Below are 72,089 nucleotides of genomic sequence, written 5' to 3' on the forward strand. Positions count from 1 at the left end.
TTTCCAAAATGAAATTGTCTAATTTTAAATCTATCACCATTAATTTTCCTTATTTCCCCTCTTCCATTATTATCTCTTCTCCTTGTATTCATTACTCTATATCCCTGTTTTGTCTAGCATCCATATTTTCATGACAACACTTCAACAGTTTTAATCCACTTATTTAACTTCCTAGAAGTTAATTTGTATGTCCAGTTTCAAATGAATTCCCTAAAGGTTATGTGTTGCACCTTTTAGATAGTTATTGATCCAGAGGGCCAGTTGTTTGCATTTGACCCTTTACTGTGAGGACACCATACTTATCAAACAATGTACTTACCAAACATCAAACAATGGTCCATGCAAAGCTCATGAGACCCATGAAAACCAATTGTGAACAATATTTTGTTCATTTTATGAATAAATGTACCGGTGATAGGATTGCTCTCAGTTTCTGATCAACAACTTACTGGATATTATTGTTAATTCATCATGTGAAATTGTCTAATTTCTTTGTCTTCAGATCCCTGATTATTATTAATTCTACCTTCCTAGACTGAACAAATATCTGTGCATTCATGACACATGTTGTAATTGTGGAATTCTCTTAGTCAAAGTATACACATTTAGTCCCTTGATCTGAGTTTCAGTTTCTAGGTACGGAATTGTTGATATTCTCTAACACTGCCTTCAGCTAAAAGTAAGTGATCAAGTTCAAACTCCAAAAAATTTGCAAGTTATTTTTTCACAGAAATGTTATACTATTCCTGATTAAGAACTTCAGAGACTAAGGACTACAGGTCAGCTGAAATGATGGCTTGGGGAGTAACAATACATAATTTCCAAAATAATAATTATTTTTTTGTCCCAGCTGAAGGCTGTCTCTGCCTCTCTAAAAAGGATGTATTTCAGTTTCTATGGTTTACCATATTCCAAGCATTGTTAGTAGGTCTTGGATATTATTTGTATAATGTAGCAAGGAGAATAGGAAAAATGTTTGGGAAACACTGAATATTGTTATAGCTACCAAGGTAAAACATCTTGAAGTTATTGTGGATCTCTTCTGCTTTTTAGCTCCTCTTCTGAAATATGAGAGGCTTGAAAGCACATTTCACAACCCCTTGAGAACCATCCATTTCTGTTAGTCTAAGCTTTTGCTAAAAATTTAGTTCATAGTGTTACAAAGATGAAAGAGTAATATTTTTTTTCTGGTAGTAGTTTTCGCCCAGAGGCTAAACAGATCCTGTGTGAATTTCAGACTATTTCTCAGATCTGTAAGTTGAATTATTTTTAAAATCTTTTTTTCTTTCTTTTCCTCATTTCTTTCTTTTACAATCTTCTGTGTTATAGGCAGAGTTATTAAGTCGATCTATTATTAAGGTTGACTGACGTTTTCTATTATAACACCTTGTTTTCAAAGGCCTGTAATTTTGACAGAGCATAACCACAGGGGGTAAAAATTTACTTGCCAAACAACTGCAAAAGGTTGATTTCCTTGCTTGCTTGCTTGCTTTGACTAAATCAATTCTTTCATTTCCTAACAATAGGACATAGACAAATATTGGTTTCATATATCATAAAAATTATTGCAAACATTTTTAAAGAAGGTCTTTGCAAACATTTTTAAAGAATATTCAGCACTTTCATTTGGTAAAAATAACTTGAAATTTACTGAAGTTGTTTTTCTGGGGAAAAAGGTTATTTACCATTCTTATAAATACCCTCCAAGTCAGATGAAGTCTACAAAACTTGGTGAAAAAGTGAGAAATTTCTTGGGTTTTGTGTTCAGAATTTTTTTTTTTTTTTTTTTGGTGGGGAGGTTTATTTGTTTGTTTGTTTTAAATTGTGGCTAAATTTGCAACTCACCTAAATAGCAAATCCACCAAAACTGAACCATCCAGTTAAAGTAAAGAAAGTGTTGGAGCAATGCACTGTGAGTTGGGTAAGCACTCAGAAAACATAAGTATCCTTTTCCTTTGTTAAAATCTGCTTTAGAGCTCCAGGCATTATATTATCTAATATTACAAGATAGTTTTTAAAGAATGACTTCCAAAAATGAAGATAATTGACTAAAATTCTAATAAGGAATAACAAAAAATACAGTCTCTGCCCATCCCTCCCCCTTTTTCCCCCTCCTTTCAGTGAAAGAGGTTCTTTTGATGTCTGAGGACTCAGAGTTTCTCAGAGAAATGTGAAGGAAAATTCATTATCCTTCTCCTTCAGCTAATTTTTTAGGGAAAATGCCTGTGAAGCTCCCCCTGCTCAGTGTACTACCCACCTTCCATAGCATATTCTTTCATTTGCTCCCTCCTACCTTGCATGGAATCCTAGAGCTTCCTTTTCTTCCACAGATCGCAAAAAGAATCCAGCTCCAGGTTCTTGAAACCTGTTTTTTTTCTGTGGTCCACCAGGGCTGGTTATGGAGAGAAAAGGGAGGCAGAGCAATGAAATGAAGGTTTGTGGTGAGCTTTGTCACTGTCCTATGCTGATCTAGAACCAAATAGAGAAAGAGCAATAAAGGGGATTATTGCAGTTCACCAGCAGTAACAGAACTTCACCCTGAGATGGGAGATCAAACCAGATAGCTACATCTACAATTTTAAAAGAAACAGTGAGAGCATAGGCTCAAACATTGTTTGAGCTAGTGGTCCTAGCTGATAAATTGTTAGCCCAGTCCCTGGTATGGGCTTTGCCTGAGTTAGTAATCACTCCTGGACAATTCCCAGAAATTACAACCGACCACAGTACTTCCCTGTGTGCAATATGGATATAAGCACCCTGTTTCACTGTCTAAGGGAATTTAACTATGTGGATGCATGATGCACTGATATTTTGCCTAGGGACTAGAAAATGTTCCCCAGCCAATAGTATTTTCTAGTATAGATGTAGGCTTTATGTCACACTTAAACAATGTCCTGACCAGAGAGAGACTGGAAATGTCTAATTTTTAACAAGATTTAAATGTGACATAATCTTATAGTTTCCTACAATCTGAGAATGCATATGCCTGGTGTTTGTGCCAAAGTCTGAGAATTGGGTCAGGCATCAAAGAGCCAGGCTTATGAACCACTGACACAGATCTGGACAGCCTGGACCATCATAGTAGAAAATGCCACACTCAATGAGAAAACCAATCAGAAGATTCCTGCCCTCCTGTTCTGTACCACTTGTTCTGCCCTTATTCTTCATTTTAGTGCAGCTATAGAACTGTCTGCAAATTCATGTTGTAAACTGTTTCATTGAGCCACTCTGGGTCAAAGGTGAGAGGATTTAATCTAGTGGATTATTTTCAACAGACTTCCTTCTTTCCCACTCAGTTTTGGACAGACAGTGGTCAGCCCTGACTTTCATTTGTATTCAAATTCCCCATGTTTTGATTTACTGAGGTATTCCTTCACATACAGCAGGACTACAGGTTACTGAGGAGTGTCACAGCAGAGTGACTGCATCTCCATGGGAGATATGATTTGTGATGTCCTTGGGTATCTGAATAGTGAATATTAAGTGTTAATAGGTGTTATTCAGAGAGACAATGACGTCAATGTTATCATTTCCTAAAGAAATTGTGAATTGAATTATGACACAAGATGAAAGATAAAAACACTTGAAGATCAGCAGAGATTCAATTTTGTAATTAATAGATCGGCATTATTTCCATTATGCTGTATTTTATTGTCTCTTTAAAGTTAGGCTAAACTGACATGTAATTCAAGAATTCTAAAGATATAGAAGAGCACAGGTGTTTAAAAAGTTCTGAATATTTGAAAAATAATTAAATATGATACACTTGCATTGTTACTATTACTGAATAACAAATATGGGACAGTTCACAGCTCTTTCATGTGCAAATTACCCAAAACGTATTATAGAGAAAGGCAGCCTTTTTCAAGGAGAACACTGCTTGCTCTAATCGGAGAGGGGCCTAGAAAAGGTGACCCAACCAAAGTTCATCTCCACTCTTCACCTGGTTGGTGTTAACCGCGGCCAACGGGCATCTTCTAATGTGGTCAAACAAAGATTAAGAGGCAAAGGCCTTCAAAGGTGTACCCAAACTGACACTCGCATGCTGGAACATCAGAACCATACTTGATACTGCAGATAGTGGATGTCCTGAGCATCACTCTGCCCTAATTGCATACGAACTATCAAGTCTCAACATCGACATAGCTGCTCTCAGTGAAGTTCATCTCCATGAGGAAGACAACCTTAGAGAACATGGTGCTGGTTACACACTCTTTTGGTCTGGTAAACCCAGAACCGAAAAGCATCTCTCAGGAGTTGGCTTCATGATTAAAAACTCTATTGTTCCTAAACTCGAAAATCTGCCGACAGGTCATTCTGACCGCATTATCTCCCTACGTCTTCCGCTACACAACAAGCAGCACGTTGTCCTCTTTAGTATATATGCCCCAACTCTCCAAGCTGACCTTGCTGAAAAAGATAAATTTTACACCGACCTGTACCACCTTATCCAAAAGGTACCTGCAGATGATAAGATCATTATCCTTGGTGATTTCATCGCCAGAGTAGGAAAGAACTTTGAAGCCTGGAAAGGAGTATTAGGCAAGCATGGTGTTGGAAACTGCAATGATAATGGTTGCCTTCTGCCAGAGTTTTGTGCGGAGCAGCAGCTAACTATCACCAACACTATCTTTCAGTAGAAAAAAAGTCTGAAGACAACCTGGATACATCCTAGATCCAAGCAATGGCACCTCATTATGTCTTGGTGTGACAGAGAGATGTTTGCAATGTTCATCATACCCGAGTGACGCCTAGTGCAGAATGCCAAACAGATTATCAACTTGTGCGCTGTAAATTAACTTCAACCTTAAGTTCAAACCTGAAAGGGGTGGTGTTCCAAGGAAGAGACTCCAAGTTAACGATCTTCAAACAGCCGCAGTGAGAGACAGATTCCAGGCAAATTTTCAAACTAGACCAGAAGATCATTCCATAGATCCTTTGACAACATATTAAAAATCGCATCCTGCAGTCCTCTCTCCTTCAAGAAGAACAACGACTGGTTTGATGAAAACAATCAAGAGGTCCAGGAATTGTTGAGGAAGAAGACAACTGCTCACCAAGCACACCTTGATCAACCATCTTATCATGTAAGAAAAGTAGTCTTTCCTCTCGCATGCAGCAAGCTCCAACAGAAACTTCATGAACTCCGGAACAAGTAGATCAGTCTAGCAGGAAAAATTCAATTATGTGCAGATATGGGTGATTACAGAGGATTCTATGAGGCCCTGAAAACAGCATACGGGCCTATACCAGGTCCAAAGCCCTCTACTCAGTGCAGATGGTCAAATGCTTCTCACAGATAAAATTTCTATTCTGAATCGATGATCTGAACATTTTCAAACTCTTTTCAGTACTAGCTCTGTAGTTCAAGACTCAGCAATTCAGTACATTACACAGCAATTGGTGAAGAATGAATTAGATATTGCCCCTACTATGGGAGAAACTCTTAAGACCATACAGCAGGTGAAAACTGGCAAGGCAGCTGGGGTTGATGGAATTCCACCTGAAGTCTGAAAGCATGGGGGTCAAGCACTCCATGCTAAATTTCATGAGTTTGTGGTGCGCTGTTGGGAACTCGGCGAACTACCATCAGACTTCATGTTGCAGTCATCATCGCCTTGTATAAGAAGAAAGGAGTTAAATCAGACTGCTCAAATTACTGTGGTATCACTCTGGTCTCCATTGCTGGCAAAATCCTGGCAAGAATACTCTTGAACAGACTAATACCTGCTATAGCAGAAGGAAATCTACCTGAAAGCCAATGTGGTTTCAGAGCCAACAGGAGTGGCGGTCTGAAAAATAAAAGCTAGACACGATTCCAGTATGGGGAAACTGGAATAGTTTATTGAACACAAGAACACTATTTTAAAGGCATCTGGGGCTGTATGTTAATGAAGGGGACAACCTATGTTAATTGGGGAGTTACACAAATTTTTACTGCAATTTCCAAATAGTTAATTTTTCTTCTAGTTGGGATTACATGGGGGATAGAGGGATTACAGGGGTTTAGACATGGTTTGATACAATCATCTCAAAAGTCCTTTCTGATTTCTGCTGGAACCAGGCTTGATCTATGAGGTAGAACTTTAACAGGTCTTGTGAGAAGGGTCCAGCTCCTTCAGATCACGAGGTTTTTATCAGCCCTTGTTTTCTTTTGCTGAAAGCTGGGTTTGGGCTCCCACAAACAGGAGTACCACAGAAATGGTATTTGTCCTCAGACAACTGCAAGAGAAGTGTAGGGAACAGAACAAAGGTCTCTGTGTAACCTTTGTTGATCTCACTAAGGCTTTTGATACTGTGAGCAGAAAAGGTCTGTGGCAGATTTTGGAATGTTTAGGTTGTCCCCCCAAGTTCCTTAAAGTGATCATCTCACTCCATGAGGATCAGCACAGCCAAGTCAGATATGGTAATGCACTTTCTGAGCCCTTTCTAATAACCAATGGTGTGAAACAAGGCTGCGTTCTCGCTCCTACCCTATTCACAGTCTTCTTTAGCATGATGCTCCAAAGGGCCACTGCAGACCTCGATGATCAGGACGGTATCTACATTCGATACTGTACTGATGGAAGCCTATTCAACCTAAGGTGACTGAAGGCCCACACCAAGACCTTAAACCATCTTGTCTGGGAGCTGCTTTATGCTGACGCCGCCCTTGTTGCCCACACAGAAGCAACTCTGCAGCGTTTAACATCCTACTTTGCTGGGGCTGCTGAGCTCTTTGGGTTGGAAGTCAGCTTAAAGAAGACAGTAGTTCTCTATCGACCTGCACTTCAGGAAGTCTTCCATCATCCCCATATCACCATTGATGAATCAGAGCTCAAATCAGTCCAGCAGTTTAATTACCTAGGGAGCCTCATCTCAGATGGTAAGATTGACGGAGAGAGAGACAACAGGTTAGCAAAGGCATATAGAGCTTTCGGAAAACTCCATAAAAGTGTCTGGCGAAATAAACACTTGAAGAAAAGTACCAAGATCAGTGTTTACAGAGCCATAGTGCTGTCTACTCTTTTATATGGATCTGAATCATGGGTCATCTACCACCACCACCTGCGTATCCTAGAACGCTTCCATCAACGCTGTCTCCATACAATCCTAAACATCCACTGGTCAGATTATGTGACCAATACATCTGTTCTAGAAGAAGCAGCAATCACAAGTATTGAGGCCATGTTGCTGAGAACACAGCTGCTTTGGGCAGGACATGTCTCCAGGATGAAGGACCACCTCCTCCCAAGATCATGCTCTGTGGTGAACTTGCCACTGGCTGCTGCAAGAGAGGAACCCCAAAGAGAAGATACAAGGACTCCCTGAAACAACATCTCAGCCTTGGCCATATTGATCAACATAACTGGTCTACTCTGACCTCCAATCGGGAGGTCTGGAGACATGATTATAGAGAAAGAACATGGGCCTGGGTCTTATCACAAAGTAACAGAATAAGAAAGTGGCAAACATAAATACTGAAGTCAAGTGTTACTCTTCTAGCTAACTGAAAGGTAGCTAATAAATGATGTATTAACCAGCCACCAGTGGAATATCCAATATTGTTTACAGGTGAGGGAAAATCAACCAAACTCCTTTTAACATTTCCTAAACACAATTTCTGTAGCCCTTTGTTCTATACAAGGAAATTCTCCATGCTGCTGGGCAAGAAATTTTTATGAGCAGCAGGGGAGGATCATCTTGCTCCTAGGAAGATATCAGCACAGCCTGGTGTGAACAGCAGGGGGCTGGAAACTCTTATTTACTCAACTCTGTCCATTTAGCCTTTTTGAGTAAAGGGTGCTTTGTTGTAAAAGCTTGTGTCACAGCCCCACCAAGCTCTCTGCTGTGTGTCAGCTCATCTACAGAGTAGAATAAAAGAATGCAAATATAATAAGAATAAATATAAAAACGCTTAGAAATAAAACATGGAATGACTGTGCTACGTAGACACAGATTACTGAAAAGGTAGTTCCCTACTTTCCTCTGTTATGTTGAATATACTCTGTATCCTATGAACTGAAACAGGAAACTATTGTAGCTTGCTATTTCTTAAATAGATGTTACAGTATGAGAAAGACAAATATTTTGGCATTAGAATAATTTGGGTTTTGTGACCGAAAGTTACCCCAGATTGTTACAGGTTTGACAGTACTACATTTCAGGATTACATTGTTTTTCTCTGTACATGGATATGTGATACATAATGATTCTATTTGACTTTCTTTATCCTTTAAAAATGTATTATTAAAAGACATTATTAGACAAATAATTTGAACATACGGTAATATGACATGTCATTGTTTTTAGCTGTAATATGGTCTCAGTGCAATTAACCACCTCACACACTGTTCTGGTATATCATTCTGTTTTTTTAGCAATTAAGGATTTCTAAAAAACTCCCCAACCAGGTCTCAAAGTGTATATTTTGGGTAAACCACATTATTCTTCAGCTCTCTCCACTCCCTACTTCATAAAACACAGTTCAGGTAAATAGTTGCCTCATAAAATGCTGTGTGTAGAATAGAATTGTGTAAGAGACTTTTATATAACAATATGTAAATGCAAACGTATGTCCTGGCATTCACCAAAAATGTACTCTGGCAGTAAATTAGCTCTTCTGACACAATGTTTGTGATGACGCAGAACCCAGATGAGTGGCAGAATCAGACAACACCGCACTGAAGTTCAACATTTACTCAACTGAAGAAAGAGACCATAAGCTGTGAATAAAATATTGCACTTTTTAAATTTTTAATCTGTAGTTTTAAATCTTTCAAGGACTGTAATTTTTTGCTTTCTCTTGTATGAGTTTTGCTTCACTTACACTTCCTACTTGAGCTGGTGGACATCATAAGATTATCCCTGGACAAGCAACAAGCACCTTTGAAAACAGCAGGTCTAGTGCAGCCTCACACCATGGGCTCAGCTGTATGAGAGGAATTGCACTAACCCAGCTTGCTTCCTCCTCTCAGGTGTGTCTCTGCTGGGCAAGGGTTTCTCTTTTCAGGGACTGTTCACTCGTGTTATTCTGCAAGGAAAAATTCCTGGAACTGCACTGAAAGTGGGTATCTAAAAAATCCAGAAGAGATTGTGGGTTTTTGCACTCTGTTGCCAAATACCTGGCCTGATGTTAATATACAGGAGATGAGAATACTTGGTGGTCTCAGAGTCCACATAAGAGAACTGTAAACTCCATTGCAGAAATGGGAAAATGCTCACCAGACTGCTGGTTTCAGTGTTGCCTCTGAGTGCTTGTTTAAGAGAAGGTCATCAGGACCAGAAAACTGATGAGGTTTGCAGATGTATTATTAACATGAGATTTTCAGATTAAAATTAAGGTTGTACTCCTTGCCATAGCATTTCCATTGATGTTTTAAAAAGCAGATTCTGTGAGTTTTCTTAGTGTAACCTGAAAGACATTAAGCACATGTTAATTTCCATACATCATACTTTTGGTAGACATTTCCCTCAATACCTTTTATAGTACTGCAAAGTTCAGTGTAAAACATAGTAAGGCAAAAGGTATAAATCCTCTGAGAATCAAAGGTAAATTATCCTCCTAATGACAGGCAGTTTACTTTCTGTCTCCACCCTGGTGTGTGAAATTTCTGATTTCTCATTATAGATCCCATTCAATGTAGTGTCAAATGATCAAAACCCTGCCTGTTGAAACCTATGTTCAGCTTTGGTGTTGAAGAGGGTATTACCCTAGACAGAACTAACACACGATAATTTTGGAAAAATACTCAAGGAAAAGAAGCAATTGCTAAACACTTTGGAAAAAACTCTATTTGTTAACAAACCTGTGTATAAAATAAAACAACTCAGTAAAACAGATGTATATATATTGTCCAAAATATCTTCCTAACCTGATGCCCTTCTAATTAAGAGGCTGGCTTCTGTGATTTAGATTTAATTCAATAGAATTCCATAATGGTCAAGGCTGGCAGGGGCCTTTGGAGACTTGTCTACTTCAAATGCCTGCTCAAAGCAGAGTCATCGAGAGCAGGTTGCTCAGGTCTATGAGAGGTCAATTTTTCTGTGTGTCCAAGAACAAAAACTCCACAACCCCTTTGGGCAACCCATTTCAGTGTTTGACATCTTCATAGTGAAAACTGGGAGTATTTGTCCTTATAATTAAATGGAGTTTCCTGTATTTCTGGTTGTGTCCATTGCCTCTTGTCCTTGCAGAATATACCACCTAAGGAGTCTTTTTGCTGTGCCTTTTGCAGTCGGTTGTGCCTATCTCGTATTGGCCTTTTTAGCCACCAGCACACTTGGAACAAACGTGGGTAGAGCCCTTCCCAAATCTTCATTCGCAAAGCCCAGCCATGATGATAGCCCAGGATGATGCTGGCCTCCTTCGCTTCCAAGGTGCATTGCTGGCTCATGTCAGATGTTGGCAGATGTGAAAACCAAAGCCAGTTAATTGTACTGAAGTGTTTGGAATGAAATATCACCTGAATGAATCCCTTGAATGCATCCCTTGAACCTGTTTTTCCTTCATCTTTCCTTAGGCAGACATCCCAGACATTTCCCAAATTAACAATTATTTGTAGAAGGCGTAGTGGCTTCATATCCTTGCAATTTTTCTCAGAGTACTGTGTAGCTTGTTAGTCTGTGAACTGGAATTAGAGCATACTGAATCATGTAAATTAGATATTAGAAAGCCAGTTTCCTAACTTTGAAATACATTTCTTGACTTGCAGTCCCATAAAAAAATTAGTGTCTCATTTTTTAATTAATTGGAAAAGTCTGGTCTTCAACTATCTTTTTAATGAAGATGTATTCTGAAGGTGTGTTTTGATAAAGTGTGTCTCCTTGACAGCTAAGGAATTCAGTGAAATTAAGAATTTGACAGCTAAACACTACACCAAAAGAAGAAATAGGTGCCATAAATGTTTGCTGAGAACTGAATGTCTAGATCTTTTAGAAAGAGAAGTCAAAGCTCTACAATGGGAAAATTCAATATGCTATAATTGCTTAAAAGTGAGTAACTTTGTGGGAATATTCTAAAAGTGAACAAATAAAAAATGACCTGTGAAAAATAAAGATTATGTGAAAAACCTCCACATTTATTTGATCATTTTAAAAAAACTATTTAATGATGCTGAAAGTGATTTCTTCCTTTTTGTTTGAACTTAAGTGTGTTTGTATTGATTCAGGGAGGAAACTGAGGTATTCGGGCACAGACACGTGTATTTTGGTGATTTACTTCATACTCTTTGGACTTTAAACTAATACTAATGAATTACTTCCAATTCCATTGTAAGTCTAGGCCAAGGCTCTGCGTTCTACATAATGACATGGGGCAATTACATGATATAGCTTGTTGCCCATAAGGAAAAAACGGAAAATTATTCACATTTTATTTTTGATTCTCAGGCTGTATTTAAATTGTAAACAAGGAACTTTCCTCCTGGTCTGATTCTTAATGAGTATAATAGCTTCTGGAATTCATGCCAGCGTACTTAAAGGTGGCAAATTTGATTACATTATAAATATGTTCCTGGAATGTTTTTGCCCCTGCTACTTAAATATGTTTCTAATTTCACAGAAAATAATGCTTGGGGTTAGTGCTTTGAGGTATTCCTGAATTGAGTTCCATCATTCTCTTTCAGAGATGTACTTGCATAGCATGTAAAACCCAGAATGATTAGAAGATGTGGTGTTAAAAATTCAAATTCATAACTCAAGGTTCATGACCAACAGTGTATAAAGATTCTCTCCCACCCCATTACTACTTGGTAATACCGTAGGGCTTCAAGAACATGAGAGTATGAAGGCTTTTGCAGTCTTCACATTGCCAGTGCAGGCATCCTTGGAAGGTGCTCTTTGTAAGCAAGAGTCACGATGAGACTGCACCAGGAATTCTTTTACTGCCCTTCTCTGAATTTGCCTGTAGGGAAGCCTCGCTCTGTTCTCAAAGACCAGAGTTTAGGGCAGGTTAGGGATTCCAGGAATCTCACACTTTTTGCTTACAGGCACCTCTGTCACTGTTAGCCATGTTAGACCTTGTAATCCCCAGAGATCTGCATGTAACAAGGTTCCCAGGTGCCCCATCTCAGTTTTTGACAGGTGAATATGCAAGGAGGACCTCAATTTGTCTGATGCCTTTAGAGACTTTTGACTTTTACAATGCCCACGAGGCCACCTTCTGTTACTCTGACACTGGACTATGGTTAGCCTTGCCTGCCAGCTCAGTACTTTCATGCTTTACTACATAAATAGCATTGAACAATTCTTGCTGAAAAACACTTTTCTATCCAGCTTGAATGGGACACTGTTTCTCTCCTGTGGAGAGTTCTTTCTTTTACTTCCCTATTTGGAAGGAAATCGGTCTCTTATGAGCATCTCTTAAGAGATTCTGAGCACACAAAATGGACATTCTTAAGTCCACATTCCTAGAGTGCTCTTTTCCTTCCACCTAAGTCTGTGATACCACTTGGTACTTTAAAAGAGACAGTTGTCTAGGATTAAATCCTCTGTGTCCTTCTCCATAATGTCCTCAGGGATTCTCTATATATGTATTAAATTGAATACCAAACCTTCTCCCCTTGACCTGTACAGTCTAAATCCTTTTCCAAATCTTTTACTCCCTTTATCTTTCCAATGATTCCATAGCAAATTCACACAATTTTACTAATTTTACTAATCTTAATGTCATCTTTAACCCTAGCTACCAGCTCCCTTAGAGGAGATATTGAGTTATCCAAGCAGCAGTGGATATTTTCATCACTTAAGAACTAGAAGGGACTTCAGCGATTTTTGGACTTGCATGCCAGTCATTGGCAAAGAAGTGCAGAAGGAAAGGATATGACAAACCAAAGATTCTCCAGAAGCCTAGTGAATTCCAAGTCAATTTGTCAAATTTATTTTTTTTTAAACTGGATTTCAAAGCAAGTAGTGGTTTTAAGATATGGGTCTCATAAGCAGGCCCAGAGAAATGCTGAAAAGAATTCAGGGGTTCTTTGACCTTATGTTTCTTAAAGACTTTATGTTTCTAAGCAAGCCTTATAGATGTGTGGGTGTAGCCTGAGTGTAGCCTAGTTTAGGCAGAAATGGAGGGGCAAGTCTTGAAAGGAGTTGGCACAGGAACTGATAAAGACAGTCATGTCAAGAAAACATCCTTAATAAAGAAATTTCTTTTTATGTAGAGGCATTTTTTCAGTCACACATGATTTGTCACAAAATTTCAAGTTTGATAAAAAGGGAGTAAAATTCACAGCAGTGCCAGCACTCCTGTCTGTTTGACTAAGGCTGATTTATATTCCAGTTTCTGAATGGCATTTTCTTTAGCTGTCAGACAAACACAGGGTGTGTGTCAGCTGCATGGAATGTGGTCCTCCACATTTCTGTACAATGGCTGGATGCATGTTACAGCTGGATTGAACACAAGATGGAATTTGATCAAAACCTTTTTGTATATAAAGGGACACTACAAAAGACCTACTAAGTCACAAAAGTGGTTGAAGGATGTTTCACAGGGACTTGACAGATTAAAAGCTGATAGCACAACTGTCACAGTCTTAGTAGAAATCCAGCTTGATCTCATTAACAACAAAAAGTGAGAGACACACAGGAAAAGTAATGAAAACAAATGATTCAGAATGTAATGGAAGTATTATTTATATGGTCCTGAATATACAGACCATAGACAAACCCAGAAGACGAGAAAAAGCTACTGTAATGTAAAAGATGAATGAGTCACTGTAACTCAGAATTTAGCCTTTTTTTTTAAGCTTTTTGAAGCAGACTTCTGCAGTAAGTCTATGTCTACAAGGGAATTTGTGTCATAATAAATTGTATCAAAATCATGGGAAATTTTGAGAAGAAAATCCCAAAAGACAAGATAGTAAATTTTAAAATGTTTTCAGTTTTTAAAAGATTTTCACTCCTGTCTATCCAGCTTAGATTCAAGTGAATGCATTTTTAACTTCTTAGGGTGGTATAGGCGTGATAACTTCTTAATAAGTCAGCTACTAAAAACCTAAAAATAAGAACACAATCTTATATAGGCTCATGCATGATGTAAGACTGTAAATCCTAATCACTTAATATGAAAACAACTCTTTAAGCATGCACGGATGATTTGCATTTTAGTTTGATAAATACCATTTGATGTTTTAGACATAAAATATTATAGAGTAATTTGAATTTCTGTATTTGTGGGGTTTTTTTGCACATGTAATATACCTTTGTTTGGTTCCCACTCCCGGAAAGCATACCAGTGATTATTACATTTTATTTCATTTATCAGTCCTTAAATTAAATTTTAAAGAACAAATTACAAATTAATATCTGCTAAATATTGTTTGAGATAGGCAGCTCTAAAAAATATGTCTAGTTGTCTCATTTTGTCATCTAGAAAAGGAAACTGTAAAATGATGATCCCAAGTAAAAGAGTTTCATATAAAAATTTGAAATTGAAAGCTGGACTAGAGACCAAGGTGGCTTTTAGTATATTTTTTTACTGTAAATGGTCCTGTGGTGCTTTAAGACATCATGTGGATTTCACCATTATCTTATGAAACTATAATATAAGCTTTAAATAATAGCAATAATCGTTTTTATTCTTCTCATAAAAAGATATTTCTGATGTTCCTAGAGTGACTCATTAAGCTTCTTAACTGATCTTTTCCTTTTCCATGAATTTTTAAAACTGTACTTCACAGCTATAGTGTGCCTAATGCAGTGAGATCATTGCCTCTGATCCTGCTATGTCCTGTCTTACCACTCCGCAGGGGGTGCGTGTTCCATTAGAGCATAACTTGAATAGGAACTTTTGGGTTCTGGTGTTTTGAGTCTAGTTAGTGGGTAATATTATCGTGCAAAGAAAAAATATGTCAAAACTATGCATACAGCTCTTCCTTGTGCAGGTGATGGAGATGTGGGTTTGTCTAGTCATATACCTCTTGGCTTCCGTGGCTTAATTTTTGTCCCTAAATAAAGGTATGTAATGTCATCTGGGACCCTTAAGAGTATCTGACACATCTTAATGGATCTAGTAGCAGTAGCAAAAGGCCTAAGAAAGACCCACTGAATGGACAGGAAAAATAAAATAAGACACCTGAAAATGTAAAAGATTCCAACTTTTAGACAATTAGACAGCACATAAGTACCTTAATTCCCAGGATCTTGAGTAGACATGATGTTTTTCAGCAGTGTTCACAAGAAAATTGAATGACTATATTCATTCCTCTAGAATGAATAGATAGATTATTTTTTCCCCATCAACGAACATTAGCTTCTGTGGTTCGAAGTGCCAGTCTACATTGTTTCAGGAGTTACTATTTCACTGCTCCTGAGCTGTTGAATGGACATATACAGACAATGAAGGATGACATGCATGTTTTTATCAAGCCCAGAATTCACAGTAGGATGCCCAGGGAATGTGCACCCAGGGAGTGACCAGGATCTCTGACGAAAAGTCTGAATGCTCTGAGAACCACAGTGGCCTTTGTATAATGTCAAGTTCTGTACCACTGATGTCTAGCACAACCAGCCCAACTGCTTGCAAAATTTTAAGTTAAAAACTTCAATATTGTGACCACAAAACACAGTCTCAAAGGAAGCTGCCACTTTATTGTAACATAATAGTACTACTGAGTGCAGATTCCTATGTGCACATTTGAACCAGGTTAGAGAGCTGATTTATCTATCTGTAGTCAGATATATGATTTATTTGTTTGTATGTTTATTCAATCATTCATATATTTTTGTGACCTTCAAGGAAGCCTTCTCTCTGGTTTCAAGAAATTTTTAAATATATTCCTAATTTTCAAATTAAAATGAGAGGGCTGCTCTGTAGTCTGCCACAAAATTGTATATCATCATGACAGGGGTGCATGATATGTTCCACAGAGCATACTGTGGAGACACAGGTGTTGTGTATGTATCCAATATCTAATTGATCAGAGCTGAAGAACAGGTTAAAAAAAGATAAATTTAGTATTACCTCCTCTACACTATTTGTAGAGGTTAGCCTCTAAAGCAATCTCCTTCATCTCCCGAAAAAAAACCTCATTTGAGGCTTACAGCTACACCCATATTGACTGTAGCTGTAAATGGATAATGAGCACAGAGTGAAACAGTTAATAGGTCTGCTTCTTAACCTATGCAAACGAACAACATCAGCTCTCCATTCAACTGTTGTGACATTTAAAGCTAGAGCTAGTAAAACAAGAAAAGAAGATATCTGTAATAAGAACAACGATATAAAGTAGCACAAGATAAGCAAGTATCTGTAAATCTTTACTGAATGTCAAAGCTATTCAGTAGCATCACCTGTAGGCCAAAAATCAGAAAAGGCATGCTCTTTATCTCCAAAGCTATAATTTCCATAATGCTCGGAAAACTTTAGGTCAATTCTAAAAATAAAATGTGCCTGCAGTATTTAGCCAGGATTTGTGTTTAATTCTGTTCAAAGAGCAGTTGCACGGGTGGAAGACGTTGGATGGCTTTGCCCTCACATAGTTAAGAATCAGAATTCCTGAAAGCATTTGGTTGAACCAGTGACAGCAATGAGATACTGGTCCGATCAATAAAAATCTTTAGTTCACATTGTAAAGAAAAGTTTCAAAGTACCCCTTAGCAAGAATTGGCTAATCTTTTATGTGCTGACATCAACAATGCAGATCAACACGTAAGACAATGATGCATGGTATATTGTCAAGAATTAACAGTGTGTGATAATCACTGTACCATAAGTGACCTTGTTTCTAATGCTAGTGGTTAGTTGATATTGTTAGTCCTATGGTTTGTATTCCAAGTTATTTCTGCTGTACTTCAGAAATGTCATTGTGGGTAGATATGAAAAGGGAACTGAATTTATAGCATGTATGAAGGATTAGCAGGCGGCTTTACAAGTTCCCCTTATTCTGCATTAGCAATGATACATAAGACTGTGTTGCTGTTATAATTCAAAAGACCATTTTAAAGTACACTGCTTTTTTTTTATTTTCAGTTACTTACTGAATGAAAATGTTAAGGGTCACCAACCTGCTAGTTTCCTCTTACCGCAACACAGTGGAATTTGCAATGGAAATATAACAGGCAATTGTAAAATGGAAAAATCCTTTGTGCTAAAGTGCAACATTGAAAAATGTACATTTCCATCTCATGGACTTACATTTTTTAAAACTCAGAGTAAGCAGAAAGATTGTAAAATATTCATATATTCTCACTGTCCATGATATTAAAAAGAGACCAGCTCTTGTTAGATACTGTTATACAGTGACTTTCCACTTCATTTCCTTTTTTAAATACTCCAAATTATTATATTTTAATGCATTTTTCTCTTTGCTAATTGTGATAGAATATTAAATTTATTTTTTATATGAATAAACAAGTTTCCTCCCAAGTTTTGGCATACCTTTTCATGTTCTGTAGATTTTGGGTAAGATTTACCCTCTTGGCATGTGGAAGTGAACCATCTTACATTGAGGGACATTACTAGACAAGATTCAACATGGAATTGGTAGATGCAGTCTCTCCTAGGAGACCTTAAGTTAAAGTTAAATCGGGGTTCCAGCAGTCTGTGCCAGTTTCTGAGTCAGCAACACAAAATTGTGGATACAGATTTATTAGAGAAAATTTTGCTTCCAGCCTTCATGAGCCATGCACTCATAATTTTGCAGTTGCAGTTTTGCAGACACAACTTACAGTACGTGTGGGTACAATTTTCTGTCCTTCAGGTTTCTGAAGGTCTGCCTGATCTTATACATTTATTGTTAAGGTCCCAACTATTGGGAAGATTTCACAGCTTTAACTTGAGATGTTAACTTCCATGGATTTCAGTAATCCAGAATGCATAATTTCTAATTAAATTTATGGATCATAATTCTGAATAGTTTAGAAAAGGCATGGAGTAAGCTGGAAAAAAACTCAAAAGAAGACAATCCAAAATCCAACTTAGGATGACTGAAATAAATTACAAGACTGTTGCTCTTAGGTCAGTTTAACAGTAAAGAGCCTATAAATGTTTAATACTATAGTAAATTATTAACCTATGACTTCCATATAATTGCTCATAAACTTGAAGTTGGGCGTTCCCTCAAGTGTCTGCAGAATTAAGAAATAAGTGTTCTGAATTCAGCTCATAAATTCAAAGGCAAGGCTGGAGTCCAGAGACTGAAAAGTTAGCTCATCTGGTAGTAATAGAAATAGATGTGCTTCATGCTTGTTTGTTTTTCCTTCTTGTGTATGTGTGTATGAAATTCTCCCTTGTTACTAGTTATTTCACAGTATGAAGTGTTTTTAATTTGTCAAAATAATAAAAAAATATAAATCAGAAGAACTGCAGGTGGTGAAGAGGGCTTGGGGAGTGGGAAAAGTCAAGAAAATGACAATCAATATTTCATCATCATATCTCTAGAGGCTTCTAAAGCACATTTTACAAAGTATGAAACATTTTAAGACAGAAAAATATTGCATATAAAGGGCATTAAAAAGTGAGCATTTGCCAATTTCTATTAAGAGAAAAGCATAGCATATATTTTCTACTGAATAGCTTTATGCTTTAATAATTTAATACACCCTCAGTACACAAAAATAGTGGCTACTTTTTCTATTTTTGTTCCTTTACAGAGATATAGAAAAGGAACATGAAAAAAAATAGTCCTTGGAAAACTCAGTGGACTACGTGATATCAGCATGGGACTAGTACTTTCCTGCCCTTAGAAGTCAGGACGTAGAACCGTCAGATCTGCTAATCCCAAGAAACCGGACCTGACTGCCCAGCCTGGTCCAGTGGAAGGTGTCCCTGCCTATCACAGGGAAGGTTGGAACTAGATGGTCTTTAAGGTCTGTTCCAACCTAAACCGTTCTATGATTCTATGATTTTTGCCTGTAGGAACATTATAGTGAGCGGATGCCTCAATGTGAGGTGGAGAAGATAAAGGGTAGAGTAAGATGTACCGTGGTCCACCAGTGCTACTGTGACAGATTGATTTTATACATGGCACATAAGAAAGGGCATACGTGCATTTCGAGCAATCTAAGCTCAGCTTATATTCATGGGTGGATGCTGCCAGTGCTACCTTCTGCATGGTTGTAGGAGTGTGTGGATAATGCAGAAGGAAACCATTTCATGTTTTCTTGCAGTTAACTAGCCATCTGAAAATTGCTTCTTCACTAGGGAGATTTGTAGCTGACTAATTGTGACATCGTCTGGCTACATCTTTCAAAGTAAAAATGGTACCAGGGTTTGTTCTCTGCCTTTTATACCAGCTAACACAGTCTGGCCACAGGGCAATCATATCCAAACTGCTTAGTGGGAATGGTATCTGTCCTATGCTAACTGTTAAATCATAGACAGAAGTAGTTTGGGAGATTTGACCTTGACTGAAATTCTAAAAACCTAACTCTGCAGGTAGTTATATTCCTGTTACTTCAAGTACATCCGTGCATTGCCTAATTTTTTAGTGCACAGGAAAATGTAGAAGGGAATTCCTCTCACTAATTTTGGGAGTGAGATTCAGCTGTAGATTAGAAAACCTAAATTAATTTGTCAGCATGTAAACATCCACATGAATACTGATTATATACGCCCCAATTATGGACATGAAAAATAGAGCTGACAGAGTTATTGGAGCCTATCAATCTTTTGGTAAAGAGTGATTTGGAGTCTGTCATTGACCACAGACTGGGGGACAGTCAGTGCATTTTTTGAATCATAGTGTATATAAGAAATCCACCCAAGTATAGTAAATACAAAAGGAGCCCATGGGATGCTCAGGCCTTTCTGGAACAGCAGTGGAGACCAGATGAAATACACTGGGGTATTTCAAACAGCACTAGATGTGTTTTTAGACAAATGAATTCAGCTTGGTCATTTCCAGAATGGAGTTCATAAAATCTATTACAGGTTCTTGTTTGAGGATGGGATAAAACAGTGTCTGGAAACTCTTAATTGTTTCAATAATTAGGAAAGAGAACCATTGCTACCTGCTGGGTAACTTCAACTGAAAGAATCTATAAGTAAATAAGATCAAGAATTCGTCCATACATTCGAACGTCAATAATATGTTGAAAACAAGTATATCCTTTAGTAATTTTGCTGGTAAGAAATGAAAGATTCTTTGTAATGATTCTACTTTCCTTCTAATATATAAGAAGATAAATGGTAATATGCAGGAAATGATGAGAAAACTGGACCTGGACATGTACAAGGGTAAGAATTAATTTCTGACTTTTTTTACAATAGGATCAGCTTATACTCTGCTACTTGTAAAGATCTCATCCATTATCATCTCAGGAATATCTGAGCTTCTCTCATTACCATTTACAAGAACATGAAAGGCAGACTTCTGAGCGGTATGGATATGACTGCCTAGCTGATTAAATTCTGTTCTCACTATGCCTCTTAGACAGATTCACTGCTGAATTCAAATTATAAGAGGGACTATTTGGATGTAAATAATGCAATTGCGGGTTGAAGGTTTTCCTGTTTTGTTTGGCTTCTGTAGTGTGTATAGGTGTCAAGACTGGCAGTGGAGGGGCTGCAGAGGTGGCCTCTATGGGAAGAGGTCAGGGGGGTTACCCCATGCTGGGCACAGCTGGTTCCCTCTAGTTCCATCTGACTCTGCAATGGACCCACCATAGGACACAGTGGAGCCTGTCGGCAAGGCTGGTGGCACCTCTGTGAAATAGTATTTAAGGGGGCAAAAAGTGATTGTCAGGAAGAAGAGTAGGGAAACAGAAATAGTGGGGAACAGCAGAGGGAACAACAAGATTAGAGCAGATTTCTGCTGCAGCCTATAGAGGAACCGCACCAGAGCAGAGTAGTTCCTGAAAGAATACCAACTCATGCAAACGCTGAGGGCTTTTTTTAACAGGGCTGCATTCCATGGGAAAGCCAGTGCTTGAGCAGGAGAAAGTGTGAAAGTGGTGTCAGAGAGGAACCATTAAGAATTGACCTTAATCCCCCATCCCACTCCCACCCTGCACTCCTTGGGGCAGCACAGGAGTCAGGAGTGAAGGAGTGAGGCTGAGCCTGGAAGAAGTTGAAGGAAAGGGGTTGTTTTAATGTTTGTATTTGTTTCTCACATCCCAAATCTTTTTTAATTGACTGGATATAAATTTTCTCCAAGCAGAGTCTGCTTTTCCTGCAACAGTACTTGGTAAGCAATCTCCCTGTCTTTATTTCATCTCATGATCATTCTCATAGTATTTTCTTCACCCTTCCCTTTGAGGAGGAGAAGGGAGTGGGCAGCTGGGTGGACTTTTGGCTCTTTACCAAGGCTAAACCAGCACTGTTTCAAACACAGTTGAGATTAGCATGGAATAGAATGTAATATGTACCCGCTACTAATGATTTCCATAAAACATCCCTAAAACATTACATAGATACTGAATTTATTCATCATACCATAATTAACACTTTTAATGTACACTGGTTATATTGCCTTAACGGGGTCTAAAGCACGGGAGCAGCCACTATGAACTGGACTCACCTGTCCACACGTAGGCACTTTACACCATACAAACTACTCTGGGGGACACCTGGCACTTCTGAAGGGTAAAAGTTTTCTATATGCTCTGTGTCTTATCTGAGAGTTGCATGTACATATCTTTCATTTTGTATGATATCTGAAATCACACCAGGTCCTAACAGTTGGCAAACTAACCAGCTGTTCAGACTTTGCTAACCAAACTGACTACGTTTCTCTGGACAAACCTAGTAAAACATTAAAAATCTAAGTATGGTCACTTGCATTCAGGTAGCAATATCAAATTCAATGTTACCCTTCTTATCCAACCCTTTGTGTTCTGGAGCTTTTTTCTGCAAATTTTTTTGACAAGGTTACTCGTAGATGGGAAAGATATGAGGTCAGTACATTCTTTAGCTTGACAGTTAAATTTTTCATCTCCAAATTCACAAGTGGTGTTTCCAAACTGAGTTCCACTTATTGAAATAAGTGAAAAAATGTTCACAATTTGGATGAATCTGTCTTTGTTGTACATCTCAAAAAACTTATTTTTTACATTAAAATACATTCTAGTAAATTCACTCAGCCTTAGGCAGAATATTATGTACACAGATGCTCTTTGTAGTTTAAAAGTTGGGAAATATGCTTTAAGTAAGTTAGAACTAATCATCTTAATTTAGGCTGTAGGTCTTTTCAGCATGACTCATACCCTCATCATTATCTTACCCTTACAGCATTACTAAAATACTAGTGTAATTAAGATGAGTATCTTACAAGATTTCTCCTGAGGAAATTTATTACAGAAAAAGAATAGTTTCCCCTTTTTGACAACATGAGATATAACTTTCCTTTATTTTCATAAAATTGAAAATATATGACTACTATACTGTAAGGAAGTATTCTATATGATTAATATATTTAAATACAATGCTAATAAGTGCAGAATACCAAATGGGTAAGACTAATGTGTTATGAATAATGTGAATTCATAGTCAGAATTAAAATGCTTAATAGAGTTGCTTCAACCATCCTTGTTGCACACACAAGCACAAAATATGATGTTATCTTATGATCCCAATTATTTTGTGAGTTTATTTTCCAAACAGACATAGATGAGAGTATGATTAGGTGATAAAAATGAAGAGTGGCCAATGATATTCTAGTGTAATATTTAATCCCTTAAATTTCTATTGATGTTTGTGTTTTAATATCTATTCTACAATGCAGTGCCCAAGGGGGCCAAAATTAGAAAGGAAAACATTAGTGAAATAAAAGCTAACACTGAAGCAGAAATTTTTGGGTTTGGAAAACCTCATGATTTTTAGAGTTAATATTAAGGATATTCCTGATGCTGACTTTTGACAAAGTTGTATTAGAAATGTAACACTGAACATCAACAGTCCGAAATACAACAGTTAGCTTTGCTTCTCAGAAGATTAGTTTTATATTGCAAAACGTAATAGATATATTCATATTATGTGTGGGATTTATAACTAAACCAACAGATTTACTTACAACACTTAGCACTTTTTGGCCTATCCCAGCTGAAATGTCAAAGCAAGGAAAAAAAATTAAGAAATGTGTGTCCCCTGTAAGTTCACATACAGAGTTATAGTGGACTTTTAATTGGCTTTAAGTAAGCTAACTTCAGTTCTTGAAATAACCTAGCAACAGGGAAAGGGATCCTTATGGGTTTCTTCACTTCAGGTTTGCTGTCCTGATTTCAAAGAAATCCCAAGGAATAAATAAATGAGAAATTTATATGAATAGACCAATTCAGCAATTCAAGGCTGGATTTTTTTTCCCACATAGAAAAGTAGAAATAGTAAGAGTTCCCTTATAGAAAATTGGATGAGAAGGAATGCTTCTAACTCTAAAGATACGTCTGAGAAAAACTTTCCATTATCCCTTTCTAAATGAGATTGAAACACTATACCAACATATCTGCATTGAAGACAAACAACAAAATGGAACTGAATGTAGCTAATTTACTGACTTCACAATTTGGAGAGGGGACCTTGCTCTGTTCATCATTTCTTTGTGCAGTCTTAACCTTATGAAAGTTTTAAATCATTCAGTTCAACTGGTCAGTGTGATGGTAGATTACAGAGGGAGCATTTCAAAGCTGCAGGAGCATGATTCTTTTTCACTTTCTTTTGAAGAGGTATTCTGGAATTATTCCAGCCAGTTCAAATGGCAGAGAAACAGGAAATTCAAAGCATAATAGAAAGCACAAACAAAGCCTAGTCCTGATTCCTGCTAGTCCAGATTCCAATACTTCAGCCCTTCCAAGTGCAGAAGATTGACCCTTCTTGTCCTGTACATTTAAAGGCCAGTTCCTCCCCTGCCCCCCATAGACAAGAGTCAGAGAAGTCAGTAGCATACAAGTGTCTGCACTTTCCTCTTCTCTGGGTTGCTCCTATCTTTGTCTCCTAATAGATATGACTTTTGTGTTCTTTATCCTACTTTTTCTTGAAAATCTACATTTATGATCTGAGACCCTTTTCCAAAATAGACCCTAACCCCTCTGGCTGCTATTCCTTTTTTGTCTGGGCTGCAGTATTCCATATCAGCTGCTGCTAATTGGTCCCTTAGTTGCAGCTAGGGAAATAATTGGTTTATATTGGTCTCTTTGAGTTGCAATAGGGTTTTTTCATCTTTTCTTATCCACAATACTCCTGAATACCCATTACACTGAAAGATTCAGAAGACTGGAGCTTTAAGTATTCTAATACATTTGGCATTAAAAATTAGTCCTCAGAGTGTATCTTTGAATTTAAGTAAGGTTGCCACTCTTAACTTCTATATTCTGAGATGATTATAGATGGAGAATGTGCGCAGAATCGTTTGAGTGGGTTCAGCAATCAAAGGATCTGCCGCTGTCTGACCTAGCAGAATGCAGTTAGCTGCTTTCCCCACAGAAATGTATGTACACCCTTTGCTGAAATCCTGCCAAATGAGGTAAAATTCATCTTTACAGTGGGCTGGGACCATACCAAGTGAGTACTTAGAGATCATAGGCAAAGCTCTGAAAAAAGACACTGACAGATTATGATTCAGAGAGGTGATAGGATGTATTGTTTGTGGAAAAAAAGGACTTGTGGCAATTTGCTTGTTTCCCTAGGTTCTGGAGCACAGCCAGCTACATCGCTATTATGACACAAATGAGTCTGTAAAGTGCATTTAATGGTGTATCAACTTGTTTCATTTACCTGATAGCAGCTTTTTATCATTCTTAAGAGTTTGCAATTTATTCTGTTTGCTTTTCATTTTTCTTTGTAGTGCATCAGCCATCCAAAATTTTTTGGCATGAATTTCAATGATGTTTACATTACTAGACCAGCAAATGTTGGAGGATATTGCATTTTATGGGATCATTTTGATTTGTTGTTTGTTCAGCTTCTCTTTTTATCAGTGTCCAGCAATAGTGTTCTCTAATTGTCCTATTTATTTTTTTGAAATAGTAATCAACCACACATTTGAAGTAATCAGCTTTAGGAAACTGAATTCTTTTGATGACTGTCACCTGTATACTTTCACTGCAGCTTGCAAGATGTGACTTTAATGAAGTTTAGTGTGTTTTTTTGGCATATTTCCATTAAATTTCACTAGGCCATCTTAAATCAAAAATTATTTTAGCAAAATAAAGGACGGGGTTTCAAAACGAGTGGGCTGTTTTCTGAGCTCTCTTCCAGCTCCCTCTGGGCACATATACTTACACAGGGAGCAATGCAGATATGGGTTCTGACACTGAAGTAGTCTGTCCATGTTCAGCTCTGTGCATTGCACCTGAACTATTAAGTCCAGCAGTGAATTTGACAGTGAATTCAAGTTGCTTCTTCTAAATTCAGCCTGAGTACAGGCTATGGCTCCCAAGTATTTTAGATTCTATGTTTAGTTGAGGAAAATTCCCTTGGGACTCATGTGTTGATACTTCCTCTCATGGAACCTTAAACTCCGTATTCCTGAACTGTGAAATGTGGAGCAGAGGGGATGCTGGTGCCTGAGGCCCCAGATCCAGTGTAAGGCTGGTCTGTCTCCTCATTCCATGAGGTGTTGCAACAACTCTTGTTTATGACGTGAACATGTCCTCTCTCCCTGTCAAGAAGCACTATTTTGCTCAACTCAGTTTGGTGAGGAAGGCCATGGCCAATATTACCCATCTCCTCTGATAAACCCACTCCTGCAATAGTCTTTGGTTCCATCTCTTAATCAAACAGTGACTATATGGATGTGACCAGTATTGGTTGTACAATTCTGACAAATCTGAAAGCCAAAGTAAAATAAAACAACATTACCTCATTTGGGCAAATTAATAGTTAACTGACTACTTTCAAAGAGTATTTAAAAAAGTAAAAGAAATATTTCCTGCCTTCTTTATTCTCAGTTTAAATCTATCTATCTATCTGTCTGTCTACCTATCTATTATTGTTATTTTAATAAAGCTTGACAGACCCCCAAAAATTCAGTATTATTTCTCAACTTTATGGTAAAGCTGAAGCATTCAAACAGTACAATAGTTGGATTACTGTAGGGAGAACTTTATAATAAGACTTCTCAGAGGAGCACTACATGAAAAACCATGTTAGCTATGGACGGCCACAACAAACTGTAATGAGATTTAAAGACTTGTCTACCTATTCTTTCACAGCTACAGAAAGATCAAGTCCTCGGAGAATTTACTACAAACCGTGGAATGCTACAGCCAATTTAACCATACAAGTGTATAAAAAAGGGATATTTGTACCCTCTGTTAAGTTCCCTCCTATTCCTGAAGTATGACGATTTTAGAATTCACTGGCATACTATATATTAATATTTTGTCCTTGCATTGAGGATATTGATCCTGAATGTAAACTGCAGCATTTGCACAATTCAGATCCTAAGTTATCAACAAGTCAGATTGATCTGCACTTGTTATAGAGGTTATTGTGAGGTTTATTTCAAATTACTCATTTTATTCAGCAAATGAGTTGGAAAAAGACAGAATTTTAGATGTTGTGACCCGAAACTATGAGTACTGAATATTGAACTCTCTATGGTTGATTGAAATATATTTTAAAGTGGATTTTATTTGTTTGGGTTTTCTCTATCTGTTTTGCTTCATTCTGCTAAATTACAAAACAATAATTACTGAGACCCTAAAGGAGAAGTTGGGAACATTAGTACAAGAACAGTATTTCAAGCTGTCTTTAATTCAGTGTAGCAGAACAACATAGTCAATAGGCAAAGCAACTACCCTAAGCTGAACTGAAAGCTGAAAACTCTCATGCAACAAATTAAATTAACCATTTAACACATAATGCAACAAACTTAAATAAAGATGGCTCTAAAATGTAAAAGAGGTTGCAAACATACAGATTGCATCTGTACTATTGCTCTATTATGACTGAAACTAAAAAATACTCTGTGTTGAAAAACACTGCCACTGAAGAGACTGAAGTATTTTAGATGTTGATTCCTTGCAACCTAAAGTGAAGAAAATGAAAGTTTAACAAGCAAAAAATGTATCCAGTGAGAAAATGTTTCATCATTCATGCACACATCCTTTCATGATCTTTAAACTGAATTTCAGAAGGAAAATAAGCTGTGCTATATCTCTAAAGCCACCTGGACAATTTAATGCACTGTCTTCAGTGCTGAGACATTTCAGTTTGTCTCTCTAGGGAAGGGTTGCAGGGTTCTTTCTCTGCCCCCTACAGGACTATGATCTAGGTCATCCTAAGATGTGTCATCTTGGAAGTTTCAGCAGAGTTGTGTGGAAGAAAATGTTTTAGGATTGCAATGGATCCTGTGCTTGTGGGGTGAACAAGCTAGGTGGGGACAAAGGAATTTGGTTAAGAATTTCTTAGCTGTAGATATAACTCAAATGGATATAATTAGCATTGAAAATAGCATGTAATTAGTTTTTTAGCATATATGAAATAGTATGGTGAAAATTTTTTTAGGTTGTTCATTATGGCTTAATTATTCTCCTATTTGATCTTAGCAATAAAATGGGAATGATATTTAGCCTCCAATAGCAGAAATGGAGAATATAATCAGTGATTTAGTTCAATATTCTTACCTTAAGGTTATGAATATCTTTTATTTTTATTTCTTTTTGTAGCAAGATTTCTATGTCCCCTGAAGTAACTAGTAGTGAATTACAGGCTTTGACACTGTATTACTTAAACATGCTTATTTTTAGAATATAAGAAGGAATTGCAGATTTCAGTAGTTCAAAACATGCTGATTAGTTTAAAATTATATCTACCAAGAACAATGTCTCTCTCAAGCTACTATTTTCTGTAGGTGGTGTTATGGAATTCATGCCATATATTAGAAGATTAATTTGAAACATTTTTACTCCCTGAGGTAAACTCAGAAGATCATCTACTGATGATTTGTTTTGCTAAAACAGTATTTCTAAGTTTGGTTTCTGAGAAAATTCTCACGGCATACGGTGTTGGAAAAGTTAAAAATGAGTTCCAACAATGTTTTCCTTAAGATTTTTTTTTTTAATTCCCTGGTCTGAATTGTTGCAGGTAGGTTAATTTATTGAAAATATACAAAAGGGCAGAATCTCAGTAGATTAATTAATCTTTCTTTTTTTTTTTTTCTTCTGTCTCTGGGGTTTTAAATAAGAGCTGTTCCTACCACTTTTCCAACAATTTAAGATGGATCAAAGCAGATGAGCTCTTCATACAAGATTTCTGGTACAAACAAACTCCAAGCATAATCTTTGTTTATATTGGATTAGTATTTGGCTCATAATTAAATTTTTGGGTGATGTTGTTCCTGAATCTTACTCTGCTGTTTTGTCATACTTCCACAAGATTCAGCAGTTAAACTACATTGATTTGCACAAGTTGAAGATCCGATATTGAGGATGTTGGCCCACAGGTGCTATGTGCAGACAGGGAATACACTTCATGAAATCTCAAAAAGGAAAACTAGTTCTTTCAAAATGATGGTATAAATGTAAACAAACAACTCAAAGAGATCTTGAGGTAATGAAACCCCAATATAGAAAAATCATTCCAGACACTTGAAATTAATCTGACTCCCCATGTGCATGTGAGAACAGGAAACTTGAGGATGTGCTAATGAAACAAAAGAGAGTGGATGGGAATTCAATTTCTCTATTTCTTTTGTCACCTGAGCTGACCGGTTGTATTGTAATTTGGGTATTTGTGCATGGTGCAGCAATCTGTCATGTAAATATACCCTTAATTCATTTTGTCCCTGATATTTGGTGCTGTTCTGTATGATTACATAGTATTCATAGGAGCTTATTGGATTTTTTTGGATTTTTTATATCCTTGAAAGTAAATTTTATCTAGGGATGGAAATGATATTTTGACTGATATTTTGACTGCTGTGGGTAAAGAAGAACAAGAAACAAAATATCAAAAGTTTCAAGATAATTTTGCTGACTGTTTTATTACTACAATTTTTTCCAACAGCAAAATTACAGTATTCCAGTAATGCTGTCCTAGTAACATTTTCAAAGCATTTGTTAGAATTTTTAATCCACTTCATGGTGAGCAGACTCACAAAATTAGTTTCTTTATACAAATCTTCAAGTATTTTTTGCACTGTTGATTTCAATAGAACTTCTACCATCCAGAGTCTGTAAATGACAAGTTCATGCCATCCAGTGGGAACCAAATAGTATGTCACCAAAGTCAATCTGATGTTGATTTGCCTGCAGAAGCTAGTGTTCCATAAAACAGAGTACTTAAAATCCACAGACCATAGCAGAAGAGCACAAATGCAGGATTTGCTAGGTCATAGATCTTGTAGATCAAAATATGCACTCAGATCAACAAACAAATGAAATTAAATTAATGATAAACTCAGAGCCAGGGACAGGCCATATGAAGAAATTAGATCTGGGGAGTAAGGGGGAAGCTCAGCATAGTGTTGCTGGGACAAAACTGAGATCCTGAAATTTAGGGAACGTGATCTATTTCGACTGAAGTGATACCAACACTGAGGAAGAAAAACAATGTCTTCTGCTTTCCTCTGCAGTACTTAAGAAGATTTCTTTGGTAAGTGTCCTTTGGAAAAAGAACACTTTAGGCCTTTAATACTGTCACGAATTACAAATGAAATGCTAGAAAGACAACACAAACATTCGTCTAAATTATACAGGACAAAATTTCATCTGGTCTCCTTTTTATACCTGATCGTCTTACGGAAATAAAATGGAAAGTTTCCTTTTGACTTGTGTGAATTTTTAATCAGACCCTAGTGTGTTTCAAAAAGCTAAGTGCAAAATCAAGCATAACGTGTGTGTGTGCAAATGTTCTTTTTGTGCAAAATTCGCAACTAGAGATTTCGCATAAACACCATGAGAGACACAGATTGAAATGTTGGCACATGGCACTTGGTTTGAGATTTTTTCTATACGCTTGAGAAGAAATCACTTTTTTCCCCAATATTTCTCTCCTGAAGAAAATTTAAAAAAAAAAAAATGAAATGAGGAAATAAGCATTTAGAAGAAAATGCAAAATAGAAAAGCATCTACTTTTCCACAATGCCGTTCATTAACGTCAATACTGTCTTTGGTGAAAAGTTAATTTTTTGAAAATAAAGTATTATTTTTTAAATAACTTTTTTAGTTTTACTTTTACTGAACTATGTCTACCTATTATTTTACTTCCTTACTGGTGATTAAATAGAAAAACAAAACACTGATGTTTATGTTTTCTGTCCTACTTTCAACTTTTACTTTTGCTTTTTTGTTAGCTCAAACTATTTTCTCACACAAAGGTCACTTGCATTACTTTCTGTCTAGATTATAGATTATTTAGGATAGAAACAGTGCCTTATTGTATTGGTTTTGGATAGGTATATTTGGTCTGGTTCAGATGGGGTTCATTTCCCCATAGCAGCCCTCACAGTGCTCTGCTTTGCGTTGGTATCTAGAAGTGTATTGATAAGACACCAGTGTTTTGGCTACTGCTGGGCAGTGCTGGCACAGCATCAGCATTGTCTCTCAACATCCCTCACCCATCAAGGGGCTGGGGATGAGCAAGATCCTGTGAGGGGACACAACCAGGACAGTTGACATAAACTAACCAAAGGGATATTCCGTACCATATGATGTCAGCTCAGATATAAAAGCTAAGGAAAGGAGGAGGAAAGGGGGGCATTTGCTATTTACAATGTTTAACTTCTAGAGCAACCACTACATGTTGCTGAAGCTCTGCTTCCCAGGAAGTGGTTGGACACTGCTTGCTGATGGGAAATAGAAAATAAAACTTTTTTTTTCTCTTTGCTTGTGCACACATGAACTTTCACTTTTACTTTAGTAAACTGCCTTATCTCAACCTACGAGCAGTTTTCCATCTTATTTTTTCTCTCCTGTCCAGACAGGAAGGAGAGTGGTAGAGTGGCTTGGTGGGCACCTGGCGTCCAGCCAAAGTCAACTCACCATAATGGGATAGAGTTAATTTTCTTCATAGTAACACCTGAACACATAGTGATGTGTTTGTGACCAAAGCAATGCTGACAACACACCTAAGTTTTAACTATCGATGAATGGTGTTTGCACAACATCAGTGTGTTCACCATCCTGTCAGTGAGAAGGCTGGGACTGCACAGGGAGTTGGGAGGCAACACAGTCAGGACAGCTGACCCCAACAAACCCAAGGGATATCCCAGACCATATGGCATCAGGCTCAGCATCCAGAGCTGGGGGAAGAAGAAGAAAGGGGTGAATGTTCAGAGTGATGCTGTTTGTCTTTCCACGTCATTGTTACATGTAACAGAGCCCTGCTTTCCAGGGAATGATTGAGCTCCTGCCTGACCATGGGAAGTGATGAATGAATTCTTCATTTTGCTTCCATTGTGCATATGGCTTTTTATCTTACCTACCACACTATCTTCATCTTAACCCTTGAGTTTTCTCACTTTGACCTAGTTCTCTCCCACATGCCACAGGGGGAAGGTGGTGAATGCGAGGCTGAGCTGCCTACCAGGGTTAACCCACAACATTTGTGTATTTTAATGTTCTTATCAGAAGCTGAAACTCTAGTACACTTTGATTTGTCAACAAAATTTAAATAATTACTAATATCTCCAAGAGTAATTGTCAGTTCAGTTTTACATATGCATGATGTATGTAATTTTTCCATGTATTACTTTACCTTTATTCACACTGAACCACATCTGCCACCTTTTTGACCATTCAGTTGTTTTTATGAAGTCCTTCTGGAGTTCTTAAACCTAGGCATGACATCTGAACACCTAAAGATCTTAGTATCATCCTGAAACTTGTATATTAATTTATTTCTCCCTCTTTCAGTTCAGAGATAGAAAAGGTGTAAAACTGGCCTCAAAAGCCATCCTCATTGGACTCATTGGTGACTCTTCCCCATCCTGAAAACTGTCCATAAAAACCTACCCTATACTTTCTGCATTTTCTGTTATTTTGTTCCTTAATGTTTTAATCTTGAAAATATTTAGACTAATATTTATCCACTCATGCAGGACCAGTTCCATGCATTGAAATCAAACTGAATATTGGCAGACATGAATAGACATAAGCAGAAAGGAGTTAGGGAGCCTTAATACTCTAAGCAATCTCCATCTGAAAGTTTGGCTTTTCTTTCAAATGCGTCTAACAGCTTATGCTGACTATCTGAAGAATATGAGAAATTTCTGTTGCTGGCTTCTTAGTGTGGTTTAAAATGTGTTTACAAAGAATCTCATTCTCAGGATGACTCTCTAGTTTTCGAAAGTAATTGCTCTAGAATTTAAAAACACATCTATAGATCTAATTTGTTTAATTCCTACTTAATTGTAAAGCATACAGAAAATATTTTCAGTAAAAGCAAAATGTCACAGATTGTTTCATGCAAAAGGGATACAAGTTACATGAGTAATGTGCAGTCAGTGCTGTAGCTCACCGAGAATTTTGCCTCTCTTTGTTTTGTGAATGGGTAATTTAAAAAGAGGAAATTACATTTAGAGAATCTTTCCCTGTCAATATGGTTATATAAACATAAATTCCATTAGAGAGAAGGGGTTTGATTCAGAGTTGGGTAAGCCAGACAGTTTTCCAAATAACAGGTCTTGAATGGTCCTATTTAAATTTACACGAGAAAGCACTAAAAACTGCCCAGTATAGTGAGAAATGGGAGAGGCCCATACTTTGTTCTTGTTTGCCAACTATTTGATTATACTTCTACCATTTTTCAACAGCAGCATAGAAAATTCTCCATCTCACTCTTTTTGAAGAATAAACAGAGAAATCCAAATTTTATCACAAATTCTTTCTGCTGCCAGTAGAATTTCTGGCATAACACACAATTTACCAGAATTTATCTCCTGAATTTTCCTAATCTTCATGTATTTCTATAATAATTCTCCTGGCAGTCTAAATTTCAAAGTAACAACCCAAATATAAGGAAATATAAAAAATAGAGTTATAACTCCATTCTCAGGAGTAACCAGTGTGTCACCCTTGAAAGACTGAAATGACAATCCTAAACTAATCTCATTTAACAGTTTAGTTAAATAGTTGGGAAGAACAATATAGGTATATGTGGTCTTGCCTCGAAGAGGATGAATTAGGTAATCTCTCGAAATTCCTTTCAAAGCCACCTTCTGTGAACTTTTCATCTAAAGTTGCACTACCTCCATGATTTTATATCATCTTTGACCTCCCTGTATCCAAGGAATACTGCAGGATAAATATGCAGTGGTTCCAATCTTGCTGTAAAAAGAAATGAATCACCTAAAAAAACACTGAGAATTTTTCTCTACTATCAGTGTCATGATGATGAATTTCAATCTTTTGCTTAAGTGTCTTATAAAGGAAAAAAATGGGGGTGGATGAAGAGAAAAACAAACAAAAACCCCAGCTGCTTAGTGGGAAGGCAACACTGTTAGGTCTGAGGAATATAATTGCTTCACTTTTTCTTTAAAGTGACTACTTGTTGTTTAGAAGTAGGAATGACTACATTAAGGATCTGATGTAGTTCAGTTCATGTATACAGTATGAGAAAAAGCATTTAATTTATGCACATTTATTTAGCAAAGCATTAAGTGATCTCATTTGTTCATATTTCAACATACTAACGCACATCCTCACAACTGAAAGTGACTTTTAAGAACTTGTCACCCTTTGCATAGATGATACTCTTTCTCAAATGCAAATGCCATAATTTTAAGTGAAAGACTGTAATTAATCATAGTTTCTTAAAATTTGTTTCAACCATGAAAATTGAATAGGGTGCAATATTTTTCATACTGTAAATATTGGTTTTTTTAACAAGAGTAATTGCCATTAAAAATCAGAGGCTACATCAGTTTTGATATTTTCCCAAGAAAAGGACTCCTGCTGTTAATGCAATATTAAAAGACAAAGACTTAGCATTTATTTGAACCCAAGAGGTTCAAATGAAGTAGGTGAATCAGTTCTGTCTTCTGATTATAATAATACATTTGCGTAGTCCTTTTTAACATTAATCAATGATTCACCTCTTTCCTATTTCCTGTGACTGCTAAAAATGAAGATTTTTATGTTCTCCAGGGTTTCAATTTTGCATTTAATTATAAAGGAAAATCTGATCAAAGAGAAAGAAAAAAACCTCCACATTATTTTTATATGTATGTGTTTTTGCAAATAACTTGTTCTAAGCTATGTATTGGTGCTTATTTGAAACATTTTTGGATAATTACCAGGTATTTATTCAATTTTCATAAGTGCTGAGTGAGGAATTTAAAATTAAGAGTTATTTGTCTCTTAAATCTATTAGATCATTAATGTTTTTTCTTTAGAAAAATGAATAACAAAAACTCACAGAAGAATTAATACACTTAAAGCATGTAGAAGAATGGGAAAACAATATATGCAACAGAAATTATTATGTAATATATTTTCTAAATTCTCCAAACTAAGTGTAGTTTCAGGAGAAAAGATTATAGAAAATTCCTTAGTGCTGGATACAGGCTTATACAGGTAATCCTACTGAAACTCAACCAAAACCTGCTAAACAGCAGGGACTTGATTCAGTTTTTGATTCAAGCACGAAGTGCCATTTGATGCATTGTAGGATGAGCTTCCTGGCATCCTGCTGCTGTTGAAAAGGTCAGGTGTCTCCCACTGCTTTTGTGTCATATCTGCCAGCCCCATATGGATTATTTTGGGATCTTATGATATTGCAAAAGATCCAGTGAACTGAACAGTAGGTGGTCATGTGCAAGTGTTTGCAAAAATGTTGGATACCTAAGGGTCCATGGCGGACAAGAGAGACCTAGAAGCTTGAATTCAACATAAAGTTGACTCTAACATACAGTTAATTTTCCCTACATAGACATTTAGTACCATTTAAGATAAAATCTTTTGCACAGCTTTTAGCTACAGATCCAAAGATTCATGTCTCCTATGATAGTTATATCATACATACTAAGTTTGTGCAAACCTCTTGCACATCCAAGAGCAACGTCTCTCTGATTTAAATGAAGAGCATTTATTCACTGACAACCAAAAAGCCCTCTAAATGTCAATATTTTATTCCTAAATTAAATCCCAACTCTACCACACACATAGTCCAATTTCAATGGAGAGATGAGGATCAGACTCAATTCCTCTATTTCCTAATTCAATGTCTTTTCTTTGTCTTTTCTGTATTGTAGAGCTGGCATGTTTTTCACACCTTCAACCCTCAGCCTTTCTCCTCAGCTTTCCCAAGTTCAAAACCTCATTGTATTCAGAACACATTAGTTCAGTAAAACTTGCAGAAACATATTCTCTGTGTTCTCCAAAGTAGTAGTTAGCTCTGTGCTTTCTAAGCCATATTCGTAATTCCTCAACATTCTTAATAAAATATTTTCTGGTCTCCAACTTCTGTTTAACTTAAACTAATTGGATATTAAGTTCACATAATTTATTTTATTACTGGCTGTGGTTTCCAATAACTTAGATTTGGAACATTATGTAGCATACAGGTCAATTAAAAATTTGAAAGGAGGTGATTTATTTAAAATTAAAAATACAAAATGGAAACAAATGGATACTAAACTAATGCAGTTCAATTTGAAATGCATGGGCTCTTTCATTTTCCTCATTATTAAGAAAAGGTAATTCAGAAGTCTATAATCTTCCAGCTGACACTCTTGGAATGACAGTGAACCAGATTTTGCCATCCTTCCTCATATACGAGCAGAATTGTCCACTACGAGTAGTCTCGATGGTAGCCACTGGAAGTTAATGAATTGACAAAACTGGGATATCTCAAATGTTTTCATATAGGAAGATAAAAATTGGTGTGAAAGTAACATATTAAGAATAGGATGAATGAAGAAAAGATATTCAAAGATAACTTTCTTTTCAAGAAGAAATTACAAGTTCCTGTATTTTTAACTAAGTACATTAACAAGTTGGAGTTCTTTTAGCTGGTTATCTCCCTCAGTGACCATGTCTTGTCATGGTGGTGGCCAACACACTGTGTTTGATTTTGAGAGGGATGAAATCTCTGTGTTTGAACTATGACAGTAACTAGGCAAAGAGTTAGAGTTCAAAGACTAGGAGATAGGACTTTGCTATTCTGAGCTGAAACTGTAGATTGGTGGCAGAACAAGCTGCATCACATGTGATGAGAACCAGAAAAGTAACAAACAACTTCCAAAGGTAAATATTTTAAACAGATCATGAAAGAGAAACTATATTTGTAGGACTCCTTTACAGGTAACTTTAAACAATAAGGTATAGCATAGAATTCCTCCATATTTGTCCTTATTCTGGTGTCAAACTAATATTTCTGAGTGTATAAGAACAGATATTCCTTCTCTTGGATAATTTGTTTCCCCTTAGGACATTCTTTCCAAAATTGGGATCAAAGGGTTCAGGGTGAAGAATGCTGAGAATTGCTTATAGTTTATCCCAATCTCAGTTTTCTTCAGCTTTGAATTAAATCTCCAGAGTGCAGGTGTGTTTACCTCACAAGCAGGAATAACATCAGAGGTATCAAAATCATTGCTTGAGAGAAAATAACACTGCCATGTTGAGAAGGGAGAGATATACTTGAAAGCAATGGGGGTTCTTTTTGGCTCATATATACTATATATGAATCATTATTATTTTGATTATGCTATAATTTCCATAATCCTGTTTGGAACTTTCTGATTGTATAGGTATTTATTGAATACAAAAAAAATGCATTAAAAGCTTTAAAGAGTTCGACTATGCAATATAATGCTGTGAAATGTAATTGTGAAGGTTGCTTGCACTTTTGGACCTTAGTGTGTACATTAGATCATATCCTTCCTCTAGGGCTCAGTCTCATTTCTTGTGCAGTTAATGAACAGAAATTGGTGTTGTCCCATGTTATCTTTATTACACTGAGACAAGAGTGATAATATTCCCTACAGGTTTTCCGTAGCAGTCCTTAATATAATATGTAAGAGCTTCAAAAACCCTTATTTATTTATTATTTTTTCTTAGCAGCTTCATAATATGAAGAATTGTTCTTCTTATTTGATGTATGGGCAATCTGGACACTCAGGCATGGCAGACAGAAACATCCGTTGTTTTTGGATGCCAGTTTTGAATATCTCAACCTGATTTATATCAACATATGTTACATCATACAGCACTCTGTATTTAAATATAGCACAGTTCCTCTAATTTCGACTGCAGCTGAAAATATTCAAAACAAAAATCACAACCTTTAATTAAAAACACAGGAAATGAAGAGCATGCAATTAATGATCACCTGTTAAATGTTTGGGTAGGGTGATTTTTCCATTACATAGTCAGAACTTAATTCCCCAAAGAAACACTTATTTTCCTTTCTGATAAAAACGTTGCTTTCCTTTCCCCAAGTACCATACATTTCCAGCTTCTGTAGTAAATGGCAGAGGACTGTATGAGTAAGTTTCCCTTTCTGCATAGTTCTGCATAGTTCTGCTTCATCTGCAGTCTAGTTCTGTTCTTGTGCATTACTGGGAAGAGCTGTTACATAATAATGCAAAAATACTACTGTACGTACAAAAATAGGTGAAATTAACCAAAATGTAAGCATTTGGCAAAAGAATATGGAAAATTTCCAGCTAAATAGTTCAAATTGCTAAAATTGCTGTTGGGTTGTGATGGCCTCTCAATCCTCCCCTAGACTCTTGTCTTGAGAAAAAGTCCATGGCTTATTCTCTTAATGCTATCTTGAGGTATTAACCTTAAATACATATACTCAAGTAACACTCCTAGCTAAGCCTGTGAGCCTGCAGTTCTGGGACTGGAGTCTTACACTATTCTAACTTTTTTACCCTAGTAAAACTTGGGCAGACAGTGCACTTTAAAGGACTTTGGGTTTCTTTTGATAGTGAATCTAAGGAGAAAATTGAGGCAAATGCAACCTAACTTAGCTCTGGTTAATTTGGGTCTCATCACAACCTTTGTATTTCTCCATAATATGACCTGAGAGAAATTAAAAAAGCACTATGATATATAAGGCAACATTTCTTTTTTCTTCTTCCCTACAGGCAGAGAATATATTCAGGGTGTTTACTGCAGAGATGGAAGAATATCTAGGTTAATAGAAAAGCATATGGAGAGAAGGCTAATAGAAAAACATATGGAGAGAAGATCCATAACACAAGTACAAAGTTAGAATCACACCAAATAGACAGATGACTGAAAGGGAACTAGTTTATATTTAATAGCTGCCTCTTTCCTGGACATGTCTGATTTTAAAAACCAGAAAGAATTTAGCTTCATTAAAAAGACAGAACTCTCCTCTGCTATTCTTTTTTTAGGTGTGGTTCCTAAAAGACGGTAAGAAATTCCTGAGTGTTCTCTATTCTGATTGATTTCTCAAGAGGCATTTGGAACTTTGCAGGAAAAGGATAATAATTAGCAAACAACCATTAGGCTTCACCTGATCAGCCACCCTGTTCTGCAGATATTTGGCTTTTGTTAGACTAGAAATTCTTCAGAAGGGACAATGTGACTTACTACTTGCCCCACTTTGGAGAAAACACAAATTATATGTATTTGTGACTACTATTTATTACCACAGAATAGAGTCAACAGCTCCTCCCAGTTTAGCACCATTGGCAAACTTAATTAGTATTCCTTTGAGTCCTGCATCCAAGTCATTAAACACACTATTGAAGAGCACTGGGCCTAAGATGGAGCCCTGGTGAACCCTCTGATGTCTGGTGACCAACCTGATGTGAACCCATTACTGTAACCCTTTGTGCCCCACCCATGAGCCAGTTGCTCACACATCACATAACCTGGTTATCCAGCTGTAAGATGGACATTTTGTCCAGATGGATACTGTTGCACTACCATGTATTATGTCAAGGTACGGGATATTTTACTCAAAACTCACTGATCTAATAATAGTAATTTGCAGACAAGAACATCTCATGGCTGACCTAGCTAGTTCTGCTAATGTCAGAGCTTTACTACTGACTGTTGGGAGTGTAATCTAATCATGGTGGGAATACCTTGAAGCAGTGACAAGTACTGGAAGGAATCTTTTCCTAGAGATGAAAGGAGTCTGTATATTATGTGGCACAAATGTGAACATGAAGTATCATTGCAGAACATGTAAAATCTGAAGTCAAGAAAATGGAATAGATTTAGGCACCTAAATCAAATATGGATCTGCCTAAACCTCTGAGCTTCAGCTGTTAACTTAAAGCTCAGCCATTATTAGATTAGCTAAAAAAAGTGAAATATAAGAACTCTAAATACTAGGATGAAGAACTGTGTCATTCATCCATTTCCTTCTTAGTCTGCCAGTGATTAGTTACATGTGTGACCAGCAGATTAAAGGGCTAGTTATGAAGTATCTCCAGACCACATTGTTTACACAATGCCTAGGGTTATGAGAAGATGGCAGAGGCAAGATTTTAAATAGGATATTCCCAAGGCTGTGTGAGAGCTTTGACCACTAAATTACTGTACTAAGTGCACTGAAGGAGACTGATTTTTAAAATGTTCCTTAGATGGTCTCTGGAGATGAAAAAGTCTGCAAAGTGACTTAGATGCCTTATTCTCTCTTTGGATTTGGGCTTTATTGGAAATAAGACCAGTTAGACTGCATGGATATAAAAAAACCACGTTAATTACTTTCAGAAATAGGAAAGCAGTCGAGCATAAGGCAGCTCCAATGGGAATGAGCCAGAAGTGGTGGTTTCCTCCCCGTTCTATGACCCAGGACTCACACACTGCACATGGCAGAGTTAGAAAATCAGGGAGAGAAAGGCTTCCTAGTTTCCGCCTATGAATTTACTTCCAAAAAGGTTGATGGAGGTGACATTAAAAGGGAGACATTTGCTGAAGGAGCAATGACTTTTGCAAGCTTGTGTAGTTTGCAGTGCAAGGTTTGGAAAGCCATAAAAGAAATAGAGCTACTCTAATGGAAAATGATAAAGAAATGGATTTCAGTCAGGCTTGCACTTCAGAAAGAAAAAATTCTGGCTACACCCCAGAAGTCACGCTAGAGAGATTTCAAGCTAAAATGTAGAGGGAAAAGGTAAATTTATAAAAGATAGTGGGTATTCTGATCTCTAAAAAGAACTTGCATTTTACAACCCAACCATTCCCCAGTTCATACATGTGTAGTCATATTTTACTTATGTTTCTCCCTACTTTCTATGTCTATAAAGTCATTAGTTATTCATGTCTTGCACTCTTTAAGTATATTAAAATCAGGGATTTATTTGTGAATTTTGCTGTAGCTATCATTACTACTGGAGCTATAGCTTTAAGTAAGGAATATTTACTCAGACACATCAAGTATTCACTATGAAAGCAATTAAAGGGTTTGATGTTCACAGTCAAGTATTAATATTAATGTGTGAGAAACTGCATCCAAATCATTTAGAGGTGGTTAGGAAGGCCTCTGGGAGTGAGACAGCCATAGAAAGCAGTGACATTACAGCTGTATGAGAAAATAATGGAAACAGCTACTCTCTAAGCATCCTCAATAGGGAAGGAGGATCCTCAAAACCTAAATGAATGTGACTATAAGTGGCAGCTTTTAAGTTTGATTTGCCTGCTATAAAGCATTTTACATTAGTAAGTGTCTAGAGCCTTTGCACTCAAATGTATTTTTATCACTTGTCTCCAAATCCCTTTATGGATAGTACAATTAACGGCACACATGAAACAAAATTGCATGACAATAATTTGCAGACCATTATGATCTCAGAACTGGAACTGTAATTCTCATCTTCTGTTCCTGACACCAACCTACTGCCAGACCTAGGGTAAGCCATTTAACTATTGGCTTGATTTTTCCAGCTATAAATTTGATGGGAAATTTCTGAGGTGTCTTAAGGTGTATTTGGAAGGTTAATCAATATCACCCGTAAAGATCTCAGAATGTTGCATCAATAAGATATAAACTTAATTTGCTGAAAATGTGTTTGGATTGACTACCAACCTGTAGATACTCCATTTACTGTGCAGTCTAAAAGGATAAAAATCTGAACAAAAAATTTAATAAATAGAATTTAAATAAAAAATTATGATCTCTGAAGGATAACAAGAAATCGGCTTTATTACAAAGTTCTGTGACAGTCCTCCCTTTCCCATTGCTTCAGAAGATTTGCCTTCAGATTACTGTTTCTTCACTTCTAGATGAAGTTGCTTTTGGCTTGAGATATATCTTTTCAGTGCCTTTTTTTTTTTCTTTTTGATTGCCTTACTGGAACAGATTTGGCATTTTGATATTCAGCATGAATTTTATGCCTCTTTCTCTCAACCACGTGCATGTTGTCATGGCTTTGTATGCAAAGAAGTACAAATGCGTTGCTGAGAGATGTCTGTAAGTCAGTGGTTGAGGGGGAACAGCGTAATGAAGAGAAACATGACATTCCCATAGCAACAGTGGCAAAGCTCTTTATGCTGATGTTGAGTAGAAAATTACCAATGATATAAAGGACAGCAGAAATAAGCTGTATGTGATTCCAAACGAACTTCTTACCTTGCCAGAAACAAGTCAATTTAAGGTCAGTGTCAGACCCCAGTGGCTGAATAACATTAATATAAAGCCAAAGGAAGACATTTACTACTCACATCGATTAGGAAGAGTATATTGTCCTACAAATTAAACCCCAAAATTTGTGCAACTATTTCAGAATACCTGTCTCTTGTCACTCCACAAATATGGTGTTTTTTTAAAAGAAAATGCATGTCATTCTGAAGTCTTAATATCAAGCCTGAGATAGTCTCTTTTTGTCTATCTTAAAGAGACGTCAAAGATAATATAATATGTTATTGTTTACTAAAATCCAGATGTATTTCCCAATGGGTTTTATATCTTGCATAGCATCCATCTATTAAATTTTACTGCTAGAGATGTTACTTTTATGAGGCCAATATTTTTGCAGGTGTAGAAACAAATTTCTAGGTGCCTAAAGCAAATAATTTTCCAGCTTGCCTTTTGCGAAAATTTCTCTAAAATCCAAGTCTCTTCATTCACATTTCTACTTGTGATTAAAATTAAAAACAGATCAGTAGTATTACTGGAGCATCTGCAAGTGCCAGAAGAGCCTGCAAAAATCCAGTTTTATTTTTTCCATCAAAATCTTAGCTGGTTATAGTTTTTCAAACCAGTCATTTCGTGCAGTGCACTGGTGTTAATTACATCATGTTGAATCACAACAAGAGCAAAACAGTTATTTAGAATTTTGTGCATGAAACTACTGTCCAACAAGAAAAATAATTTTATCTCCAGGTAACAGCAGCCTCACAAACAATTTCGAAAAAATCATATTGGACACTGGATCTAGCAGTTAGCAACTCATAAAAATCTCAGCCTTTTGAGAATTATGTGCAGCCATTTATTTTCACAACCCTTTGCTAGCTACCCCTTATCCCTTTGGCTAGGTTTAACTTTAAAAATGAGATTGAAGTTAAAGCATTTTGTAACTTAAAAAGTTAAAGCTACCACTTGGAGCGCCTCAGGGAACATCACTTCATCATGAAACTACAAAATTACACAGACATACCTATCAGTCCAGGTTGTTAAGCATCACCCACAGGCCTCTGGTTTATTGGTAATGCATTTGATGTTGATTTTAACTATCCCGTTGTTCGTATAAAAACAAAAATGAAAAAAGATTTTCCTTCTTTAGAGTTTGTAGTTTCTGACAAACTAATGCCAAAACAGGCATAAATACGGAAGTTTATCTGATGCCCATTAGGCCTAATGATGTCTGTATTTGTACTTTAATAATAGTGAGTTCCAGTTCTTTAATAACTTCCATTATAATCCAAAAATAGCATGTCGGGTTCTGTGCCAGTCATAAGGAATTCTTAGTATGAGTGTAATATTTATGGATATATGTTTGAGACGCCTTGCTCATTTAATTTCATATGGTTAATTGTAGATACAGAATCACAGAATCATAGAATATGCTGAGTTGGAAGGGACACATCGGGATCATCGAGTCCAACTCCTGGCCCTGCTCAGGACACGCCAAGAATCACGCCATGTGCCTGAGAGCATTGCCTAAATACTTCTTGAACTCAGAGAGGCTTGGTGCTGTGACCACTTCCCTGGGGAGTCTATTCCAGTGCCCAATTCACCTCTGGGGGAAAAAACATTTCCTGACTCAGCTTCATGCCATTTCCTTGAGTTCTGTCACTGGTCACCACCTTGAAGAGATTTGTACCTGCCTCTCCACTTCCCCTCATGAGGATGTTGAAGAGCACAATGAGGTCTCCCCTCAGCCTCCTCTTCTCCAGGCTGAACAAGACAAATGACCTCAGCCACTCCTCATAAGGCTTCCCCTCCAGACCCTTCACCACCCTCATGGCCCTCCTTTGGATATTCTCTAATAGCTTAACATCTTTATACTGAGGTGCCCCAAACTGCCACAATATTAAAGGTGAGGCCACCCCACTGCAGAGCAGAGCAGAACAATCCCCTCCCTCGACCAGCTGGTGATGCTTTGTCTGATGTCCCCCAGGACAGGGTTGGCCCTCCTGGCCACCAGGGCACTACTGACTCATATCCAACTTGCCATTGACCAGGACTCCCAGTCCCTTTCTACAGTGCTGCTTTCCAGTATCTACACACAGAGCCTATACACACAACCAGGGTTGCCCCATTCCAGGTGCAGAATCCAGCACTTGCCACTGCTAAACTTGACGTGGCTGATGATTGCCCATCTCTTACATATATATTCTTTTATGGCCCTCATTTTATTCTTGCAAATTATTCTCCCTGTTATCTTTGCCATTTCATTCACAAGTAAATTCCTCCCTTCTATTGAATGTGATCCCAACCCACTGTGAATATCCTTACACCTCTTCAATCTTTCCTTTACTTGTGTTTTAAGAAATTGTTGGAATCAGACCAAAACACACTTTATTTCATTGAATACTGTACCCATTTAAGCAGAAATAATTATTAAGACATGTAGTTTGTTACTGAACATTTTATTGCTCTACACTACTAGGAGAAAGACTACAATCTCTCCTGCTCTCCATCAACTGAGGAAATCCAAACCTATTGCTAGCTGCTACTTCCAGGCATGTTGTAACAGTGTTGGTGCAGTTTCAGTTAGTGTTATATTTATTAGTTTCTTTAAAATTCTCTAAATTATTGAAATGGAAACTGATAAAGTATATGAGTGTTGATTCATTATTATGCTAATTTTGTGAAATATGAGATTAATTGAAGGATTAGTTTCAAAGTACTCTAATGCCTGAATTTGCAGATGGCATGTGAAGTGGGAAAAAAATCTTCCTCCATTTACAGTGCAATGCTCTTATGCTCAAGTGGCTAACTTTACAGGTAGAAGATAGAAATTAGGTATTTTTATCACAACATGGCATGATACACTGAACCTCCAGTTAAAATTGTGTAAGTGAACTTCCTGTAGATTAATTCTGCAGTCCTTATCAATTTATAAGTGTAAAAAAAGACATTTTACCTTTTAATTTTCTCTATTGAATCTCACAAAAGTACTAAAAATCTGTGTAGTGAGTCACTTGAATAAAATACTTAAGACAGTGGGTAGGGACAAGAAGGAAATTTCCACACTTATTTCCTACTGTATTTTAATTAAACAAGAGGATGGTCAAATTATTTGTAAGTGTAAAATGTAAGTACAAAATTTGTAAGTATAAAATTTGTAAGTGTAATATTTGTAAGTATGATATGTTCTAAAATAGAAATATCTGATAATTAAAAAAAAAAGGCAGGAAATCTGGAGCAAAAATAGTCACATGACATTACTTCTGTTCAAAAGGCCCTCTCATTTGTTCTATTATCTGCTCAGGGTTCATCTTGCAATAAAATGCACCTTCCATATAGATTTAGGTAAAATCATTAACATTTTTCAGTGTTACAAGAATTGTTCTTGGCTGAAAAGGGAACTACTTATTAGTGAAATATTTTCCCCTAGTCTTAGCAGTTTTTTGTTGTTTGAAGTTTGAGTTTTCTACACCATACCATGTTTTCCTATCTCTTAAGTGTTTTGGACCTGTTGCTTTATGCTGAATAACTAAAAACTCTGTTTTGGAGCTCTACTGTCTTTCTCTGCATAGTCAAGAAAAGAAAAGTGGAACAGTGAACTTTGATCTTTTCTTTCCTCAATGCAGTAATGTGAATTTCTCTTCTTACCTTCGGTACTGTTTTCATTTACATTATACTTTTCATTTTACAGCAGGGCAGGCACAAATGAAATACATTACTATTTCTGATTAACTTCCTGAACATGCTATTGGAAGAGTACAATGCTGCCTTTATGTGAAAATGAAATCTGGAGCTTATCTCTTTTCAGCATTATGGCAAACTTGCTGACCAATATATTAAGATTATGTACAAGAAAAACTGCTTCCTTGGCTGTTCATATTGAGTCAAACTCACTCATTATTATTGTGTATCTGAAAGTATAAACTGCAAAATGTGTATTTTCAAACTCAAATAACATATTAATATTTACAGAAAGTGTGTGTCTTTTGATATTTGGGAGTAATAGTTTTCAGGATTCAGTCTTCACTGAATTTAACAGAAATCTTGCCCATGACTAATGGGAACAGAATGTCATGGTCATGTCAGCCTCTGCCCCATCTCCTGATTTGTCCTGACACCTTAGGAGAACCCTAAGAACAAGTTTCTGTTTTTATGAAATGAGCTTACGAAAAGTTGTTTAGCTGCTTTTGCTGCAACGTGGTGAGATGTGAGCTAACTGATTTGACTAATTCACTCTACCTTTTTCAGTGATAGACTGTTTTAGAACTCCTTCATCAAGAATCATACCTGATACATACAGTTTTAACTACACATTTGGACAGACAGATGATTCAGGTTTAAGATTTAATAAGGTTTTGGAGGTTCCATCACTTACTGAGTTCCTAAGACTAGTTTCCCAAAAAACCTTAAACATTATGATATCTACCACTACAGAGCTGCAACACAGGTCCTCAGAGCTGGGAGCGGATGACTTTGGCACCCAGCTCCTGTGGAAGAAAGTTTCATTTATGTGTTGGGACTTTAAATACTTACATGCCTCAGTCAATAAGAAATAAAAAAATGTCTTTCAAATCTTTTGCAATATGACATATTCAACTGGATTTGCACTTGTTTACACAGATACAGGGCCAGCTACCAGCCAATTAGACCAGTCTCTACCCAGTCATTTCAGGGGAAAAAATTATCTCTGGAGAAAATGTTTGCACCCAGTGTGGTCTTACCAGAATTCATTTACTCTGTAATGTAGCAGAGGAGACCTTTGATACCTGCAGATTCAGAGCTGGTACCTAACCTCTGTTGTTAGAATCCCATGACTTTGCATTTTGGCATTGTCCTTGTCTACATTTTGCCTAAGACATCATAATCAGGTAGAGAGAGAATGATGGCAGTGCTTTCTAGAGCTCAGTCATAAGTGTTAGACTAAGACTGCAAATACCTAAAACTTTATGCGTTGTAATTTGCTTTTTCTTCACCTGCATCTTCTGATGCTGCCAGTTGCTTAATAGTCCAGCTTTAGCATACAAGGTATGGGTCACCCTCTTCCTTTAGATCCATAAAGTGGGAGGTGTGAATCCTTCAGCTGAAGGATTCACATTTTATTCAAATTGGAAAAGGTTACTTAGATATTTTGCTTCTGGAGTCCAGACTCTGGATTGGAGGAGAACATTGGGATATTATATTAAAACCAGAAAATGGTACCGTCATTAGAAGTGTCTCTGATTCTCACTTTTTATGTTAAAATTCATAATGTTAAAGCCAGATATCTCAGTTAGATATCATATATGTGAAATGAATTATCTTCTAGAGAAGTAACTGCACAATCACTGTAAAGGGAGCTTTGCTTCAAACCTGGTAACTAAATTCTATATATCTAAAGTTTGATGTGTTTTGCTTTTTGCTTTCTATTTTAAGACATGATGCATCACATGACTGAACCTGGCCATAGAACAGAATGCAAAGGAGAGTGACAACAGGCCCAGGTACACCTAGCAGGAACTCTGAGCCAACTGGTCATCCATCCTGACAATCCTCATCTCTGCAAGCTCCCAGACACGAGTGCCAAACATACTGCTCTGAAAACATAGTGCCTGACAGTCCTTGACTCTGACCCTCTGCTTGTGCTAAAGATTCAGGTATGCCTGGAAACCTCTGATAGATGTCTGCAAGTGAAAAGCACGTTATCAAATCTGACAGAAGAGCAAAAAAGGTAGAACTACAAAGAGAAAGCAGAACCCTCTCACACATGAACTGAAAAGTTGAGGCTGATGACTCAAAACCTCAACCAGGTTTGTAAATGATAGCAAAGAAGTGTCTGAAATCGTACATTCACCACAAGCTTAGTGCTTCTCAGTCTGTAATCAGAACAAGCCCCAGGCTTACAGGCTTGGACAGACATTTGTTGCCAGGACTGTCATTACAGTGTGCCTTTAATTACCTGCACCTGAGTCAATAGTTTCTTCAGTTATCATTGTGCATCATTCATCACTGCCCCACTGCCTCAAAAAAAATCACCTCCAACAACAGAGAGATGAATGATTTCAAAGCAAAAACTTTCTGTGTACATTTAAACAACTGAAAGTTTTTTAGCTTTTTATCTGTGATTGTTACTTTCATTTTGAGTAAGAGTGTTACTGCAGATAGATAGGTTTACATGTGTATCAAGACTGTGTAAGACATTTTTCCCTGGAACTCTTCTAAGCTTGAGTTTTACAGTAGGCAATTAAGTACGTACTGTACAACATTAATAGTAATGTTTGTAATTCAGGAAAGCATAAAAAGCCAGAGCAAAAATTAGCATCTTATTTTGCTAAGTGCAGTGCAAAAACTGTAATAAAGTGGTTTCAGTGCACAAGTTTATAAATTAACTCACTGCATGCAAATCTGTTATTCAGAGCTTATGAAATGACTTGTAGGATCAAAAAAGGTAGAGGTCCTGTTTGTAAATGGAACTTCAATTCTGTTAAATGAATAAGCAAACCACAATGTACTCCTTTATCTTATTTCAGTTTAGGTTATATTTGTCCACCATGAACTCTGCAGTCCATGTAGGACTTTCTCCCTCTTCTTTGCTGAGCTGGAAAACTGTCTTGCTGAAAGTGTCCCCTGCCTATTAGTTTACTTATTCATGTGCAGATCTGTAATTTTTCCTCTACCAGCCACTTTTGTTTGGCCATCTTTCACCATGTACAAAAAGTCTCTACTAACAAGATTCATGTAACTTACTAGTGCATGGTAAGTTTTTTCTGTTAAAAACAGATGGCAAGGATTGTCATCTTACTGATATTAATATGTTCTCCACTCCCACTGAGCCACTCAATGAGGCCCTGTTAACTGGCAGGCATCAGCCAGTTGGAGTAGACTCAACCTCCATTATTCTTTGGGGAAATTCCTTCTTGAACTTGGTTTTGGGTTTTTTTTCTCCGTTTCACAATTATTTACTGTCCTTGTGTTTTATATAATTTTTATATTCTTATTTTGAATCCTCCAGTTGATAACTGTGAGTCTTTCAGTACTTTTTCTGTTTTCATTTTTTCATATCTTGCATAGTTTTATCTTATATTCCATCTTACAGCTTTAACATCAGATTTCTTTGTAAAATCAAACCAGTGTGATACAGATGTGCCTCTGAATCTTTGGTCACAGAGAGGTGACCTCAAGGCTGTGGGTTAGCAGCCTATTCAGAAACCCTCTGTGTAGCAGTTTCTCTAGTATAGTCTTGACATATGAAGAGGGTGCACATGGAAGAATGTTTTGAAAATATACATGTTCCTACCAGTATTGTAGTTTGTATGTGAGGAATCATTTTGAGAGAAAGCAGCACTGCAAAATGGACTTGAATTCCTGATGTTTGGAGCATGTCACTGTACATATAAATGTCTGATAAAAAGAGGCATGGGGCCCAAAAGATAGAAAAGCATGTAAATTTGTTGAGGGGCTACACAGTTTCACAGGTTGCTAATCTGCCTTGAGATTTTCTGAATCTCCCCAAATCCCTTTCTCCTTCGCTTGTTTTGTTTCAAGCAGGCAGCTGGCTCATACTCCTAGGTTTGCTGAAGCTGCCATTTCAGCTCCCTGCTCAGGTTTACCCTAGAACTGACAATTTCTCAACTGTTGAAATGAACAAAGAAAGTTGGAGCCTCCAATTCATCTTGTACTTTTCATTGCCTTTCATAGTCATGACTACAGGATGGAAAGGGACACCCTGCTGAGAAACTCTCTTAGCTGTCAGAGCAATTTATATTTTGTATCCCCTTTTTGTGGCACTGGTTGTTCAAAGGATCTGGTAATAACAGCACTTGTTCTCTCCAGGAGCTTTGCATGAACACCTGAACAGACTGTTCTTCCAGTTTATAGGCTGATGTAGAAGACACAGAAGGCTTTTACACTTCTTTGGTGGATAGGATAGAAATACTGGGGGGCAGAAAGTGAGGGGGATCTCTGGGATGTGATCATGGTCAGATAGAGGCAAAAAGACCACCTCTGTTATTTTCTTTCTTTTTTTGCTGTCATGGAGTCCCAGAGCCCAGCTGACACCTTGGGTGCAGCTCCCTGGCATGTACTGTAAACTGATGGGTTTGGAGCACTTCTATATCCCTTGTCCTGGTGGAACTATTCCATGTGAAACAGAAACATAGGTCTAGAAACTAAATCCACCAGTCTCTCCTCCGCTTCAGCCTTACTTATACATTTTACTTTCTGTAAGAAGAAATCTTGGAATTGTGGACTATAATGTAGTTGCAGAATGACCAGAGCTGTCTAGCCTTTTCCAAGACACAGAGCTTAATTTATTTTTTTTTTTAACTTTTCCTCTTTGTGTGACTGCTAGATGACTAAATGATGTCAGATTTGTGAATGTAGTATTCATCAGAGTAAGCAGCTGAGCAGCGTATTCTATGTACAGATCTGGTGTGAAAAGAGAGAATTAATCCCTTAAGTAAGAGATGCCACATTAACATTTACTTTTGTCTATTCTGCGTGTGTGTTGCATGATTTCTGTCCCAAACATTCCTCTAAAAAAGTATCTGGTCTCGTATTCTCTCTCTTCTAGCAAAAAGAACTGCTTGAAAAGTTAAAATAATTTCTATATGCCATAAAATTTCTAGCTATCAGAAGGTTTCACCCTGTTAGAAGATGATAACTTCAGTTTGTTTGTAAAATATTTTGCTTAGATGAATTTCTTTTTTACTGGTTGCAAAAATGTTGCTTTTAGGCTTAATTTTTTGAATATCTGACCAAAAGAGGTTCATTAATATTATGAGCAGAAAAAACTTCCACATGTTCTTTTAATATCATCCAAAAAAATGAGTCTAAATGTATTATTGTCACTAAATATATCTTAATCTTGAGATGACAATGAGTCGGGGTTTTTTATTTATTTAGAATATAGTTGCTTATCACCTTTATATGGAACTAGTTGAAAAGATCTTCTGGAAATCAAGCCCTGTTTTTCTGTTTAAAATAAGCTGCATATTTATAGGTTTGATTTTTTTGGTCAACTCTCCAGGAATACAACAAATAAAAGAGAAATATCTGAACACATACATTTGCAAAGCTGCTATCATTATCACTGTACTGATGCCGGGTTGAACACTAGTAGAGACTCAGTAATTCCCAAATTGGGGAATAAAATATTTCGTAATCCATCATTTTCATAGTATGTGATGTATATGTATAGTGTGCTGAATGTTACAGCTGTGCTCTGGGCCTCCCTGGTAGTTTGTTGTACATTTTTTGTGCCCTTTTTTTTTTGTGTGTAATGACACAATTCCACATTACTATTCTGTCCTCTTTAGGATAGTGACATCCATTTCACAGTCTGACTGAAGTTACTTCTCATCTCCTAGTCTCAAAATTCCTCTCTTTATGGGAGAGCTTTACTTCTTGTTCTCTTACATTAACACTGTGAACATTGTAGTTTTATTGGTTCCTCTGTTTTCTTGTGTTCATTTTTTATGTAGGCTATTCCATATGAAGTTCAAAGATAAGCCTAAAAACTGAATGACTTTTTCACAGTTCCACCAAATTTCAGCAGCTCATACCTATTCAGCTTATTTATAACTGTCTGGTAGACTGTTTTATGTAACTTTTAATACAGGCTTTCACAATTTCCAAGATAAATACTGCTGTTTATTGAAATGACCAGCAGAAGCATAGTGCAGTTTTAAAGATATTAATTTATTTATTATATTTTTTGTATGAACTGGGGGTCCTTTCCAAATTGTTATTCATGTATGTGGAGGTTTGAAAACCTTCAGAAATCCAATTTCCAAGTTCAAGCCCCTCTTCCACAATTTGTCCCAGTGTGAGAGGATTTTCAGACAAAACACAACTACTCAGCATTAAGGGAAGGGGAAAATACTTGCAAAGGTTTATTTACATACATATATATATATAGGTAACAACCTAGCTATCACTTCTACAGTGAAACAATATATTTACATTAGATTAAATTTCTCCTTTTTCTTCAACAAGAGTCCAAGAAGAAAAAGAGAAAAGTCCTTCTGTCACTCCTCAGGTCACACAGTTCCTTCATTTCAGTTTCTGTGGTATTAGTTAGTGTCTGTCTTTTTTTTTTTTTTAAGACAGCATATTTAAGTGTTGCAGTCAGGATTTTCTGTTCTTACTTAGCGAAAATTTCAATAACTCTCGAGCCCGAGCCTTCGGGAGACTTTGCCCTGTCTCAGTTGCCAGCGTAGCAGCACCAGGGGGGCAAGGCCACTTCCCCTGCATTCCATCCAGCCGTCCTGGTCCAGCTTCCAGGACGTCTCTGAGCTTCTTAGCACCACTCTCTCTGTTGCATGCTGCATTTTATGACTCCCATCAAGTAGAAGTCCACTCCTTCCGCCCAGGAGGGGTCTCAAAGGGGTTTTGGGGAGATTTAATTCAGTCCTACACCCAAAACTGTCTCTGATGAGTTTTCTCTGTTTTGTTGCCAGTTCTCTCTCCTTGCAGGACATCTCTCTGCATTCCTCAGCCTGGCTATGTGCCATGTTGCTAGTTGCTGGCTATTTTCTTGTCTTTCAGCCATAGCTTTCCACTCAGTGCTGCCTCTGCTGCTGCTTTTCTGTCTTCTGCTGCCCACTCACAGTGGAGAAACTCTCCCAGCTTTTTAGCCACAGAAGTCAGTCCAGTTTAACGCTGTTTCCGAGTTCCTGCAACCCCAGCAGGGGGGTGGGGGCTGAGGGTCTTGGCCCCCAGTAGGGCTCTTGGCCCCCTGTCTCCTCATGGTCTCAGACCACGACTGCCTCTCTTCCAACCACCTCATCATCCTTCTTTTCCAGTCTGGTGTGATATGTTTTAATTTTGCAGGGGCACTGATTGAGTCAACACCAAGAGACACTACCCCCTCGGGGGTTACCGTTTTTTTTAACTCCAGGGGAAAATATTTCTTTTTTCCCCACCACAATGTAAAAACCTTGATATTGTTCCCAAGAGAACTTTTTGAAGTCAACTTAGAAAACATGAAGAACTAAAAAGTAAGTTTCACTTTTTGGTCACTATTAGCAAATGAGTTTCTTGAAAAAGATGATGTTGTCAACATGTGCTTAACTTTCCCTTATGAAGAGAAATTCTAAAGGAACCTCCAAAATAAGTTTGTTTCCTGTATTGCACTGTGTGATATTCCATGAAAGATGCCTGCCAGGAAACATGGTGATTTATCAGTTGAGATTGGGGAAGGCCATTGACTTATGAATCAGTTTAAAGAATGTGTAGGGGACTAGAAAAATGATTTGGCTCCTAGAGTGAAATCTCACTGAGAAAGAGAATAGAAATGGCTCCAAGATTATCAGCGATACAAGCGAACATAGCAATATATCTTGTTGAAATCTTAGTTATCGGTGGAATGTTATAGGAAAAAGACAAAGAGAAATCTTAATGTTGGTATACATGAACTGAAAATGAAAAAACAGCCCTCAGGCATCGCTAGATTTAGTGAGATAAGGTCAGGACTGGCATGTTAGTGTAGAGTCTGATCAGGAAAGGTATCAAGAAGACAACATTTTATAAAGATGTCCTGATTTCGGCCAGGACAGCGTTAATTTTTTTTGCAGCAGCTATAGAGGGCCAGAGCCTGGAGCCATGTGGGCATGTCTAAGTTGCTATTCTGTACCACCTTATGCCACCTCCAGGTGGGGGATGTAAGGGACTCGGGGGACTCTGGGGAGCAGGTCATGGCTTGAGGTCAAGAAAAAACATGGTGGTAGGTCCTGAGAGAAAAGGCAAGACGGAGACTACATGCTGCTATACTGATGTGCTTTGGCCCTCTGTGGCCACCCCTCCCAGGCAGGATGTCCGGCACTGACCACTCAGTGCCTCCCAGGCAGGAGTGAGGAATGCTGTAGTCAACTGAAGCCTGGGTTAGGAGTGGGCAGGCTCCCAGGCTGCCCTTTTGACTGACAGCTGCTACTAAAGAGAAGGAAAAACAGATTTAAAAACCCTAACGAAACAAAACAGATCTCAGACTAAGATTCTGTAGATCAGTCCTGATAAGAGAGTTTTCATGAGAAAAGGAAGTTTAGTACAATTGGCTTTTTCTAAAAGAGACAGTATTAAAAGAAAAAATTCTTCTGAATACATGGACCATTAAATATAAAGGTGCAAATACCTTGAACCAGCACCTCAAGGAGACTTACTGAAACTGCAGAATAGACATTTTTTCTCAGTGTCTCTACCACTGCCTATTATGAGATGAATCTTTCCTCTGAGCCAATATGACAATTCTTGTAATGTCCTCATGATGATAGTGATTTACTCACCTCAAAGAAAGTGAAGAATGATGTAGATCACAATCTAGCTGCCTATTCCAAGTACATAATCTAGATATTGTGACATTTAGAGAGGGCACATGGCCAGTGCAGAATGATTAAAATCAACTGACATTTTTTTTCACTTTTTTGTAGGTCCCTGAATTCTATGATAATGTAAACACCATTTTTTTAGCTTCACCCTTGACGTACCATGCAGTACATTAGGTCAGAAAGAAATTACGGTAGGGGCCATCAGGTCCATCAGGTCCCTTTCTATAATGGCAGGACTGGTTTTAACTCTTTTACTCTTTCCATGATAAGAAAACTTGCTAAGAAAATGGTTAGAATAGTTTTATTTATCATTGTAATTTTCTTTTTAGTGTTAATTTTGGTGCATATTTTTCCAGTGTAATTTTCCTTTTATTTTACTTACTTCCAAACATTTCTGCATGGTATTTGTCCTTTATTTCTTATGTAGTTAATATGAATAATTGAATCCTGTTTTCTTCATATTAGTACAATTCTTTGCAGAAAGCTATTGTGTTTCTCTTGACATGTTTCTCTCATAAAAACCTCTCTGGTTCTCTATCTCTTTTTTTTTTTTATCCTCTCCCCCCACTTTAGCTCTTTGCATTTTCCGTGACATTTATTGTCATGCAGCTATGCTCTGAATTATGTCTTTGTACCGCTTTGTGTGAACCACTGCAGAGGTGTACGGGATTACTTATATCCATCCTGACACCTCGAGAGCATGAATGTAGTTTGGGTTGTTCTGGCAGTTCTCTTGAGATGAGGATGGGTTTTTTTCTAGAAATAGGGTAATTTTCAAAATCAATACTGCTTCCTTTCTCCCACTACAGTGGCTCTGTTGGCCTACTGTTCCATGATTCAGTATGATCTGGTCGATTTAATTTTCAAGATGTACAGTTCAGCAGCTCAGTTGACTGGTCAAAGCTTAACAACCTTATTTCTGAGAGTAAGTAATTGCAGAGTATCCAAAGATACACCGAGGGCAAAATCCACCAATGCACTGTTGTACTCAAAACTTTCAATTTCATAGATACTGCACCTGATAAAAAATTACAGTGGCCTTTACTCTGGAAAGGGAATCTTCAGGATTCAATACAAAATTGCAAGACAGTTTTAAAAATGAAGTGTTTGAAGATTTTACCATTTTTATAGCATGGTTTTTCTGACTGTGGTTCTCACATAACCTCTGATTTGATGAAATATCAATATTCCTTGAGTAAAGTTAAAAAGACACTCAACCAACTCTAACCATTTTTCATGAGCCATTTTTTTTAGCCTGGAACACTATCAGTGTTCTATATGGACATATCAGAAAATAGAGCATTAATTGATAAAACATTAATGCTCAGAAGAAAATAAAATTCACAGAGTACTGAAGAGAAGTGTGAGCTGCTATCACTAGTGAACTCAGAATGTAATCATCAGACTTGCCTTATTGACATGGGCTTCTAGGAAAGATACTGTTACCGGGTTTTGCATATCAGCACTTCAAAACTCCAACATTAATTGTCTGATGTGTGGTATGATGTCTTGATGCACATCTCAAGCAGTTCTGATAACATATTCTTATCAAAGATTTGTTTAACACTCTGTATTGTTCAGACTTTAAGCAGGTGCCAAGGGAGGTGATAATCTGAGGTCTCCTCAGCTGGTAGGGTGCCAACCCTTCCACCACTAGTAAGGCAGAAGTTTTTGTGGCTGGCACAAGGAAGTATGCTTCTCTATGAGACATAAATAAGGTTGGGCTTCCTAACCGTGGGTGGGCAAAGGGCAAATAATATTTATTTGAACATGTCAGTAAAATCATGTCAGTAGGGAAAAGAACAAACCAGGTGCTGCTTAAGTGGAGGAGAGCCATGATCACCAGACAGCTCTGCAATCAGCTGGAGTGGGAACCCCTGAGCGAGCAGCCATTTCTGTCTATTACCTGAATGTAAGCACAGCATGCAAGTCATTTGTTTTTCACCTAGGCTTTTAGACTGGAAAACCTCTATGCAATAATCCTATTACTGCATTTCTGTTAAATCGAGCAGCCTGAATGCCAGTCAGTGAATTGTGTGCAAATATTCTTTTGTATTTTTAGTTCTTTATTTTAATGCCCAGATGCAGCTTTGCATGCATTACCATGTTAAATATGAATACACTAAATCTATACAGACTTTTTTATTATTATTATTATTTTACTGGAAATTGTCTGTGTTTCTGAAAAGTTACTCTGAATGGATCAAAAAGTGAGAAAAAAATTGATAACCAAGTATATATATGGTATTTATATTTAATTGTTTTTGTAGCTTTTGTATCTAACAGATTAATTTCTAAATTATTATTCACAGGTAAATTTAACTGCCATTTTGATATATGGACAGAGTAGAAGATGAACTGTTAGGACAATGAAGAAATTTAATGTTAATATAAAATATTGTTTATATTTTTTCCTCATTCCTTTCTTCTTGTGTATGAGGGTGGGGAGAGACATCTTGGACTAAAGGTTAGTATTAGACACTGTCAGTACAGGTGTAAAATCAATGTTTAAGAGATTATCAATATGACAAGTCCATATCAATGACGAGTTTTACAGTATGCTCTTCTAATGTCCCTTTTTTTTTGACATTATTGCCATAGAGATATTCCACTCTATCCTTGAAAAGTTAAAGCAGTGCAAGCTGCAGTCTGGGCTGCTTTTTGCACTGGAGCTAGCTAGTTAATCACAGAAGGTTCTCTTTTTCCTAAAGGTTCATCAGGCTAAAAGGATGCAAGGGAGAGAACAGCAATCCTACTGTATTATGCACAAAAAGGGAGCACTTCTGCTTGCCATGGCAGTGCTGTCTACCTCCTACTGGTAGAGTGAGTTTGAAAGAAAATGCATTATAAGATTACTCATTAATTATAGTTGTTATGTGGTACTTTATTAAATTAATAACTTCACCAAGAACAGTTTTACAGAGGACTGTTAGAGCAATTAAAACTCAACCCTTTTTCCACCCTTAGAGTTTTATTTCTTCCATTTGCTATATCAAAGACCTCCTGTAAAAAATTAAGTCTCAATCCATCACTGACTCTACACAGGGGGGGCTTTTGATCCAAATGCTCACACTGCACAGCTTTATATGTATGTTGGAAGCTACTCTTGAGGTGTGAGACAGATGAGGAGGAGAAGAGGGCTTCTGCTATTTCACTGGTAGGAGGTGGCTTTTCTTTCCTATACCCTCTGGGCTTAATCTTTACTTCTGAATCTTGAAAAAGAGTGGCACTGAGAGCTGGAGCCCATTGTAAAGCAATTATCCTTGATGTTCCCATTTCCTGCAGTTCCTTTCAAGGGAATGACATTGTACAGAGCTATGAATCAAGTATCACTTACCTTGAAGCCAGACATTCGTCTATTTAGATGAGTTAAAAATCAACATTTGAGAAAACTGGTCTAGCTGCAAATGGCAATAAGAACTAAACTTCGTTTTCAAAGCTTCAAAACTAACTGCAGTTAAGTAAGCTGATGAACTGATGACCCAGCACTGAAATGTCAGGGATCAGCAACCACGAAAAGCCATGCTATTTGATGGAGTTCAGTCTTGAAGTGCATGAAGGGTGGAAGGGTCTTATTCTAGTTGATATGTGTGCACAGCAAGCATTCCTGCACCTCAGGGATTTTAAGCAATTTTTTTTCCTACCTTGATAAGCTACTAGAATTTGAGTGCTGAAATCTATTACAACAAAATTGTCCTGTCTGTTCTGGCTGCTTTACTGTTCTTCTGCCAGGGAGTTCAGGTACTTGCACAAAGCATTATATTACTCATTAGGATGGCTCTCCTCTTGAATAGATGTAGTTAAACAAAACCAACTCAAACCTTAAATATTCATGGCATTCCTATTTCAAGATCATATGATAAATATTAATGGGAGGAAATTGATACTCCTGTAATATTATCATAAGCTGTACTCAAGTAAAATTATTTAAGACTTTAAGCTCTAAGAGGGGGCAAGTTGCATCTCCTGATTAAAAGCATGCCCCTTTTAAATGTTTATATGATGTCTGAAAGTTATGAAGATGAGCTTATCCTCATTAGGAATAACCAGATCCTTGAAATAATAACAATATCTTGACTTTCTGTAAAATCCCTGCTCCATAGATCACAGATACAATCATGAAAGGTCTAGATCTTGCCATTGTTAGCCTTATGTGTACTTATGCTTCAAGTGGAATGTCAATATGCTCAGTTCAACTTCCTGTTTGAATAAGTAGAGGTCACAGAATAACCCAGTTTAACTAAGACACCCAAAATGTTTTTTTTAGGTAAACTGAAGTTGCACACTTTCGAGAGAAGCAAAAGTAATAATTTATTGGCTTGAAGATACTTACATTTTACAAGAAGTAACATGGCTGGAAATGAAATACAGGGATTTTTTGTAGATTTTAGATTTACATAATACCTTTTTTTTTCAAGTACTGATGAAGATATTCAACAAGATGTTATAAATTATGGGGGGTTTTAAATGTCAGCACATCTTTTTTATGTGTTTGAGAAAGGATGAGACAAGGTAGCCAGGCAGGCACATACTTGCAGAGTTTCTGCAATGATGAAAGTAGGAGCCACTTGTAAGGACAGGAACAACAGGAATACAGTGAAAATATCTTCTTAACTAGATAGTAACCTTGCATGTTCTATGTGCGGGAGTTTGGGTTTTTTTCCTTTTCATTTTTTTTTCCTTTTCCTTTTTTTCTTCCTTGTGGATTAGCTCCTGCAGAAGAACAATACCTGGCTAAGGATAGCAGGTCACCTTGCTTAATCCTCACTTTGTTACCATATAAGTGAAAAGAAGGATGATTTGATTAATACTGTCTGGTGCTTAGATTAAGTTAGAGACATTCTCAATGGCAATGGTTATGAAAAGGCACCAGTAATCAGGGTTTTTTTATGCAAAGAAAATCCTTAAATAATAATTTATACTTTTTTATTTTTTATTTAAATGAAACTTGATTTCTTTTGAAATATATTCTCTATGGTTACACAGAAACCCTGTTCTTTACTGTGGAACTAGAAAACTGTATGACTTTGCTGAATTTGCTACAGCTGCAAGATACTTACACTGCTAATTAAAAGTATAAATGGAAAACAGGTCTCAAGTAACATACAAGAGCACTAGGGTAGGAATAGCCAGGAGGAAGATTTGACGTTGTCCAGCTGTAAAATACGGAAGAGTAGAGTGCCACAGTTTATGAAGTGCACTCTTTACAGTTTTACATAGTGATTTTCTGTAACTGATAGATTCTAATCTCTAGAAGTTACCAAACCACTATGATTATATCTGTGTTTTACAAAGGACTAATATATTATATAATGAAACACTCAATTCCTTTAGGACTTCCCAAAGTTCCAAACATACATACGAATTAAACAGATGTGCTGGATTCTACTTCAGAACTGGAGTTGCAGAATTAGTTGCTCTGGCATCCTCTCAGTGTGTGCATGTGTGTGTGTACCTTATTTTAGTATCAAACAAACACATACCTGTTGATGTTTGATCTTGTGACTTGTTCCTTATTCTGTTGGTCATGTTCTGTTCAGCACTCCACACCTGAGCTTTTAGTATAACTTGAATGCCGAGCCACTCTTTTTGAGCTCAGGGGTACACACAAAAGTAACATAATACCATTACTGCTTTATTGTCTACATAAATAATGGAATTCTTTCAAAGAGCTGGCAAAAATTTGGAAAAAAGCTCTCTCTCCTTTTAATGCATCAAAGCCAAATGATGCTACAACTCTTTTATACTGCTAAAGTGAATGCAACTGTATTTTCCAGAAGCTATTTACACATCTAGAGTAGAGAAATATGTAGACTGCTGTGGGAAAATTTCATACTCGCAACACTTAAAAAAATATGACAGTTACCAGTGAAAACACTGGTGTTACAGTTTGCAAGTGCTTTGTCATAAAATGTTTCTGACAACAGCTATGTAGCTCAAGGAACTGATGTAAGAAGGAAAACAGATAATTCATTCTATAAAGGAACTACTTTTCATAGAAAGTAAAACATATATTTAAGTGAAAATTAGTGTTATGTTGACCAAGACCACATCAGCTGTCTCTAGCGACATGGGAAAAACCTTATTCCAAGGATGCAGGAAAAATCTGCTGTGTCAAAAACCCCAAAGTTTAAAACAACTTTCAAAAATACAACCATGTAGATAATTCTCTTTGCAGTCTAGTACATAGCTTTCTAAACCAAGAAATTCAGGTGTGATTCGTGTCTTGTTCTGACAATTTATTATTACTATTGAAGAGCAAGTGTTTCTGCTGTTTGACAACTGCAAATAAGGGGATAGTGTTTATGAGACCAGAAAAAAAATTAATTGTCAGCAAAAGCCACATATGTTCCTTTACTTTTTCTACTTGATTCTCTTTGTGCTAAAAGCTCATCTGCACATGAATTCTGGAACAATATGTAATAGTGTAAATTGCATGAAATAATGCTACTGCTTTTTTTTTAGAGTAAGCATTCATGCTTTCATAACATAGCACACGTATTTTAACAATCACAAGTCCTTTGAGAAGATGGAAAGTTTCCAGAAATTATTCCAGTTTCCTAATTAATGTATATTCTTGCCTTAGGTCTTATGTTTCTGTATAAATATACAGACATTTCATTTAATATAGATTATCATAACATATATAAATCATAACCCAGAAGTCTAATTGTATTGATAAATACTTAAAAATAATTTGAAACATATCTATAGTAGGGAAAAACTTTATAAACTGAGTCTTTTCTGAAGACAGTGTAGCTGTACTACCTGAAGGAACTAGAGAAAATTCATTTTGTTCACTTTATGTATTTGAAGTGCTTTACATCTGACCAATTTCATACTTTCTCTTGCATTCTCAGTTTTGATGTAATATGTCTGTGTTAGACCTCGTGAACGATATCTTCCTGGGAGCTCCTGATTCAAGTCTTTTGTGTGGCTCAGTTTATGCAATTTCTTTCTGTTCAACTTTCAGGACATTTGGTATTCTTAGAGACCTAACTCCTGTAATCTTGTCCTCGTATTCAAGGAATATGCCTTCTTAAAGGCATATCTTTCTGGGTCTTGCAGAAAAACTGAAAATATGAACATGAAAAACTTAAGTGGCAATTAAAAAAGAGAGTTATCTTTGCTAAGAAGATATTTAAATTTTCGGGGCCCAAGTCACAATATTCATAGGCAATGCTTCCCTTGGTAGTGCTGTGCAGGTGAGATAATATCACTTAATATTTGTGGAAGCAAGCCCAATTTTTTCTCATGTGATGGATAATGTTTTTAGGGATGTTTTTCTTGTTTCTATTTCAGATGTTTCAGTAGAAGCATTTTAAAAAGTATTCAAGTAGACTAAATTATCCAAATACTCTTTAAAGTAAAATCATAATTGTATGAAAAGTGCTCGGTTTTAAAATCTGATGTGTAAAGAGAAGTGGTCATTAAAAAAAGTTTGTGTGATATTTTCATAACACTTAGTGTTTCTTTATAAAAGCACTTATGCTTTCTGTTATGAGGAAAAGTAACAAAAATGCTTACAAAATGCAGGTTAGGTTTTTTTATTATATATATTAGCCTGGTGATTTACATAATAAAAATGGAATTGCAAATAATTTGGTATTTGTGTGTTAAGGAAACAGCCCCTCTACACATGTACTATGCCTTCTGAGCATTAAAACACGAATAATTAATTAGATACAAAACAAAGCAATATGACATTTAAAACAATACTCAGTTGTCATTTTCACTTCCAATGCATGCATTTTAAAAATAAAAAAAATTACAAGCTAGTTAGATAAGTTAATGGAAATGTTTAATATGTCTTCTAAAAGTTCTTTAATTGCTTTTGAGAATTTCCCTGTAGGTGAATAGAATTCGAGTAAGTCATGAGGAAACCTTCCCAATATGCCACAAATGCTTTCAATTCCCACTCTGATACCATGTAGATGAAAAAACCTGCAAATAGTGATGTCTGTCAGTTTAGTAAAGAGAGTTACTAAAAATTTTCAAAACTGTGCTTTTCATTTATGTATATTTTAAAAAGGTAGGTAAATAACAGACAATTTTTAAAGAACTCTCTTGGCTCCATGGGCTACACAGGGAAGATGGTCCTTCACCTGTTTCAGGAGTGCTGTTTCATCAGACAGTTAAAATTACCTGAGGTAGACTGAAATCAAGCATCAATCTTTTTCCTAGGGAAAGTAAGTGATAAGAAGAACAAGATAAGCTTTTAATAGTTCCAGATACTAAGATGCAGATTTCAGAGCAATTGACATCAGCAGTTGCTGTCAAGTTTTTAGAAGACCTTGGGTCCCATTTAAGAAAAATAGACCTAAATTAAATTCTTGACTCAAGAAAAGTCAGGCAGATTTTCAACCCCCTCAATGGGAAAAGCAGTGAGATCTGTGGTGAGCTGAACCCTAGTGTACCTTAACCCTACTACACAGATGCTGAAACAGGAAGACTGATATGTAAAACTGTTTCTGAAATATAACATGAAAAATTTATTTTCCGCCAACTTCGTTTTATAAAAATTTACTTGCTGTTGTGTCTGGAGCAGGGATATAGAGTCCCAGTTTGTCTAACAGTTAATCATGCAGCAGTACAGGCTGGGGGCTGACCTGCTGGGAAGCAGCTCTGTGGAGATGGGTCCAGTAGTCCTGGTGGACAACAAGCTGTCCATGAGACAGCAGAGCCCTTGTGGGTAGGAAGACCAATGTGTACCATGGGGTGCAGCTTTAACCCTTTCTCATGGAGAAAGCAAAGTTTTCATATCTTTACCCCTTTCTTTGAGGCACTGTAGAGACACACACCTAAACAGAAAATATTTAAATTAATCATCTGCTCAAAAACTAATTACAATTTATGTCCCCATTTTTTATGTGCATATACAGCTACAAATGCCAAAGTCATAATTATGTGGGTCACACTGCTGTGGATGTTTACGTACATATTTATGTCTGTCATAATGGATGTCTTGTGTTAGTTTTGTTAATTGGGTGTGGATACGTGTTTGTAGTCTAATGTACCCTGTGTCAAAAAGAGCTGAATGGGGAAAAGATATAAAGAAGTTGTTTTTTTTTGAGTACGAACCTAACAAGTCTCCCAGTGATTAAGTGACTCAGGAACATGGAAGTATACAAGAATATGATAAAAAGATGTGCAACATAAAAAATGGCATTATATGAACTTAAACCAAATTCTGATCTTGAAGATTCCTTGCTTAGACATGAAGATAGAAATAATATCTTCAGCTTTTCATAACAGATTGTGTTTCATCTTCTGGTTAAGTTAGTGTCAAAGAAGTCCAATAAATTTTATGATGCTCTAATTAGCACTCTTACAAGCTGTTAACATTTTTACTTGCAGTCAAGTGGCATTCAGAGAAGTGTGAAATTTTTCTGCCTTTGAAAATATTTAGGAAATCAATTCTGAAATGGAGAGGTCCACTTTAAAAGCCTATATATATATCAATGGAAACTGGATCTGATTCTCAGCAAGGAACTTTGGGTGTCTACTGTTGAATGAATTAATGGATATTACTCCCTAAAAGTGCAAGTTTTCCTGTATACCTATTTCCTATGTAAATAGTTAGTTTATTTACATTAATGTTAGCAGTCATTAAAATTGTGATATCAATCAGTGATATCTTCAGTTGCAATGACATTTATAAATGAATGTAAATTCATTTCCTATGGGTTCATGTCTCTCAGTCGATTGACCTTTAAATCAAACGATGCTATCTTTGACTATCTGTACCTGTATCTGGAAGTCTTCTCACAGAGAATTTTGGAAGACAAAGGCCATATTTGATTTTCAGTACTGTATTCTACAAACAGGATTGAGAATTGTTGGAAGTAAACTTGTGAATTTTCAATCTTGATATCTCCTTTACCCAGTTTACGGTTTTTAGGGGATGCTCCCGGGGAGCTCTAGTCTTGATTGAAATTAGACAGCAGGTTCAAAAGTTGCCAGAGGGATATACAAACATACACAAAGATTGTGTGATTACATGTGCTGTTATCAGCAGAAACAAATGAAAAAAGAATCACAAACAATTCCTTTCAGTATTGTTCAAGGTGATGTGAGAATAATTGGGAACAGGATGATCTGTTCTCAAGGGGGTAACTTAGATTGCTAAAAGAGAACACATGCCCATAGGAACATTCTTTAGATTTGTTTAGAGAAGGAAAACTTTGGAGGTTAGACCATGAATATAGATAACAGCAGCACCTGAATTATTCCAGTTCTTTTCTTCCTCCAGCCCAAGAAGGCTGCTAAAACTCACTTCTATTGTAGGCTTCCTGGCTTATCTGAGCCCCTGACAATAGGGACCTTATAAAATCACTTTTGACCACTGTTGTGTTCTAGAGGCAGAAGAGATGAGTAACAAGGTAGCATCTCCCTCTATCAGCTTCTGACCTTCTCTCTTTATAATGTAGCCACTCACTAGGTGCCCTCATTTGGGCTGCTAACACCTAAGACCAAAAACACCTAAACTGGCCAATCATTACATTTAATATTTTAAGTTGAATCACTGCCTAGGCTCCACTGAGTGGATCTAAGGCTGAGAGAATTGGGATTGCTCAGCCTGGAGAAGGTGAATCTCCTGGTGACCTTCCAGTTTCTGAAGGCAGCCTACAAGAAAAATGGAAAAAGACTTTTTACAAGGACACGTAGAGACAGGACAAGGGGTAATGAAAGAGAGTAGATTTAGATTAGATGTTAGGAAGAAATTCTTTACTGTGAAGATGGTGAGGCATTGAAACAGGTTGACCAGAGATGCTGTGGATGTCCCATCCTTGGAAGTGTTCAAGGCCATGTTCGATAGGACCTGGTGTCAGAGACTGAAATGGTTAATGATTTATGCATTCTAGGAGACTCTTGCAGGATTTTGACTTTTCCTCAGATGGGAAAACAATTGGGCCTGTTCCTCCCTCTGCTAATCTTGAAAGGTGGGAACCAGACCAGACACAAAAAACTCTGTGCAGGCCCAAGGAGAGGTTGGAGGCTCGAGGCATGACCTGTGACACTGACCATGGATATAATAACTCATAACTTCTTGGAATGTGAGGGCTTCCTTCCTTCACCCCCAGCAGATCAAGGTCACCACTTCAACTGACAGACATGGAAGTTGCAACTACTAAGTTTCATTGCTGGACCCTGTGGGTGGTGACTATATACATCTGTCCACTCTCAGCTTTTCTTTCCCTTACTCTCCCTTACTCTTATCCTGCCTTTCTCTCCCCTATGTATTTTCTTCCCCCCAAAAAGATTATCTCTATGTCACATTATTATATGACAGCACCCAGAATGCTAGCATACTTGCTGATGGAAAATTGTCCCCTATGCATTTTCTCCCCCCCAAAGGTTATCTCTATGCCACATTGTTATATGACAGCACCCAAAATGCTAGCATGCCTGTTGATACAGAATTGTTAAAATAAACCTTATCAATATACGTTTTCCAACACCGATTATTCAGTGCGGTTTCACTCTAATCCACCCCAAGGGAATTATTGATAAAAACCTGAGTTACCCCCCTCCCTTTTTCTGGAGCGGGTCGTAACACCTGGTCTAATTGGAGGGGGGTTGGACTGAGATGATCTTTAGGGTCCCTTCCAACCCAAGATATTCTATGATTCTATGGTTCTATGATATGCTTTAATTCTACAGCTACATGAAGAATATTATATTTATGTATATTAATGGATGCCACCACTAGGATTTGATTGAGTTCCCTAAACCCAGGTCATAGCGTAGAGCACAGGGAAAAATTTCTAATGATATTTGAGTTGTACTGCACTATTTAGAATATCTCCATTAAGTTGAGTGACGGAGGATATTTTTACCCTGTGGAAAGGCAGTTGAAGCCTTTGACATATGATAGTGAAATTCGGTTTCAATAAAAAACTTTCCCCTCAGGTCATGTGAACATCGACCACTGTGCAAATATAAAAACAAGTCTGGATACTTTGCCCAGATCTGAAGTCCAGCTCTTGACTCTGACTCAGGTGTTTTCTCAGAGTTCTCAGTGTACCACTTCTGATTTTTACTTTACACAGAGAGAGGCTGTGACTTTTGAAGGTGAAAAAGTTTGTTGTGGGCATCCACTAGTCCAGGATGAAGATATTGGATATCTGTGAAGCATCTTGCCCTTCTCTCTCCCTGCAATGGCAATTTGAATCAAGAACTTCAAACTACTTCTTTCTCCTGCACAAGCCTTCACAAGGGTCATAATTAGCTACCAGGCAGGTAATTAGTTTTGTGCAATGAGACTTTTTTAAGACTCTTTTTCCATGAGTATTCCCTTTTGAACCAGAAAGTAAAAATTACCTGCAGAAAAGACTCCGATTAAACTTCTTTTCTGGTACACAGCTCATCAGTCATCCTACTAGATCTCAGTTAGGCTCTTTCTTATTTTACTTTTATATAGAAAATTATTATCCCATTTTAGATATTAAATTCTGATTGAGAGTATGGACCAGATTTATCTTTCCAAATAGATATATCTACAGTTCAGGTATTTGCATACGAATAGTTTTTTTTTCCCAAGGATATCCTTATAGTCAATAATAAATAACTGACTGTGTGATAGCATGAATACTTCTATTCTAAACCAAATTTTTCATATCAGTTTGATGAAGTGCCCTCCTCTCTTATTTACTTGACTATCTCAGTCGCAGCCATCGAAAGTAGGTGAGATATGCCTCACTCTCTGTAAATCCTAGGAGGCAGGGAGATTTTACTTTCAAGTTCATGAGGACTAGGACTTAATCCTCTAGTTTGTATTCTCAGCAGTTTCCTGAGCCACAAGAGTTGACTTAAGCAATTCAAAGAACCTAAAATTGTATGCAACATGGAATTCATAATTTCTTTTGTAATGAAACTTGAACATAAGATCACTTCCCCCCCTTTAGGAGTTTGTTTTAGAAGATCAGTCATCAAATGCTACAGATTAAATTTTTTGTATATTTAATTTTTAGGGAAATTTTGTAATGTTATGGTCACAGTGCAAATGGAACAATTCGTCACATGTTGCTCTATGATTTTATTTAGGAGTGACACAGCTACCACAACTCTTCAAGGTTGATTGAAATTACATGGACATAAAAAACGTCAAAGTTCAGCTTCAGAAACCAGTCGTTCATGATGTAATTGAAACCTTCAGTGGTGAACTAATGAGAGAAAATTCTGCAAAAATGCACTGTGCTTCAGGAAAACTATGTGATTACTTTCAAATTTAGGATGATGGGTAATCAGGAGGCAGTTGTTATCCTAAGCACATTCTTAAGGTGTATGTTGTTTTAACTCCCTGTTTCTACTATTTTACACTTTAATTGTAGTTTTCATCAGAAAGCTTAAAATTTCTTATTTCCTTGACACATGGTCCTTCTGACTCAGATGTAACCACATTTTCAGGCAGTAGGGGAAGTTAGCACAGCTGCTGCTCCTCTTAAACTCATTCTGGACAAAAAGAAGATGTTTGGGATTTGTTTCTTCTTTCAAAAGTCTCAATGTTTGCAAGAATTAATGCCTTATTATTGTTACATTATTGTAACAGTGTTTGGTTTCTGATGCAATATTTTCATAGGATGAACCTCAGGTACTAAAAAATGCTAACATCAATCAATTAGGGATCTATTAAATCAATTTGACATTAATTTTAGCCAACCATACAGGTTTTTATGGAGGGGAGGGGTTTTCATGGAGGGGAGGGGTTTTCACATTTAAAAAAAAAAATTCGAGCAAAGAAAAGAGAATATGACTGTAAATACACTTTTCATCTGCTAAGTAGTCAGAAAGGTTTGTTGATTAGCACTTACAGTAGGAATGTAGACTTCTGTGACTGTAATTAAATAAAAATATTAAAAGAGCTATGTCACCATGAACAAGTAGAAAAAAACCAGCAATAGAAGGATAGCAGAAGCAAAACAAGCTGACATCTTTGAGTACCTCCCCCACATGCACTAGAAACAGGGCAATGAATCAACACATCATTGTCGTCTTGGTGGCAGAAGACCTCTCAAAATGAGTGACTGAACAAGGCAAACAATACTGACAGAGGTGACAACAATGGAATACATAGCTTTGGGGCTGAAAGCAACTTATTTTAAAGATTTTCAGAGGCATAAAGGGCACAGAAATAAACTGTAAAGCTTTGCTGCACCCTGTTATATCTTGTTAATAGAGATATGTTAACTATATTTTTATAACAGAGAAGCTACTCAGTTGTATGCACATATTTTTCTCTTTTCCATAGTTTCGACCAAAGACTGGAAGTCAGTACACTCTCCAGTCCACACCTCAGGCCTCTGCTTATCACTGTCAGGAAGGAAAAACCTATTTAATTTGCTTACTGTAATAGCAGCAACAGAAGGCAACAATACTGATATAGAATGAACACAAGAAAACAGGATTAGTTCTGAGATCTGATATCTTTCAGCTCCCCAGGCTTGACTTGAATTCTAAAAACCATGACAAATAATGAGATACCAGAACTTAAAACTACATTATCCTGATTTATCAGATATTTTCCTCTCAGCAGGTTGCTCTGCTTAAGAACCCCTGAAGCCAGAGATTATTCCCGTATACATCAAAAAAAAAACTTGGGATCACAGTTTTGAAACTCTGCAAATCAGTTCCTAACTCAGACAATATCAGACCTAAAACTTTCATTAGTTCATCACACATACAGCACATTGGTGTTTTTTTCTTGCTACCATGCTGTAAGCAGAAAATGTACTTCTGAATCCAGCCATAAGCAACAGCTTTCAAATGCGAGGCTATGCCATGAACGATACACAAATCCTACAGAGACCGTTCCTGCTAGATGTAACCTGCGGATGCCCAGATCTATACAGTGAAAACACTCCCCAAATGCCAGCAGACTGTGCCTGAGGCAGGATAAGCACATATTTTTTATAAATTCACATTAGCAGGGACTTCATCGTGTGAGAGCCTGGGAGAGGACTTTTAGCTACCAATGATATGACAACTGAAGACATAAAAATAGTTAGAAACCTAGAGGAAAAGAAAAATGCAAATTTACCATTGCTTTTGATTGGTGCAAGTCTATCAAAGTAAAAGGAACACTGGCTTCTTAATGTATGAAATAAATTTGTTTCCAAGTATTTAATATCCTGATCTATGCAATGACTTGATTCGACTCTAGTAAAAAAGAAAACAAAGTCATGGTTTGAGATAGCCCCAAAATCTCAATTCCCTAGTCTAAACCCCCTCCCACATCTCAACCTAATGTGAGATGGGTTTTTCCAGACAAAAACACACCAGACTCAGAGTAGAGGAAAGGGAATATATTACAATGACTGTACAAATAAATACTATAACACATTATACACACGATCACAACTATCTCTACCATGACATATAGTATTTAAAATGGACCAGATCTCTTCTCTCCTCCAAATAAAAGGCCAGGAGGAAAGAAGGACAGATCTCTTCCAGATTTAGGGCAGTAGCTCCTCTTCTGTCTTCCATGCAGCAGTAACTGGGTTGTTGTAGCTGGATCTCTTTTCAATACACACAAGGGGGTCTCCAAGCCCCTCAGCTCTCCTTTGGTCCAAGCGAAGGCCTCACCTGTGGACTGCCAGCAGGGACAAAACTCGCATCACCACAGGTATATCACGAAATGCAGGGGCATCTTCGTGAAAGTCCCTTCCTCAGGGGATTCAAATTCCCCTTTGTAGAGCTCCATGCTCTGTCTCCAGGCAGCGGGGGGCCGAAGCCCTCCTCCACATTCCTTTGGCTGTCCTGGTCCAGCTTCAGGATGTCTTTGAGCTTCTCATCTCCTCTCTCTCTCTTGTGCTGCATGTCCAAAACTCTTCTCCTTAATAGGAGTCCATGTCCCTCTTCTCCAAGAGGGGTCTCAAGGGAGTTTTGGGGGGGGTCTGGTATCAGTTCTCACCCCCAGAACTCTGTCTCTCAGCTGCTGGCTCTCTTTTCCTCGTCTCTCCTTCCAGGAGTCTTCTCTGCGGTGCTGCATGTTGTTTCTGCTGCTCCTCCGGTTCAGGTCTTATCTGTCCTGGCTCTCTGCCACCGTTTCTCTGGTCAGTGCCTACTGCTGCTCTGCGCCCATGGAGAAAACATCTCCCAGCATAACTACAGGCACCCAACTCAGCTTTATGCTGTTCCAGGTCCCTGCAGGCCCCCGCTGGGGGCTGGGGGTCAAAGCCCCCCTGTGGGGCTCAGAGCCCCTTCCTCGTGGCTCTACAACATGGCCACCTCTCCTCAACAACCAAACTACAACTCATCTCTTCCAGTGCTTGTGGGATGTTGACATTTTTGCAGGAGCGCCCATTGGATAAAACTTCAAAACTTCCAGGGGTTTCCACCCCTTGGGGTCTACCACTTTTCTTAGCCTTTGGGGGAAAACAAGATTCAAACCACTACAGCTGAAGAAGACATCAGGTATGTATACTTCACCAATTCAAAGAGGAATCCTAATGGAAATTTTTGGATGTTCCTAGACATACAATGTTCTCAGAACACTTTAGAGCATAATAAAAGTTGATGAGAAATGCACAGCATGTCGAATCATCAGTAAAGAGACACTAATAAGATTATTGTTTTCATTTCACTTTTCAGTGTAGGTGTTAACTTCAATGAGTGAATGACATCTGGTCCTCATTTATATGAAGTAGTTTTATGAGTTAAATGAAGTAACAAATTAACTTCCCTTGGAATTATTTAGTGCCTTACAATGTAAATAAACAACTTGGAAAGAACAGAAATGAAACTGCTTGGATGACTGGAAAAGTCACATGGCTTGTTACTAATAATTTCTGAGGAAAGAGCCTAAAAATTATCTGTTATTAAGTTTTTTCATGTGTATTTACAGATCTCTTCTGTTCTGTGTTTTGTTGGCATCATTGGATTACATCTGTGTGTGCAATTACACTTCTTCATACAGCTGGCAGATGGAATCCAACAACAAACTCTTCTCATAACACCAAAAGGACGGAAAGAAGACTGATTCTGTGAATTCCTATATGTTTATCATGTATTGCATCTTTCTGCCTTTCATTTCCAACTGGATTATGAGGGTTTTTCTATGCATAACATTAATGACAAAGCTGAAGAGTCAATGTTTGGTCTTTGAAGGCTTCCTCACCACATTTATGAAGAAATCTGTTCTTTGCGGTGAACCTACATTTTCCCACGCCAAACCGAAACCAGAATACATCACAGCCTCATTACTGTCAAGTAGTTTTGTGGACTGAGGTTCCTTTAACTTGCGGTAGGGGAGGGATGATCTGGACTCTTTTCTTCTTTACGTCGCTCTTAAACAAAAGGCCTTTTTGAACCACTGCATTTCATCTTTTAACTATAAAGAAAATCACATTAGCAATAGACTAAGGAGAATCAGACTAGGGGAGATATTATTTCCCTGAAAAGTACCCAAGTTACTCCCCTAGAAACAGTGGTGAGTATAAAAGTATAATAAATAAATAAATAAATAATATACTTTATTAATTGTCCTTTGCCATGAGATGTTATCTATCCCTTCCATGAGGTACCAAGAGGCAAAAGGAATTGAATCAACTGGGAGAAGATACACATTTGTCAGCAAATGGGGAACTATCAGGGGCATGAAGGAATAAGTAACACAAGCCAAAAGGGGAACTAGAAGTGTTCAGGAGGTTTAGAATTAGAAACATAAAGCAAAAAGGAGGGTTTGATAACAGATGGGTCTTTCTGGAATGGAGCCCTATGAGATACAAACCAGAGTGAGCGTGTGGAAAGCAAAGAGATGCTTCAGCTTCCAGTTCTGTTGCAGGGCATATGCAGGGCTTTGCACCAATTCATTAACTTGTTCACTGTGACATTTGCTAATTTTCTCCTTACTCTTGTCTTATTTTCAGACATCTGTCTGCTGTATACTATTTCTTTTGCTTCTTAACCACCCATTTCTTAGGAGTGTTAATTGCAAGGTTCAATCCGTCAACAAGTGTCTATTTTTCTGTAATCACTGCTGACCACATGACATGTGTTTATCCTCATTGAACCAGGTGTATCCAAATCTTACTGTCATATGATGGTGGTAAACCACAAGGGCTGAACAAGTGAAATGTGATTTTTTTTGCTGAATAGGGTAAGTATTTTGGTGACAGGCAAGACAGATAAGGTTTTCTTAACCTTAGCCTCCACTGCTTCAGTCTCCCAGGCCTTTATGTTTGAAGACACAGTTCGAGGAGTTCTCATGGTTCTAGAAGTGTCATTAAATCCCACTGATTTGTGTAGCTTTAGAACTAAGCTACCATTAAAGCTGCCTAAAAATCTTCCCCTGTGCAGTTCCAGCAAAGGAGATTAAACTCTGTGTTGTATTGTACTGGTTCTGCAATGGGTACCATAGCAATGCAAATTCACTTAAGCTGCTCTCCATAAACCATATACTCTATAGGAACCATGAAATATCAATG

The sequence above is a fragment of the Manacus candei genome, unplaced genomic scaffold (assembly GCF_025592945.1).
Source record: "Manacus candei isolate 608988 ecotype Guabito, Panama unplaced genomic scaffold, ASM2559294v1 h1tg000011l, whole genome shotgun sequence".
NCBI lineage: Eukaryota > Metazoa > Chordata > Aves > Passeriformes > Pipridae > Manacus > Manacus candei.